Source organism: Crocodylus siamensis, chromosome 1 (genome assembly GCF_052110815.1).
Source record: "Crocodylus siamensis isolate JL-2025a chromosome 1, ASM5211081v1, whole genome shotgun sequence".
Lineage (NCBI taxonomy): Eukaryota > Metazoa > Chordata > Crocodylia > Crocodylidae > Crocodylus > Crocodylus siamensis.
Window position 1 is genome coordinate 79,388,872 of NC_143395.1, and position 72,089 is coordinate 79,460,960.

The 72,089-nt window shown below is 43.6% G+C and overlaps 1 pseudogene; it reads left to right on the forward strand.

The window, feature by feature from the left end:
- The first annotated feature begins 25,888 nt into the window (after positions 1–25,888).
- Positions 25,889–26,015, forward strand: LOC149872957 (U2 spliceosomal RNA; annotated as a pseudogene).
- The last annotated feature ends 46,074 nt before the right edge of the window (positions 26,016–72,089 follow it).

Sequence of the window (72,089 nt, forward strand, 5' to 3'; positions counted from 1 at the left end):
GAGAGGGATGCTAACTGATACCATCTTTGGATCTGGCCCATAGTTTATAAGCCCACAAAATAAAGCAAAATAATTGAAAACAAAGTCAACAATGCAAAGTTGGGGTTTTTTTAAATACATCCACCAACATTCAGCCACAACAATCTCTTACTCACATTCATAGCAAGTAGGATGGAAAACCGGAGCACAGAGAACAACCTCTGCAGGTCTGAGGTAAACATTTCCATGCGAAAACATAATGCTAAATAAAAAGGGTAAGGAGGCAGAGCTCCTTGATCAAAAATAATGTGAAAAGATTTGAAACTATTCTGGCCAACATAAGTAAAATGGCATCAAATGTAGATCTGCAAGTATGGTCTGCAGATATAGCACTTGGTTTCTGCTCCCTGCAATAGATGGTGAGCATTTTTTGGCTCTCATGTCTGGCTGACTACAGTGTTACAAGTCATCTGTGCCAGGCAGATCAAAATTTACACAACAGAGCTGAAAGCTGAGAAGATTCTCAAGTGAACACAAAGCTGGCATCAAATATAAAAGTATGACCTCAACATCATCAGACAACATACAAAGATGCCTTTACTCACCAAATATCACCCATTTGCTCAATGCTGTACAGAAAGTACACGACAGAATATGTACTCCAGCATTTAGAACCTAAATGCCAATCCATACCACTCTCAGAGATTCCTATCTTTTGGCACTGTAAAGCCTAAAAATCAGATGCCCCAAAAAAGTAATCCAAATCTGCAAGGTTAAGTGCTTATGATCTCAATACAATGAATGAGATACTGAGTCACCTGCAAAGGGCAATCAGATCACTTGAGCAGAGGGTGGGAAGGCAAGTCAACAGCTTAGATGTGTGACTCAGGGTTGCACATTAGGCACCTGCATCATCTGAGAATCCAGAGCACCCAGAGAGGAAGTGCCTGGTGGTGTCGATGGTACTCATTGTCTGTACAATAGCTTAATAGTTAAAACACTTGAACAAAAAGTGCAAGACCTGGCTTCTGGGTCCCCTTGAGTCAGGCGGGACTCATCCCCCAGGAAAATGTCTTATCCAGTAAGCTGCGGAATAGGTTGGTTGAGGGCACTCTCCAGTCCTCCTGTAGCCAAATGAGAGTTAAAGATTCATTGGATCACAAGGAGAACATGCAAGAGGGAGCCTGACTCTGTATGGGGAAGGCACCAAGGACAGCATTTTTCTGGAAAGAGGGAATCCTGTCACCCAGTCCCTGCTGCTATGGTATCTCTGTGTTTTAACCAGTGACTCGCTAATGTAAAATTCATAAGCAGTCCCAGGATGAACCTGGAACTCATTAAGAATGAATTGGATGCCATCACTTGATGAGTGCAAGTAGATCATTTCACATTGTCAAAACTTCTCTGAGTAGTTAGAAGCCACATGAAAACCTGTCAAGGAGAAGCATAATAGGCAAATGCTATCCTTATTATAAAGCAGTGGTAGCACTTTATCATGACAGCTCAACACAGCCCCCTCTGTCTTGGTCATGCTGTTGGTCAAAGCAGTCTCTGAAGAGTGATCATTAGGGATCCTGGTTTTCCATTTCCCTGCAAAAAAAACATTAAAAAGCTCAGATTTTCCCTTTTAAATGAGAAAAACACAGAGTTTTCATTTTAATGAAGAAACATGCAGATTTTCCATTTTTGCAAAGAGCTTTCTAAGGCTTGCAGAGTTCCAGCCTGTGCAGGGCTGAGGGGAGCGGGAGAAGGGCGGTCAGGCAGGGGGTGCCGTGTGCATGGCACATGCACATGGCCATCAGGCAACCTAGTGAGCAGCTCCTGCAGGCAAGTTGGCGGGGGTGGAATTGAGCCCCCCATAGGGATGGAGGAATTGAGTTGAGCAGGGCTGGGGCTGCTGTCCAGCTGGGGCAGTGTATGGGGCTTGGGGCCATGTGCAACTGTAGGACCCTGGCAAGGAGCGGGATGGAGCCACAGATGGCTCATCCAGGGGGTGGGCTGGCTCCTTGCAACTCCAAGGGGGATACGGGAGGCACGTGACCCCCAGATCTGTGCACAGATGCAGGCTGCCCACTGTGGGTGGGGAGTGAGGACCACCAGCAGGGGTTGGGGGACTGTGGGTTGGCACTAGGGAGGGGCACCATCAGGGCCAGGGGGCTGTGGGTGGGGAGTGAGGGGCACCAGCAATCTACCATGAACAACAGTTTTATCTGTGTTACATATCTGGAGTGTCATTATGGTAGGTTTTGCAGTGGAATATTGGCGGTCAACAGATTTAAGGGGAAAAAAACCTCCACTATCTGTGTCCCTGTTCTCATGATAGAGCAACCTGTAAATTTTAAGAGCAAAAAAATCCAGGAGACCTTTGTAATTTTATTATAAAAATATTCAAGTTTACTTTTGCTCTCACACGTCACCCAGTAATTCTCCAATATCACAAAAAATCACAACTACCAAATACCTCCTCTAGTGTAACTATTCCATTAAGCAAAAATATTTCCAAATTAATGCAAGATTTGCTGTTTCTTAAGTTTCTTATGGATCTTTAGGGGGGAAAATATAATTGATAGGGAAATTACTTCTTGTTTGGTTGTTCTTGTTCATTCTCCCACCTCTAAAACCCATCAAGCCTCTCTAATGTGCTAAGACAGAAAGCACTTAGTCCTTTTCCTCCTCTGCCCCTTCTCCCCAATGATGAAAGCACAGGTCTAGAGAGCACATGCAGGTTCAGCCCTTAGAGCAGGGGTCAGCAACTTACCACCCACAGAGCCTTTGGATCTGGCCCATGGCACTGGGGCTTCCAGTGGCATTCTGGCTGCAGGGGGCTTCACTGGTGGTGGGGTGGTTCACCTGTAGGAAGCTACAGCAAGGCAACAGGGAGGAGCAGAAGTAGTGGTGGCAGCCAGGTCCTAATGCCAGGCCATTTTTGGCTTCACTTGGGTCATTCCAACCCACTGCCGGAAAACTTTTCTAACTGCTGCCTTAAAGTGCTGACCCAGAGGAGGAAGGACTCCTTTTACATCTCTGAAACTCCTCTTGTTTACTTAACTCTCCATCCAATTTGGAAGGTGAGGACCCTCCATTATCCAGCTGACTGCTAGAAAGGCTCAAGATGAGCATTCCTGTCTTATTGCCCTCAGAACAATTGCTCATTACACAGTAAGGCAGAGGACCTAGGACAGAACTCTGCAAAATCATCAAGAAACTAGTGGGTGTAGTCTATCACTTGTGGAAGAATAGAAAGATTTAGACTGGGAGGAAGAGAGGAAGGAAAACTCTTCCACCTTCCCTTATTCAATGTCATGCAACTGAAATTCAATCTTATTCTTTCTTAACTAGATGCCCTCTCCCCATCTCCATATCAGGTTTTATAATATAAAGGTGGCTTTACTTAGATAGTGACAACAGAATAGAGAAAGCAAGTGCCTGTATCAGCTTTGTATAGTAAATTCACCTCTCACTGGGGCAGACAGAGTAGTGCACCCTGCAATATTCGTCCTCCTCACCACCCATGAACTAGTGATTGTGCCATCAGGATCTGTCACACCAACCTCTACCCGAAGCCTGGGGATAGATGCATTGACATCTTTCCAATACCCGTGAAACCCCTGTCCATACCAGAGCAGAGAACCTGGGAAGCTGTGAACCAGGAACAAGCTTGTCAATATGCTCTATGCAAATATATTCCAATTAAGAATGTATTTATTTTTCTGTTGGACAAAGCTGGCAGCGCATGGAAGGATTTGGTCAGTTTCTATCCCAAAGGCATGCTTCCCTCTGTCAGCAAGAAGGACACAAACCATTGAAATGTCTGGCAAAAGACTGACTATATTTTGGTTTTGCTTCAGGCCAAGAACCCAGACTCTCTGCATATGTTTCATGCCTTTTTACAAACTGATGGGACTGCAGTTTTTATTATTTCATTCTGTAGTGAAACTGGAGTGGGGGGAGAGGGGAGACCACTGAGACAGCAGCCCTGAACTCTGCCTGGTGGGGGTGGGGGGCAAAAATGGCTGCAACCACAGAGGTAGCTAATCATGCCACTGTGTCTGACATCATGGGAGCCAGCACTGCCCTGGGTGTTGTGTGGGTGACCCAGGTGCGAAGGTGCCTGGCTACATCTCTGATTTCATGTCCTTTTCCCTATGCCTAAAGATAGTTTCCACCTCACATTTATGGGTAACTTTAATTTGTACTACTGGTATTCATCGCTTGTGTTCTTTGGCCATGAAGTAGGCCTGTGGGAATAGAGAAGTATTAGATTCAGATTCAGCTGATTCGGAGGCCAGTGATTCGATTCAGAGATTCGGCTCACTGTCCTGAATCAATTTGGCTGAATCAGCTTCAGAAGATTCAGCGCTGATTCGGAGAGATTTGGTGATATGGATCAGCCAGAGAGAGGTAGGTACAGCTGGGCAGCTGCAGGTTCTCCCGCGGCTCCTCCAGCTGTACTCCTGGCCTGCCTCTCCCCAGGTGCGGGGAGCCATGGGAGAAGCCCCCATGGCTGCCCTGCCCAGTCCCATCACCCACCGAGCCCCAGCCTAGTCCCAGCACTTTGAAAAAAAGAAGAAAAAAAAAAGCCCCACATGCACCATAACTGGGGCCTCTGGGCACTCATGGCAGAGCCCCCACATGCAGCGCAGGGCAGTGGGGGGCAGGAGGGATCACCCTCCCCACCTGGCACCCATGCAGCAACTGCCTCATGGCATTGATGTAGCACAGCACGGCAGGGCGCTGCATACTGCCTGGGAGCTGGGGCCACCAGGGCCAAGTGCTGCTGGGCTCTGGCTGACATGTGGAGCCATCCCAGCTCCCAGGCAATTGAACAGGGAGCTGGGGAATTGCACCAGAGGCTGGGGAATTGAACAGAGAGCTGGGGTAATGTTCAGGTCCCTGAAAATTCCCCCAGTTCTTGGTTTGATCCCCCAGCTCCCTGATCTTTCCCCCAGGTCTTCCTGGGGGGTGTGGGCCAATGGAGGATGACAGCTGTCTGCCACTGCCAACTGATGATGACTGCAGCTCTGAGCTATTTCCCCAGCTGGCAGCAGCAGCCTGCTGAAACCATGTGTCCAGACCCGGGGGCTGCACGCCCCAGGAAGAGCTGGGAGAATGATCAGAGAGCTGGGGAATCAAACTGGGAGCTCTGGCTGACAGGTGGAGCTGTCCCAGCTCCAGGACAGCATGCAGTGACCTGCCAGGCCACACTACACCCACGCCATGGGGCAGATGCTGCATGGGTGCCAGGTGGGGGGGTGATCCCCAGTGCCCTCCACTCCATGGGAGGGCTCTGCCACAAGTGCCCAGAGGCCCCAATCACTGCTCCTGCACCCAGTGAGTGCAGGGCTTTTTCTTTTTTTTTAAGTGCTGGGAGGCTGGGCTAGGCAGGGGATGGGGATGGGGCCAGGCAGTGCAGCCATGGGGGCTTCTCTTGCAGCTTCCCCAGCTGTGCCTGCCTCTGCGCCAGCATGAGAAGCCACAGGGGCTATGCCCTGCTGCTGCTTGCCCAGCTGGTGTGGCAGAGGGGGGCATAATGCAGGCATGCCTTGCTCTGGGTGGCAGCAGGGCATAGCCCCCTCTCCCCATGTTGCCATGCCTGCATCAAAACTGGGAGCAGGGGCTCTGCCCTGCCGCCAATTGCCAACTGGCGTGGTAGGGGCGCAGGATGCGGGTGCAGCAGCACTGGGAGGAGGGGCTATGCCCTGCTGCCATTTGCTCCCTTCCATCTGGAGCAAGCTGTGCCCGCATCCTGTCCCCCTGCCCCAACTGGGCAAGTGGCAGCAGGACAGCGCCCCTGCTCCCAGCACTGCCACACCCACATCCTGCGCACCCCACCCCTCCCCAAGTAACACCCCCCCACCCCAGCTGGGCAGCTTGTCCCAGCTCCAGCCCCTATCCCTCCCTCCCCCATGCTCCTTCCCTCCCCATCCCCTTCCTCTCCCCTCCCATTTATCCCAACAGATTTACCAGTTGGAGGCAGTTGTCAGCTGCCTGTTTAGTCTATGGCCAAATCTCCAAATCAGCCAAATATTTTTCTGAAGCTTTTCCAAATCGATTCAGATGCTTCAAATTGATTTGGAGCTTTTACTTGGTCTCCCAATTGGATTCAGATTTGGAGATTTGGTCCCTGAATTGGGCTGAATCTCCTCCAAATCGAATCAGCTACCGAAGCTTCGCACAGCCCTAATATGAAGATGTCAGATTCATATGAACATTATAATGGATTGAATTTTTTCTTGCTACATCAACTTGTAAAACACTGGCAAAAGGCAAAGTTTAGAAGCATCAAGATTTTGCTCTACCTAAACTGCTGTTTGTGAGCCCTTTCTGAATTGGTAGTAGAGACAAGAAAGTTTAATTGCCCAACCATTGAGAATTCTCAAAATCTGCTCTGAAATTTATTCATTTTATACTATTTTGGAGGGCTTAGGTGCCTCTTATTTGAACTGATCAATAAAGCAGCAAAAATTGGCATTTTCACTGCAACTAGTTCATGAAAAGGCCTGGAGTGATGATACATTGACATCAGTGTAATGCTAATCAGCTTTGTACACAGAGATCTTCAGGCATGCAGCTACCTTGAGGTAGCTGAGCACAGTAGGTTGCTTTAGTAGCATATCACCCCCATGTGGCAGGGAAAGCAGATAATCATTTATGTACCTAGAGCATATGGCTATCCTGGAATAAGCTACAGATGCACACCAGGCACACTAACGTTACTTACACCATTGGAGTTTTACCTTTCATTCTTTCAGGGATAAGTCTACGATAGACTGGGTGAAGTAACCTTGGTTAGGGGGTTTCATCACCTGTCTGCTCCTTGTTTTACTCAGACATGTAAAGCTGTGTGTTCAGACACTTTGTTTTCTCAGTGATTTATACAGGTCCTCTTTACTATACCCATGTTTAGTTCACAAAAAGGCATATAATCCATCCAATACTTAGTACACAGGTTGCTACTATGCTGTCATTCACCCTGAAGCTAGCCATTAGGGCCATTAAAAGCCCCACACTTGGTCAATTATATTACACCATAAAATTCCTACCTACTGCAAGTTGGGCCCAATCCTGATAAACAATACTCATGGGAATGAATAATGCTTACCAAACAGAAGAGTCCCACTGAATTTACTTGTTTTCTATGTAAACTCAGTCAGTGGAGGCATATGTCAACAACTGTAGAGAAGCACAGATGGAGGGGGGAGAGGGAAGTCTTACTAGTCCAGGTTTTCTGCATAGGGAATGTAGCTGCTACTGGTACTGCTGCTGTTGCTGACACTGCCTTCCCTGTGTAGAAAGCCTGGGCAGCAGTGGCAAAGACAGAGCTTGGTACAGCAGCCCCAGGGCACCAGCTGTCTGGGAGCTATGTCTGCAGCCCTGTTCACTCCCCCTCCCCAGATAGGCTACTGGGTGCAGAGCTGTGAGAAAAACGCTCCCTGGCACCCAGATGTACCGCTGGGTGTGAGGCTGCTCCATGGCCAGGCAGGAGTAGTTCAGGGCTGCCCCTCCATAGTAAAAACTAGGCACAGTGGAGTGTTTCTAGTGCTCTCTTATAGTCAGCATCTGGGGCTGGTGCCCCACTCACCCCACCCTAGTTTTTCTGTTGCAGATTGGTCTTCACTGAAGGTTCACCTGAGCTTTTATGTAGTCTTTAGCTTGTCTTCTGCATACTACCATTCCCATACAAAACCCCAAAGTCCACGCTTACTTTGGCTTTGAATCTAGACTTGTTTGTCAGAGGCTATGTCTTCCAGCAGTGGTTTTCAAACCTTATTGGCCATGTAAGCCTTTATCTGCAAAATGTTGTTGCTTGTACCTCCTACACCCCACCCATCTCTGCATATTCATTTCTTAGGAACCATGTCAACACAGATCTCAGCATGCAGCAATGCCATTACTCACTGAATTTTAACCAGCCAGAAACTCTACCACCATTATTAAATATATAGGCACATACTCACTGGCACCATGTACACCCAGCGGTACACATACCCCAGTGTGAAAACCACTGTCTTGGAGTATAGTTCCAGTGCAAAGTGGGCACTAACTCATCTATTTCCCAGTGTGGACCCAGCTGAAGCTTGGGTTGTGGAACACAGGTTCTGATAGTCTTTTCAGTGATGTCAGAGTTATATATTAGTTTTCCATCTACATAGTCCTAGTGCTGGGAATCACCTGCTGGATTATTCATACCTGGTCAGTGTTTTTAAACCACTTAGCCCATAGTTTGATCCATTTCTGTACGGCTCAACTCACTAAAACAACTGAAAATGATGCCATGAGAATGTTGCTGGCTGGCCAGGGAATTTCACCAGAGCTTCAGTTGCAGTCTGGCATAGGATACAGCAAAAATATGCTTCTCAAATACGTATCCAAAAATCACCATATGCATGAGAGCATCTCCAAGAACCTGACAAAGGAGATCAAACAGATGGCTGTCCAGTGCTAGGAGTGAATAAAACATCTAAAAGATCTCTAACAGAAGGCAAAAAATGCCAACTGTTAGTCCAGCAACAATCTGCCTATCTTCTGCTACAAGAGTGTTTGTTCCCACCCAAGGTACAGAACCCACCATTATGCATAACAGGCTTGGGCAAGGATGACCCAATTTTTAGGCCGGAAGTAATGGGGCAGGAATGGCACCAGAGGGGATTCTGGTTCCAGGAAAGTAGGAAAAGACCCTGGACCTGGAGAAGACCCAGGAGCAAACCAATGTGGTCTGGGTCACATTCTGGAGTTGTAGTTAAGGACCTGTTTGGAGATTCATAGGTGAGAGAGAAGGATTTCCAAGTTTTGTTAATGAAATAATTATGGAGGATATGACATACAGTAAAACTGCTTCAGCTGCAGTTGATGAAATAAGCCATGTCATTTCCCTGGTTCCCCCTTCTTTCAGCCCCTGCTACACAAATATAAGATGGATTCCAAGAGGAATGAAAAAATAAAACATCCAACTATTGTTATATTCTAGCTATTCTTGTACTAATTTCTGGAAAGAAAAATAAAAATCAAGGTTTGACTGTGATTACAGTCCTGGCAAGCTTGATTTCATACTTCAACCTATACTACTCCCTTTATACCTCTGTCACACCATCATATAGTTGTATCCACTGGGTTCAAAGGATCTTCCATAGGTAGCGTTGAAAGTATTTCTCTGGCAACTTGAGGTGTCACCTGTATATTGCCCACATCTCAGCTCCATACAGTGAGGTCAGGATCACGACTACTTGATAATACTGTGAGTTTGCTTTCAGATCTGATGTTGCAATCTTCAAACACCAGTTTCCTCAAGCATCTGAAGGCTGCAGTTGCCTGTTTGAGGTGATGTCAAATTTCTTACTCTGTCAGCCTTCTGCAAGAGATGGCTTCTGAGGTACACAAAATACTCAACGTTCTCCAGTATCATTGTAAATCTGAATTACTGGAGCTGGGGTCTGTTCATTAAGAGCTTGTTGGGGGGAGGACCTTAGTCTTCTGAATGTGGAGCATCAATCTAATGTTCTTGTATGCCTCGGTAAAGACGTTGACAATTGCCTGAAGGTCTGCTTCTGAGTAAGCATGCACCACAGCATCATCAGTGTACTGGAGCTCAATGATTGAGGTCAGGGTGGTCTTGATTTTGGCTCAGAGTCAGATGAGATTAAACAGTTTAGGAAGAGTCTACTGGAGACCTCAGTACTTTGAAACCTTATGACAACAGGAGATGGAAAAACAGGAGTGGTAGAAACAGCTGGTTGTGGACTGAACCAAGAACCTAGAGTCACCCACCCGACATGGAAATACGTGCCCAAACTGCAACAGGGTCTACTGATTCAGGATAGGCCTCATCAGCCATCTTTGGACCCACAGATAAGACAACTGTGGAAGACAATCATCCTTGACTGTGAGGGATTGTTGTTGTTAGTTATACCAATACTCTAATTGCAGTATGGTCCCAGGAGCTGTAAGAAGTGATAAAAAAGTAACAGCACATGGCCTTTTGGTGCTCTCCATTCATAGCATGCCATTCTGGGGAGGAAGAGAGTGTTCTCTTGTTAGCATGCTCCCGCATCCTACTTGAGCATCCTGTCAGTGTTCACCTGAATATTAAGCCACTCCTGACAAGTGATGCTCAGACAGGAGAAATTCAAGATGGCCACTGATATTTCAAGGCAAAGCAAACTTCCGCACCTAGCTATCCTAAAGCTTAATGGTCCTTTCCATTCACTGATATGCTGTTTAATCAGGAAGTGATGAAATTTCACAGAGAAAACCATCTATCTACCAGAAGCCTGGAAATGTTGCTCATTCTTCCATAAGATTAATATCCTGCAAGACTTTCTCAGGTTGAAATATTTTAAAGCCATCACATGTAACACAGCCACCCATTTGATTGCCTTAATCTTCTACTCTCACGATCCTTCAATTTATTATAGGGAGAAAAATGGGAGAAGGCAGAGAGGGAAAGGACAGAACCGCTCACACCTTTAACATGAAAGAAGGATGAGGAGGCAGGAATAACACAAGCATGTTGCAGACTTGAGCTCCAGTACCATCATGGGCTTTCCTCCATAATACACCATTCTTTCTCCAGTGCCTGTACTGGCTGCATTCTGAGGTTGTGAGAGCTACAACCAGCTCCATAAGCTGAACTAAAAACTCATGCAGGAACAAGTGCCTAGAAGAATTACTAGAATGATCAGGAGAAAGATCAGCTCTCTTGTAAGAAGTGTGCTTGTACATATGATACATACGATGGGAGTTTAGTCCTTCAGGGTTGCATTTTATGCCCCCTAAATTGAAATAGCGAGTTTTTAATTAAAATTGTGGGTTTTATTTTCTGTCACTGTATACACATCATTGTTCTGGCAGCCACAGATGCCTGCTGAAGGCAGAAGTGGCATGGGGCATGATCCCTTTTTACTTTTTTTGGCAGAGCATGCCCACCTCTCCCACACCCAGGGAGTGAGCTGCTGGCAGGCTGAGCATCCCCTGAGCTGCAGGGGGCTCCAGTCCTTCCCTTTGTGGTGGCAGTTCCCCCTAGAGCCACCAGGGTGGGGTGCTAACAGGCTGGGTGCTGCCCCAGCTCAGAGGTGCCCAATCCAACCCTTCCCCAAGCCTGCCTGGGCTTTCAGCACCCCCTCCACTGTCCCTGCCACCTTCTCCAGCTGCCAGCACACCCAGCTGCCTCCCTGTCACCTCCCCACACTGCTTCAGGGGCAAGCCAGCCTGTTCCTGGGCAGCCCCAGGCACCTGCTGAAGGCAGAAGGGTCGAGGGGCCTGATCCTGTTTTTCAGGGCCTGCCTGCCTCTCCTGCACCTGGGGTGTGAGCTGACAGATTAATGGCTAACACGGTCCAAATTGCAATGCTGCAAACTAAAATACATCAGGATGTGGTTTAGTTTGTGATAACGCAAACTCATTTAAAACCTCCAAAACTTGCATATGTGTAAAGTGTGATGCCAGAAAGCCAAACAAAGGGAAATTTTTGTCACATGTATATGGTAACATCATCATGTGTACAAGCACCCGAAGAAACGAAAAGAGCTTGGCTTGTTTAAATTAGCAAGAGAAGGCTGTCTATAGAGTTGAGAGGTAAGCACAAAGGAAGGAGAAGAGCTATTTAAAATCTCTTTAAACTAAAAGGCAATGTTGGCACAAGAACATGTGTTTAAATTGGCCATGACTATACTTAGGCTGGGAATTTGAAGAAATTTTCTTAACATCAGAGGACCTAGGTTCTAGAGCAGCCTTCTAATAGAAGTCCTGGGAGAAAAAATGAATAAGTTTTACGATGGAAACTGATACATTTAAGAAAATGATTATATGATATGACCACATGTCAAAGTAAAGGATTGATTCAGTGATCCAGTTGGTCCCTTCCAGTCCTACCAGTCTATTGCTCTTCACTCCACCCCATACAATCCCATTCAAATATATACCGTCCACTCAACTTGCTCCCTTGACATTTGTTTCTAAGTCCACTCAATTCCTCTTTTCCTTGTTCTTCACATCTGTCGAAAGTAAACCTGCCACTGGAAGTTTGTATTGAGATAGCAGAATCCCTTGTCCCAAAGAGAAGCATGTCTGGAGAAGGACTTGATGTAAGGAGTTAGTTTGGTTCCATGGGTTTGTTTTAATGGACTGGCCCTTGCTGACGGAGAATGATGGAAAATTCTTTTTCATCACACCGATGGGATTGACTCATGGTTGCCTGTTGCTGTCCTAACTGTAGAAGAGAAATCAGTGTATGTCTAGATAGGTAAGGACGACCTTACACTGTATGTGATGGTTTGTTTTATTTATCATTCTCATAAATAAAGTAGTGATTTTTTTATGCACCCATCTTACACTGCAATACAAAAAGACTTCAATTAATCAATACCTGACAAAAGTCTCTAGGATAATCCTTTATAAAGTCTTTCTACCACCAGGTTTTCTCTGGTAGTTCTGTGAACACTTATAAACCTGCTGAGGTCTAGCCTGAGCCAACCCACAGCACGCATGCTGCAAGTGGCACAGAGAGTTGCTGCATATGTCAGGTGAGCCCTGGGTACTCAGTAGGAGGAACCAGAATGAAGGCAAGCTCTCCCTGCTCCCATTCTGACACCCCAGATGGAAAACTATCAGGAATTCCTCTGGGGTTGGGAGATCAGAATGACATTAAAATAGGGAGTGGGGCTTAACTTTGGTGTGCCTGCCAAGAAGACTGGCCATCACAGATATCTTCAGTAAATTATAATGCATGTTGTCTTCAAAACAAGGCAACTAGGAGGACTGGAAAAGATCTACAATAGTGCTTTCCATAAGCAATGACACTAACCTAAGACATTAGAAACTGTATTCTAAGTCTTGTCACTCACATTGCTGTAATGTTGGTTGCACTAACCCCAAACTGGTGGGCAAAGAGAAGAAAAATAAAATGAAAAGAATACAGGGAGAAATGGGAAGAAAACCTAGTGGCTGACAAGATGCAGTGTATGTTTAGGAGAATAAATAGACTGAAAACAAGCTACAGAGAGAAAAGTTTCCTCAGGAACTTACAAATACAGGCAACCCTCTGCTTAGCACTCTTAACTTGTTCCTGAAAAATCGAGCATTAAGCAGAATAGCGTTAAGTGAAACCAATTTTTTTTGATGAACTGAGATGACAACACAAACAAGCTGGTGCTAAATTGGACAACAAGGCTGTGCACTGCCAATCCGCTATGGTGCTAGTGTATGCTTCCTGCTGCCAGCTGTACTATGCCTGTGAGCGTTATAACGAAACTTGCTGAGCGCTAAGTGGAATCAGGAATCAATGTAAAATGAGTATTATAGTGAAATAGTGCTACGTAAAACCGCATTAAGCAGGGGTTGCCTGTATTTATTTTAGTGTGATTAGTGAAAATAGTCAAGTCCGATGTACTGTAGCAGAACCCAGCTCCAGGGTTGGCCATGGTGGCCCATGGCGCTCATGTGACTCCTGCCCCCCACTCCAGCTCCTCAGGGCATCGCCAACTCCTCCTGCCCCCCACTCTGGCTCCTCCTTCCTTCTTACCTCATCTGCCATGCCTCGATGGAAATTTTAAGGTGTTTAGTGTGGCAGGCTGGCCAGGGGGTTCACTAGCAGCTCAGACTGTTAGCTTGGGCTCCATTGGAGGAAACAGTTTTTCCTTCCCCACCAATCAGGGGAAGGCAGAAGGAAGGCAGCCCTGCCCTAACCCAGGGGCGAGGTGAAAGGGAAGACCTGAGAGGGAACTAACCCCTGAGACTTCCTCATTGGTCCATTCCTGATCTAGGGTGGAGCCTCCAGAGGGAATAAAAGCCCGTGTGCTGAGCACCCAGGAGGTTTTAAACCAGAGACAATGAAGACGAGGGTTGCAGAAGAGGTGGTTGAGCTGACCTGGCTGAGCTAGCCAGTGGGGCACAGCAGTTGCCCCAGAAGTGCCCTGAAGACGCCTCTGGCAGGGGAGAAGCAGCAGGTGGCTGCACCCCATCTGCTGCAGGAGGAGCACAGTGACAGTGCATAGGTTGGTGCACAGAGGGTCCAGAGGGCAGAAGAGGCTGCAGCAGCTGCACAAGACAGCACAGGTCCCCAACCATGCATGAGGCAGGAGTCAAGTCCCTTCAGTGCACAGAGAGGTGCACAGGGCTGGTAGAGTTGAAAGGGACCTCAGTGGCTGCATGAAACAGTGCAATTCCCCAATTCTGCATGAGGCAGGAGCTGGGCCCTTGGTGCATGGAGTGGTGCACAGGGCCGCAGACCTGACAGGACACCATGGCTGCATGAGGCAGCATGGGTCCCTATTCCTGTTCTAGGTAGGCAGGTGGCCATTGGCACACAGCTAGAGAGCTAAAAGGGGACCTCCAGAGCTGCTCAAGGCAGGTGGGCCTCCAATCCTGCACAAGTCAGGAGCAGAAGCCCTCAGTGCACAGATGGGTGTACAGGGCTGGTGAGGGTCCGGGAGCAGACAGGACCTTGGTGGCTGCACAAGGTGGCATGGGCAGGCATTGGGCCTTCAGTGCGTGGTGCAGTGCACAGGGCCATAGACAGGATGTCATGGCTGCATGAGGAGGCACGGGTCCCTATTCTTGCATGAGGCAGGTGCCCCCTTTTGGTGCACAGGATGGTGCGTGGGGCAGAGAGCAGGCTGACGGGCCAGAAGGCTTCATGAGGCAGCTCAGGCCTTTCCATAGTGAGCGGCATGGGTCAACCACCCCAGCAAGGGAGAACGCCTCACCCCAACCCACCATTGGAGATGAGTCCATCCCTCCAAAAGCTGTGGGAGTCATGAGTTACCCGGGAAGGGGATTCCCAGAGGGAAGGAGGGGCCCTCCTCACAGCGGGCAGCTAAGGGGAAGCCCCCTGACGGGAGGGGACAATTCACCCTTGGATATAGAGAGGGGTCTAGGGCTCCTGTTTGTTAAGAGTGGTTTCCTGGTTAAAGACTCCACCTAGCTGAGTAACCTAAGACAGGATAATAATGGGATCCCTCCCCAGGTTGTCATTTCTTCTTCGGGCACAGCTGCTGTGCCATTGTTGTGTTTTGGTTTTTCATGCTGCTGGGGTTCTTGTTGTAACCCTGCATCAGTATTACTGCATTAGGAGAGGATTATAAGCTATTTATAACTAAACTCATTGTATGGGTTATCTATATATATATATGCATGTGTGTACCTTATTTGATGTACCCTTTTTGTGTATGTTCGACGATTGTCCCATCACTGCCAGATATTCCTGTCATTGGTTTGTTGATTAACCTGATGTTTTATTATTAAGTGCTCCTTTGCCTGCTGCCTAGAGGGCCCTGTCAAGGGGCAGAGGTTGCAGAGTAATTGGAAGGCCAGAGGGTAGACCTCTGCCTGAGTGCAGGGTTGAAAAGGACTATTGCCTGTATGAACTTTTATTTGTAAATAGCATATGTATGTGTGTGTGTGTGTGTGTGTGTGTGTGTATGAGGAGGTTATACATTTTATGCAATATAAAACTATAAACACATACATATAGACATATAAGTTTATGGTTGTAAGTTTTATATTGTTTTGTAACATTAAACCTGTACATAGTTAAATATCACCGGGTGTCCTGAGTCTCTGCTCTGCTCCGCTCCATAGGGAAAGGAAGTGAGCTGGCCTACAGCTAGGCAGTCACGCTCCCCACAGTATACACGCACCCGCTGACATCCCTTCCATTTGGAGAGGGGGTACCTTCTGCATACCACCCAGGTTACATTAGTAAAGCTGTGCAAGGGTCCCAGAGTGAGCCTCAGTTCACTTTAGCTAACTGGTATTTCCTGTACACAGCTGGCGCCCATCAGGCAATAAGTTGTGGACCTCCTGGCCCTATCAGTGCCCCAGGGCACCAGTTGCCTTATGGGCTATATTTGTGGCCTTCATCCTCTCCAGTAGACATACCCTGGCAGGCATTACATTAAGTTTACCACCTGTGGCATTTGCCAGAGAGTCTGCAGCTCTAGGATCAGCCTTCTTAGTCATCAGTGGACTAATTTACAACCCTTTACTTGACCTGTGGGAATGACCATCCTTGACCGTGACAGACTGCTGCCATTACTGCTGCTAACAACCCTAAGTTTATTCACTAGGCCCTCTGGTCCCATCCATCAAGAGACCCATTCATCCTGCTGGGCCCCTAGCTATGGCAAGCCTCTCACTGGCCCTAGATTAGTTTCTGCCCCTCTTTGCTTTAAGCTCCTTTCACTCTGAGCCTAAAACTCTTCTGGCTTCAACTTCTTCCTGGCACTAGCCTTGCTACGATGGCCTCAGCCCTCCCAGCCTTGACTTAACTCCTCCAGTCATCTGGGGCCCTAGCCCCAGGTCAGACTGTTGCACAAGGGGCCGTTCGAGCTCCTGGAGGCTAAGTTCCAATTTGGTCCCCAGAAGTGAGTCACACCATAAGCCATGGAGACAAAGCTTTTATTGCTTGCAAGCAGGTCGGCCTGGAGTCATGAGACTCAGATCAAAGCCGACCCCGAGTGCCTATTTTCCATTGCTTATATACCCAGTTACAAAGTACTGGAATCTTTCATTAGCGCAGGCGCACTTCAGGCTGACATAGTTGCAAGATTAGTTGCAAAACTTGGGACTTTTCAGCCACAAGCTTTGTGGTTTGCATTCTCACACAACAGGGCGGAAAGACAAATTTCAGGTCCTGGGTACACTCTTGTGAAAGCATAAAGCATTAAAGCGAACAGTGTTTAGCCCTCGCTTGTCCCACAATTATCCCCCCTTAAGGTGCCTTTTTTTACTTCCTTGTTTGACTTTTGTGAAGCATTACAAGTTGCAGGTGCGTGGCTGCCTTTATTCTAACGGCGATAAACCGATTTACTGCTTGTAGTTGGAAGGGGAGTGGTGTTCCAGAGGGGGCTACTTCAATCTGCGGCTATACAAACCCTAGGGAGCAAGTCCCTTGCCAACCGGGGGGTAAGACCTAGTAGGCCCGATTGCCACATATCCAGTAGACTCTCGATGTGGGGGACAGGACACTGCTAAAGATGACGGATGCCTATAAGTGCTGAGGGTTGAGGTTGACCTCCCTTCCATTCCTAGTTTCCTTTACGACAAAGGCCTGCAACATTTGAGCAGCCATAGTAGCTGAGAGCAAAGGATCTAGGGAAGGATCTTTGTACTGACCCCTGTCTGACTTAGGGTGCATCCTTGTCCATTGAGAATTATTAGCCTGTAGAGTACCCCACAGGGATGGTGGGGCTGGGATAGCTGTTCCCCAGCTTCGCTGGGACACACAAAACCAGCAGGCAGAAAGATTTAGACTATGAGTGGTGCAGTTAGCAAGGTGATAGGAGGAGGTTAACACTCCTTTGGGAAAGGGAGATGGGGTGGTTGGGGGAAATGAGAGAAAAAGTAAACAAAGCAACTGCCTTGCCATACTAATGGGTTTTAGTTGATCGTTTAAGTCGGAGCATGAGGTCCCCTACTTGCTCGCTGGTCCAGGTGTTGGTCTCTTGTTCCAAGGGTGGCCCAGCTTCTGGTGCGGGCTCACCCAGGGAGCTGCTGTTCGCCTCCTTACCCGAGTATCACTTAACTCTTGTATGATGAATCCACCGATCGTGATTTTCGAGCTTCACTGCAGAGTGGGTGGTTAACAACACCTGGTATGGGCCTTCCCACTTTCCTGAGAGTGGCTCACACCTCCACTGCTGCACCAATACCCGGTCTCCTGGTTGGAAGTTATGGACTTGCGTGTCTAGGGGAAGTCACTGGAAGGAGGCAGTGTACCTGTGGAGAGAGGTTAAGACAGACTGCAAGGCAATAACATACGCTCTAAGTTCGGTAATACCTAATTCGAAGGTGACTGCTTCTCGAGTTCCTGGTGACAAGACTCGGGGTGGCATTCCAAACATTATCTTGTAAGGGGATAATTTAATGCCCCTTCGTGGCGTATTTTGAATGCGAGTTAAGGCTAGTGGAAGTGCCTGAGGCCATTTTAAGTGTGTTTCTATACAAATTTTTGTCAGCATTGCTTTTAGGGTTCTGTTCATGCGCTCCACCTGGCCTGAACTCTGAGGTCTCCAGGGGGTATGGAGCTTCCATCAAATTCCTAGAGCTTTAGCTACCTCCTGTGTTACTTTCCCAACAAAGTGTCCCCCCGATCAGACTATGGATTCTGGAAGGGAGTATCGGGGCACGATTTCGTTCAACAGGGTGCGGGCCACCACTGATGCCGCTGCTGTCCGAGTTGGGAAGGCTTCTATCCATTCCGTCAACTGGTCCACCATTACTAGAAGATATCAGTGCCGCCTGGACTTAGGGAATTCAGCAAAATCAATCTGCCAAGCTTGTCCCGGATAGTGAGCCCATTGTTTTCCTCCCTCATCCGTTTCCAATTTGCTAGGCCCTCCTTGGTTAAGGAGTCGTATAGGGCTTTAGCTTTCCCCCCGTAATCAGGTATCCATAATCGGCAGAACCCGGTGAGCCCCAGGAAGGCTCGAAGTTCTTTAGCAGATGCGGGGGCTGGCATGCTTTGGATAGCTAAGATCCGGTCCCGGCTGAGTGCTCGAGTCTCCTTTGATATTTCATAACCCAGAAAAGTTACTCTAGATTGGCATATCTAGGCCTTCTCTTGAGACATCTTGTATCCCCTCTTTCCCAGTGTGTTCAATAATGACTCAGTTGCTTCCCTTCCCTGGAATAGGTTAGGGCTGGCTATCAACAAGTCGTCAACATATTGAATAAAAGTAACATCCGAGTGTAGTTGCTTCCACTCCTCTAAGTCCTTTTGGAGAGAGATGCCAAAAATGTGTGGGGCAGATACAAATCCTTGAGGCAAAACAGTTCACATAAGTTAAGACTTATGGTGAGTGTCCGGATCTTCCCATTCAAAAGCAAAGAGCCTTTGGCTATCCTCGTGGAGAGGAATGGAAAAGAAGGCATCTTTCAAATCAAGGACTGAGAAGATCTTTGCATCTGGAGGGATTTGGGTTAAGATGGTGTGAGGATTTGGGACTACTGGGTGATCTGCTAGGACCTTTTTGTTTACAGCCCATAGATCTTGTACCAGCCGATATGAGATCCCATCAGCTTTGGGTACCCCGAGTATGGGGGTATTAAACGGAGATGAACCCTCCACCAGCCAACCATATCCTTTAAACTTCTCTATCAAGGGCTTCAGTCCCATCCTAGTCTGTTTATTGAGGGCATATTGTTTTACGCGAATGGGCCCCTCCCCTTCTTTGAGGCGCACTCTTACTGGCGTCACGAACTTGGCCCTTGCGGGGGTTCCGTCGGCCCATACCTGTGAATGTACTTTTTCTAAACTTTCAATTCCCACTGCCGAGCTTTCGCCCTCCAGGAGTGCCATTTGATAGTTGGATCCTTGTTTCACTGGTAGTTGGACTACCATCTGGTCTCCTCGGAAAAAAATCTCAGCTTGGAGTTTAGTAAGGAGATCTCGCCCCAACAGGGCAACCGGGCAAGCGGGGGAATAAACAAAGGCATGCTCAAGCAGGTTATCGCCAACTTTGGTGAGGAGGAGTCCGCAATATGGGTAGTTTACTCTGCTTACCCTCAATCCCTTCTACGGTTACATACTTTCCACTTTCCCCTCCAAGCGGGGGTTTTTTGGGGAGCATTGAAAATGTGGCCCCAGTATGTACTAATGCTTCATAATTTTTGCCACCAACCCTTATTTTTACCATGGGATCCTTGCGGGACTCTGCCCGCAGAGCAGTGGCCTTGGATCCCGGTCCTCATCAATTGGGTTCCTCTCTGGAGAGTTCAGCTCTCATTTGGTGGGACCTAGAGTATTCCCCCCTCTTCTCCCTCAGCCAGGGGCACTCTCGCTTCCAGTGTTCCTTTTCTTTACAATAGGCACATGTATCTGCCTCGACACGTCCTGCTCCCTTCCTTTTTCTTCTGTCACCTCACGTTTTCTCGCAATTGCTGCTGCTAACATTGCCATCTGTCTCTGTCCCTTCCTGTGGCAGTGCGACTATTCCATCCTGGTTCTTCAGCTGGACATATTTCTCGGAGGGTCCGATCCCCTTCTCCCCCTGCTTCTATGCAAGCCCCTGCCAATTGATCGGCTGTGCCGAGTACTAATCGCCTTTCCTCAGGAGTCAGTAATGTCTGAAGCATCATTTGGGCATCTGCCCAGGTGGGTCTATGGGTTTTCCCCACTGATCTGAAAAGGTCCCTCATTTTCTCGGGATCCTCCCGAAAGGATGGGTTCTGATTTTTCCAATTGAACAAATCTGAACTACTAAAGGGAACATACACAAAGGTGGTATCACCTCCTTCCCCGATTACCTCTCTCATGGGACAATTCAGCTGAGACTTCTGCTTGGGCGGGTCTCGAAGATTATATCGGCTTCCCGCTGATTCGGGGGGGGGGTGCTGTGGGATTTTCCTGACTGCTGTCCGCTGACTTTGGTTGATACGGTGGGGGATGCTCGCGTTCCAGAGAGGAGACATTAGCATCAGAATCGGGTGTATCTTCCTGGTCTGAATTGTTAATGGGACTGGGCGGCCTAACCCGCCTCCCTCCAGAATCCGTCAAATCTATCTCCCTATTAGAATCATATAACACCGGGGGTGCTTGTTGACCCCCCCGAGCCTTGTCTTTCGCCACCATAATCCTGCGTACCGGTACATATTTTCTAATCTAAGATGGTCGGTCCTGGGCTATGCCCAACCAACAGTCAATGTAAGGGAACTGGTCCCAATGTCCGTCATGAACTACTGCTTCCAAATAGCCTGTCTTCAGGTAAAAATACTGCCCATATTTTTCAAAGCCAACATGGGTCTGTTCAAAGATATTAACATATTAAAAGCAGGCATCCCTAAAAAGTCCAAAAGGTATCCCTAAAGAGTTTCAGCATCAACTCAGGGTCATGGGAGCAAAATGCTCACAACCATCCATCCTGGAGGTCCCAAATCCAGAACAAAGCACTGGCCTTTGAACAGCAATGCACAGCAGAAGCAATGAAGAAACACGTGGCCAGGAAAACAAAAACCTCTAGTATTCAGTCTTCATCGCTGTCCTGCCTCTGCTGCAAACTGTTCAAAGCAAAGATCAGACTTATGTCACCTATGTACTCATGTGGCCTAACCTCCACCCCCTTCTGCATGCAGTCATCTTAGTCTACAAAGGACAAAAGTATAGTATATACAAAAGCAGGCTGCACAATACCAGTATGACTGCCCAAGCTGATGTTACCTTGCTCACTGGTGAAAAAAAAAGAGAGCTGGGAGAAAGGGGGCAGAGTCTACCCTTGAAGTTCACCAGAAGAGCCAGGACCCAGAAAGCATTAACACAGAAGCATAGTTTTGCACTACTCAGAGTGATGGCTTATTTTTATCATTTCCTAAATGAGTAAAAGGGGAGAAGCTGGCCACCCATATGCGTTTAAAAACGGTACAACTGTAAAATAATTCAAGTAACCTCAAACAATTCCAATGGCCAGCTCACCAGATGACTGGCTGGAGTATGGGAAGTAAAGCAGCTATGTTTTTCCACTATTACATTTTGCCAAAGCTGGAAAGCAGATTTTGTGCTTGGGCAGCTAATTGTTCAAACATGTGCCAAAGGTGCTTTAATGAACTCCCTAAAATTACAAGCTGAAAGTATCACACGTCACTGATTCCACAGTGTATGAAGTTATCAGACTCTCAAGTCTCTCTGCTGCCTCAGCATTTTCCTTTAAGTTACATAAAGAGCCTTGAGGGTCTTTGCTTCTTTTCAATTAAATAAATAAATAGCACATCAATCAAATAAATTAGCACATTTGTTTAAGCAAGGCAGTACACATGAACTACTATATCATATACCCTTGTGACCCGGTCAACATCAAAAGATCCCATTCCTGGCCAGTCTACTCTGAAGGTCGGCCACTCTAATTGGCTGAACTTCGTGAGCTCATCCTTAGTCATTTTTATTCCATAATCTCCATATTTGATTAAATTATTGAAATTGCGCAAAATACAACCCAACAGGGTGCTGGAGTTTTCAACTCGGGAGCGACCCGTACCCATTATGTCTCTTTCCAAATTCTGGGCCAAAGAACTCCCAGACCAATGTCCTGACGGACCAACAAATAACAATACTAACAAAATGAGACAGGGAATTAGTATACTCATTCCAAACATGCCCAGGTACCTCGTCCTCGGAGTCCGCGGCTAGGGTGACTCAAATGGAAACGGAGTGCCTTTAACCGCCCGGGTGCCCCGACTCACGCTTTCGGCCTCGTGGCAAGCCCAAATTATGGCTTGGTGCGCACTCCATGAGTACGTACGGCGGTCTTCTCATCCGACCCTGGGGTGGTCCAAGAGCTCTCCTGCCTGGCTCGCCAGAATTGTTGCACAAGGGGCCGTTCGAGCTCCTGGAGGCTAAGTTCCAATTTGGTCCCCAGAAGTGAGTCACACCACAAGCCACGGAGACAAAGCTTTTATTGCTTGCAAGCAGGTCGGCCTGGAGTCATGAGACTCAGATCAAAGCCAACCCCGAGTGCCTATTTTCCATTGCTTATATACCCGGTTACAAAGTACTGGAATCTTTCATTAGCGCAGGCGCACTTCAGGCTGACATAGTTGCAAGATTAGTTGCAAAACTTGGGACTTTTCAGCCACAAGCTTTGTGGTTTGCATTCTCACACAACAGAGCAGAAAGACAAATTTCAGGTCCTGGGTACATTCTTGTGAAAGCATAAAGCATTAAAGCAAACAGTTTTTAGCCCTCGCTCGTCCCACAAGACTACTTTCTATGGCCTCAGCTCTCCCTGCCTTGGCCTAACTTATCATGCCAGCTCTCATCCCCCTGATCCCAGGTTAGGCTGTCTGTTCCAGAGTGCCTCACCAGGTACCTCTCTTTGGCCTCTGCCTCCCCTACAGCCACAACCTGGCCCTTTGGTTCTGGCCTTAATCATAACCTATATATTAGCAAACTTCCATCCAAATGAAATTCACCCCGCTCTGGGTCTCTGCCTCCCCACCAGTCATAAAACCCCTTTAGCTCCCTCCTTCCCACTTTGTGGGACAGCTCAGATGCCTGCCAGTCTGCCTCCTACAGCCATCTCCTTCAGGAGCTCCTCTCCCTACAGCATGCAGGGCCAAACTGCCTGCTTGGTCTCAGGCACTGGGATTATTTGCTCCCAAGCCCCACCGCTTCATATCACGTAGTGCTCTAGCCACCCACACTTGGGGATTCCACTTGGGCTTAATGGGTAGCCTACATTTAGGGTTGCCAACCCTCCCAGATTGGCCAGGAGTCTACTGAAATCAGCATCAATTTCCCAATGACTATTGAAAGCAATCTGGGAGATTGATATTGTGAATGGGTCAAACGGTACCATTAATGACATTACATCATGTTGAGGAAAAAAATCTCCCAGAAGAGCTTCAGTAAGAGTTGGCAACCCTACCTGCCCTTCTCTGCTGCAGTTTAACTCTGCTGCTTGCAGCCTTCACTTCTGCACTGCCTGCCCCTTGGCTGCTTACTGCAGTGCAGCTAGCTCCAGGACAGTTACTCGCCCAGGGTGGTAGCTCCTACCCTTGCTGTCTCCAGCCTGCTTTCTTTCTAGCAGGTAGCCTTTGCCCAGCTGCCAGCCCCACTCAATAAGCTTGGCCTACCGTGCTCTCCCTTTAAAGTAAGAGGAGCCTTTGGCTCCCTGTTACATCTACTCACTACTTGCAGTGGCAAGACATTGGTGGTGCACTTGTCCCTCCTGCTCTTCTCCTGTGGCACACTTTAGGATTTTTTACAGGGTACTTCATGGCTGTTGTCTGTGGTCTAACTCAGTCCTTTTGCTTCAACCCCTTTTTCTCTCCTCATGAGGAAATTCCATCTTTTGAGGAATGATTGACACACCATGTTGTATATCACATATACTTCTCCCCAGTAAGGAACATCCCACTGGATGATGTGCCACAGGTCAGACTGTGAGCACTCAGGAAATACGGAGTTCATTCTTATGTGTGGTCTCTTAAAGTCTTGCAAAGTGAATTCAAGGCAATGTACAATCAGGCTCTGTATGGGAAGTAGAGGCCTCTCTTCTTCTTTTGGATCCCAATTTTATATTTTCTTCACTACATGAACAATTGGGCACACGTTCAGAATACAATTCAAATTAATATTCATTCAGCTTCTCAAATGAATTTGTTACAGCCAGTTTTGCACTTCTGTTTCATTTGTTTTCTGTAGACATTAGTGTGACTGAAATGTACTAACTAAATGCTCATAGAAAGTAAATTCTGATCTTGCTTACAGAAATACTATTAAGTAGACAAACACCGTCAAATTTTACACACTCTTTCTGTACACATCTGTAGCCTGGTAAAAGACATCCAATAAAAGAACAGAAGCTGTACCATATGTGATCAGCCACAAAGAAACAAGCTGTGTACAAACCACAGAATAAGTGAGTAAAACCACAGAACAAATGAAAATTTGGGAGAAATGCATCAAGTAATTTTGATCAAAAAATTTGGAAAAAATCATAACAAAAAGCTCTGAAGTCAACTGACCCACATGACTTATCAGAGTTATTTATGCTTTGTTCCAAACCCATATCATGTTGCCTGGAGTAATAAAAATCAAGATTGATCCCTTACCAATCTTGTAATCCTGTGCATTATAGCTTTATCACCATCATGACTTCAGTTATTCAGTCCTTTTAAAGGAGCCTTTTCACATTTTTCTCTCGTTTTAAAGTAGTGCCTCCAACTGCTTGGTTCCTGTGCATTATTTAATGGATTACACATTTCAAATTTGTATGACATCTTCAAACTTCAGGCCAAAGTAAACAGTGTTCATTTACTAATATTGTGTACTAGCTAGGCTCATAAACAAGAAAAGGCTAGGCCAAAAAATTAAATTTAAAATCAACCTTATATAAAAGTATGCATGTTATTAGTATGATAACAGTAATAATGGGTAATAGTACCATATTTGCTCAAATACAAGACAAGGTTCCCCACCCAGTCAGCATGTGGGGAAAAGCTTCTTACCTAATATTAGCATACAAGGAAACTATATTAAGTATATTGTCTGTCATTAAACTACAGCTAAAAGCAGCATATGCTCAGACATGGAAATCACCTATGAAGCTCATTAATGCAGCCAACACTGAGCATGGCTATAAAACATAAAGTATACAAGACAAACATACTGATAAGAACCTTTGTGCTTTGGGGTGGATTCCTACATGCAAGCCCCAGACCAAAAATATCTTGGAGCTCAGATACCCCTTAATCTTGCTTGCTCTCAGCCAAAAGTCTCTGAGAAAAAGCATGTAAGTAGCCCTCCATTGCTACACTGCACACAGTACCCCTCACCACTGACTCTTTTTAAAGTCATGGTGAGCTACTACATAGAATACATTTCAACTCCTTGTCACTCCCACAGCTGAGGTGCACCTTTCTTCCTATTTCCAATGATTCCTGTTGTTTCACCAGCCTTAAATATCTAGCAAATATCACCAACTGGTCCATCCAGAACCCTTCTATCGCCCCTTCTCTCAGCCTGGTGCATGTGCTTTGTGTGTCCTGTCCCCCCTCCCCTAAGGTGGATGGACCAGATTGCCCTGCACCTCATCTGCATATAAATTTTTGGAGGATCCCAGGGCTCATGAGAAGAACAGCTGGTTCCAGTCATGAGTGGTTGCTAATTAGCACATGGATACTTTATGGGGGGGGGGTATGTGGAGTATACACACATACTGAGCATTGCTGAGCTATGGGGTCACCATGGCTTTAAACACTTTTGATTCTGCTGGGGCCCAACCCAGTGAGCTATATAGTAAATCTTGAGCCTTCTTGCTTTGAAGCATTATCATGTGTAGTTTGTTCAAATGGGCCTTGCTGACACAGTGCTTGATCATACTTACCTGGCAGGGGAAGCACCGTGACCACATAGGCGGGCACGGGCGGAAGCAGCATGACCATGTAGGCGGGCTCCCCAGGGCAGGTGATTGTCTCCGATATGTCTTCCATCGGAAGTCTATATTGAGCAGATTCTTTTTGGTGTTGGGTGGTGGAACCGGAGCTTGCTCCATCCACTCCATGCATTGACCTGGTATTACAGTGCTTCCAGGATGGGTGCAAAAAAACAGAAAAAAAAAAAAGTTTGTATTTCAAAAAAGGCCCTGTGGATTACCAGGAACTGACTCATGTACAGGTATGCAAGTCTCTGTCAGTTAAGATCTGTGTCAAAATGGGACTGAGTGAGATGCAGAGATTGTACAGGAAGTTGAAAGAACAAATTGGGGAGGATTTGGCAATGATCGTGTAGAAAAGAAAAGATTGGTACAGATTGTTCTGAGTTGAGACAGCCAGTGAAACTGAAATGACCACAATGTCAATGACAACTATAGCAACTAGCAAAAGTACTGGAGAATCAGAAGGGGGAGTTGAAAGAGGAAAGGAAAAGTCAGGGGTGGGAAGGAGATGCAGAGCTTGTCCTTTGTGTGGCTGTGGAGGCTAAAGGTAAACGTGATGGACACTCAGACACGTGGGACTGTGGTGTACAATATGGTCATTATAATGGGAATAAGGATGGTGTAACTGTAAAGGTGTTTTTTGGACTGTAGGTGAACTACAGTGGTTACGAGACAAGATTGTAGAGGCATATATAGAGAGAGAGAGAGAGAGAGAGAGAAATTTTGGGGAAAAAAAAGTTTGTACCACATATAGCACAAAATTGTTACCTAAAACTGTGTATGTGCTAGAACTTTCAGCAGTATCAAGAAAAGCAAAATGCATCAATTCTGGATGAGCTAAGTCTATGGGTACCTGTAATAATTTTAGGCAAATTATAGGTATGTTTATGTCAAGGTCAGTGTTTTCAAATTTCCATGTGTTTGGGGAGAGAACAGTTCGACAGTAAGGTAGACGGGAAGGGCTGCAGGGGGAAGAATTTGGGGGTGGGGGAGAGGACAAAGGATCCACCTAATCCTCCCAGATTTATTTTTCTTGATGTTGCTGTAGGAAGGGAACAAATTCAAGGCAAATCTCCAATAATTAGATTCCATATTGGGAAATTATAACAAATTTATCATTTTACATATATAGGGAAATTATAACAAATTTATCATTTTACATATATAGAATCTAAGTATTGGGGGGGGTGTCTTATAGTCAGGGTCATCTTGTATTTGAGTAAATATGGTAATATCAAGTTAAGTTCACCTATGCAACTGCTATAACTTTGTCCTGCATCAGCTTAAGTATCTGTGTGAGGATAATTCACTGTGAAGCAGGGCAATGTCTGTCCTACCTGTTGGCTTCTGCCTGAAAATTAAATAGAATGGAAATTTCTCAGGTAACAGCTACTCAGGGATAGGCAATTTTGGGCTGGAGTGCCACTTAGGGAGTTTTGGTGATCTGTTGGGGGCTGGGTCAGCGCCTTCCTCCCCCACTGCCTGCAAAAACTCACCTGAACTCCCAAAGTGGTAGATTATTAGACCGGTTCAGGGGGTACTGGATGGAGCAGGTGGGTGGGGTTACCCTGGAGACTGGCCCAGGATCCATGCCAGTGTTGGCTGGGAGCAGGTGGGAGAGGAGTAGCGTCCAGGAGTAGGGCAGGCAAGCAGGGCTGGGACTGGGGCCAGGGATGGGATTATGGGGCAGTGACAGCATGAGGCCGGGATCCCCACACAGCCCCATGCTGTCACCACCCTGAGATCGTGGCCCCAGCTCCAGCCACCCATCAGGCTCCTGGACACTGCTCCATGCTCACCTATGGCCCCATTCGACCTGCCTGACCAAGTGCACTCTGCCCATGGGGGTCGAAGGCTGGGCTCCATGGAGACCCCACCCATCCACCCACTCCATCTGGTGCTGCAGTGGCCACAGGGTGCATGGTCTGGGATGCCCAGGCAGCAGGCCCGGGTCTGGCTGCAGCAGTGACAACTGGCAGCAGCAGCTGGAAAAAACCATTGCTGCCAGAGCTGCCTGGAGCAGAGTCCAGCCATCATGCGCCCAAACCCTGCTGTGTGCCCAGGGATGTCAAAACTGGCCTCACATGCCACAGCCTGGGCTGCCCCCAGTGCCTGGGCCAGGTGGGGCCAAGGGACCTTCTATAGGCCAGATAAAACCTCTTGGCAAGTCAGATGTGGCTCATGGGCCCTACTTTGCCCACCCCTGAGCTGACCCAATACATATTGCAGCCACTGTGGCTATGTCCTCCTACAGGTCAAAACTGTAAATTAATACAGGCGACCCTTGCCATTTGAAGGACATACGTTCTTGAATCCCCCATGAATGGCAAAATCCACAAATAAGGCACTGCGTTCATGAACACAGTCTGCATTCATGAATGCAGTGCTCCCAGTGGCTGACAGCTCCAGCACCAACAGCAGAAGTGCAGCAGCAGAAGCCCAGTGGTAGCAGCAGAAGCCTGGTGGCAGCAAGCACAGAGCTCCCAAGGAGTTCCTGTAAATGTATAAAGTGGATTTAAAATGCAGGTTCGGCATTCACAAATATTTGAAATGGCGAATGCCAAACCCATGAATAGCAAGGGTTTCCTGTACTGTAATATGTATAGGACCAAATTCTGTTCTCATGGAGTCTCATATTTGAAGTCAATTTGACCCTTAAACCAAAATCTGCTTTCAGTTACAGCAGGGGTTTTCAACTTTTCTTAATAAGTGTACCCCCAGCAGCGGGACAGAGTGGGGGGGAAGGAGGAGGTGGTGCACAGCCGAATGCAGAGTGGAGGGCGCTTGTACACAGTGGCAGTGGCACGGGGTGGTGGACGGTGGTGGTGGCTGTTATGTGCAAGCTCCCCCCGCCACTTCCGGCCAACTGGACAGAGCCTGTGTGGCCTGCAGTGGGGAGCTGCTGCCCTTGCACTGCCTGACCCCCCGGCCCTGCTCCCAGGGAGGCAGTGGCATGGGGTGGTGGCTGACAGCATTCTCTCCCCACCTGCCTGCATGTACCCCCTACATGCTTCCCAAATACCCCAGGGGGTACGTGTACCCACAGTTGACAACTCCTGAATTATAGTAATTCAACCACAATGATCTCCATTAACCTGCATGGATGGAAAGAGAAAAGAAATTTGCCCTTTATAGTATGGGAATATATATTTTTCATGTGTTCCCCTAAATCCTCTTTTCAGCATTTTCTGCTTCTGCAATAGCATGTGGGAGGGAGATCTTTTAAAATATCTTTTTCTAAATGAATTGTTTCCTTTCAGGATTTTTTTTATTTGTCAAGCACTCCTCTATTTTTTAAATATCTATATTTGCCTTTTCTTTATGCATGTTTGTTTACAACTAGCCTTTTTGAGACTCTCTCCATAATATTAAAGAGAGTGATCTGAAAGTGAGTGGAAATTTGGATTCTAGCTTCAGTTTAGATAAGGAGTCACTTATCCTTCCACATACAGAAATTTTGGAGTTCTCTGGCCAACATCACAAGCATTTTCTCCTGTCTCACCTTGATAATCATTTTCCCAGTACATGTAGTGGAGTTTTTTTATCCCCTTCCCTTCCCCTTCCACTAGTCTGATTCAGAAGTCTACTACTCTTTGTAACCTTTGGTTCAGGTTTTTTCATATGCTATCTATACAGACCAGATTACTGAGGATAACTGCAGCTCATAAGGCCTGCTCATAAGTAAGCACAAACAGATCCCTTCATATCACACCACCTCCTCTGACTGCCCATTAAGAAGTTCTCTCACAACAGGTAACAGCAGAAGTGGGCAATTATTTCAGCTAGAGGGCCACTTAATGAGTTTTGGTGAGCTGGTGAGGGCCACAAGGGTCCCGCCCCTACACTGTGACCTTTGCCACCGAAAATCCCTCCCCTCGCCCCCAGAAGTACTTCGTTTGGGAAGGGGGTTTGCCATCTTGGAACCAGAAACCGCCCCCCAAATTATATACTAAAATCAAGCATCTGGCTCTGGGCTCGCCCCTCCAGGCTGAGCAGGGGCAGCAGCAGCTGGGCAGAAACTGTTGCTCAGCACAGGGGAAAAATGGCCCCTCGCCCTCACCACTGCCAGGTAGTTTTTGGTGCAGTGGCCTGGAGCCCGTGCCGTGCTGGGCTGAGCTTCGTCACTGCCACCTCTGAGCTGCTGTACAGCTGCTCTGCACTGTCACCATTGGTGCGCAGGGCAGCCCACAGGTGGCCTTGACAGAGCTACAGGACATCCTGGTCTGGCACTGGCTGCACCAAAAATTGTCCAGTGGCGGTAAGGGGGAGGGGCAACTTTCCCCTGCACCGACAACAGTTAGTTCCTGGTGCTGCCGCTGCTGCAGCTGCTCATCCCAGCTGGGTGAGCCCAGAGCAGGTGCTGGGGCCCAGGTTCAGCAGCGGTGGTGCAGGAAAGAAACTGCCACTCAGTGTGGGGTAAAAGCAGTCCCTTTCCCTCCTGCCACCGATGCTTTTTGGTGCAGCTTCCTGGACCCCACATAGGGCTGTCCTGCATCTGTTCTGTGCTACCACTGCTGCCCCATGGGGCAGCCCAGAGGAGGTGGAGATGTGGCACAGATGCAGGGCAGCCCCATGTGGACACTGGGTGGCTACACCTGGAAGTCCTTATGGCAGCAAGGGGGAGGAGCCACTTTTGCCCTGAGGAACAGTTTCTGTCCCATGCTGGTGCTGCTGAGTCTGGGTAGGCAACCCTGGAGCCAGCACAGGGCATGTGGGGTCAGGCCTGCAGAACCCAGGGGGTGGCATGACGCACCACAGCTGGGCAGTGCCTTGGCCAGGTGGGACCAAGGGACCCACCATGGGCTGGACAAATCCTCTCCCTGGGCTGGATCCGGCCCACAGGCTTATTTTGCCCACCCCTGCCTGGGTAACAGTATAGGAAATGATGGCTGAGCATCAGGGGAATTGACATGCATCTTACTGTTCCTCTGGAAGGGAAGAAAGATGGAAGATTTCCTTTAGAAAAACATTACAAACCTTAGAAGTTTGAGCTTCATTGAGATCTGGGGAGGTGTGAGTTTGATGGTTGTGAGGTGCCCTAAGGTGGAAATGGGGAGATCCTTCCCCTTCCCTCCCCTCCCAATCTTACTTAGGAAGCAGACAAGCAGCAGCAACACTGAGCCAGGAGTAAAAAGGGAGCCTTTAACATTCTCCTGCAATTAAAGAGAGAACATTTTCATTTTAAATTCATTGCTTCAGTCAGATTGTTTTATCTTGTTAGGCTTCTCGAGCACTTATTTTCATTCCTTTAGAGCAACTTGAAATCAAGCAATAAAAGTAAAAGGAAAAAAATAATAAATCTTCAATTTCTCCTGCCCTTGAGAGTCACAATTATCATTTTCCATGTTGGAACATGATATATCACTGCCCTCTCCCTCACAAGCCAGATCATGTTTGTCATGAGACAGAGCTCAGATGCACTTAAAATGAATGAACTATAGGGTTAAAAATGAGCTATCAGATCTTCAGTTGTTTACCAAGTTTTCTTAAATCTCAAGGTTCTTGACAATGGGTTAGATACTTCTGGAACAAAATACTTGTTTTAAGGTCAGTTTAAAGAGGTAGGGAGCAAACAATTCCTGTAGTAGTCTACTCCCACCTGCCTGTGAGAGAAGGAGTCAGTGACACTTTTATTTCGTCTTCCACCCGCACCATATAGGAAAGGAGTTAAATGTTGCTTTTCTGACCCTTGCCTCATCTGATTGAGGAAGGGAGTCAGAAGCATTTTCTTTGCCCTTTCTCACCTTTCTATTGAGGACGGTAAGCCAGAAGCAGTTACGTGACTGACGTCACATGCATGAATGTCTCTGCAAAAAAATCCCACCATCAGAAAAGCACTGCATTGTGTCTAAGATTAAAGTAGATAAAAATTATTGCCTTGAGCCATCCATTTCACCTTAAGAAGCCACCAGTTACTTATCATCATTTACTAAGTAACAACAATACGTTCAGACCTGCACAAGGCACAAAAGGAAGTTTCTGCCCCGAGAACTTTACTATTTAGGAGAGAAAAACAAGACATGCTTGAAAGACAGAGGCGAGATAATCTGAAAGGTAGGGTTCATTTTTCTTTTCACGTGCTTAAAGTGACTCTGGCATGTTAGAAATCATATGCTGATCTATAGTTGTTTCACCCACCATTAAACTTCTCCATAATATATATGGTTCCTGTAACCGAAAGAGTTAAGATAAAATAACTTTCCTTTTTTTCAGTTTGCTTCTTTAGTGCTCAGAACAACTCTGTGGGTGAAATTCAAGTGACACCAGGTTTGAGCACATGCCTTTTGCACCACTATGCCCCATATTGAATGCCTATGTAGGAGATACAAACTGGTGCTCTGCACAGGGGTAAATTTCAACCGAAAGGGCCACTGCATTAAGACAGCTACAAAAACTTGATCTGTAGTTGGTCTACTCATTGTGGATTTATGAGCATATTTTTTCTAAAGAGGTCCTTTTCACTCAACCACACACCAACATGCTCAGAGGATGCAGGTTCCTCCATTCTGAGGCTATATGTTCCACAGGGCAGTATCTTACTCCATAAGTAGTGCAAATCACAGTAAGTCGTCACAGCCAGAAAGAATGTCAGCCCTAATGCCACTGGCACAAACCCAGTTTAGCCACAGAAGCATGGCTTTTTACTATTGGAAGGCAATATACAAGCATACCACCTCCTGTGGATGGCATTGTTGGTTCAAAGAGTTCCACTTTGTCCCCAAGACAGTAAACACCCTCTACAACTTTCTTTCACAGATGTACCCTTACACATAGGCACTTCACATCTGGGAGGAATCATACCTGTTAGGGTCTGCCTAATGGGATATGTGGACATGGTAAAGAAACACCCGCTCACCCACCCATCATGGTAACTAATGTTACTCAGCATGAATAAGGATGACAACTAAATACTTTCAAACCTTGTCTTAAAGTGGGCTTACCTTAATGAACAAGTGACAGTATAATGCAGAAACTATAAACACAGAGTAGCCAGCTTTTGTCATTTGGGGCAATTCATCTAAAAACCTAGACCACTGATGGCCTGAGTACTTCAGCCCCTGTTCCTTTTAAGGAAAGTTTCTAATGCTAAGTAAGGGCAGTCAAAAAGCCTGAGGCTGAATTGATTCAGTCTTTGCAGGTTAGCTTAAACTGCCTAGATTGAACTGATAAGCAAGTGAACAGACATTCACTTTTGATTCCAGAAGTGCACCCACATGCCTGAAGTGGTTCAGGCCAGAAGCTGGAAGGGGGTGCTAGAGCACATCTACATGGTCAAGGCAGACAGCTTGGGCCAAAGATAGCCCACCCATGCTGTGAGGGGAGTTTGCAAGGGAGGTGCAAAGGATCCTGGGATGTCAAGGGACTGCAAGTTAACTTGAATCTGCAGGGGATCTGGGACCGAAGTTCAATAAAGTGATTTAACCTAAATCAGCTAAGTCTGATACTACATCTATCTAGGTTTATCTTAAAACAGTTTTGGCCATTTGGAAAGTGTTTTGCATGCACTAAACTTCTGCTGCATTACAGATTTGAATTGATTACCAGTCACCTATATTAGTTTATGTTTAATTTCTGTGCCTAGCCCAGGTGTTTATAATTCGAAAGAAAAGTGTTAACCATGGATTGATATCCAGACCTTCATCCAATCTCATAAGCCAGAAAGCAAATAAAAGTCCCAAATTTACTATTATTTTTCAATATCTCGAGATTTCTAAACCAATGAATTTGGGCTCAGTACTCATATAAAGGTTTGATGTTTTTTCCAGGCATTTAAGTGCCTTATAAAGCACAAAGGCACCTACTGAGATTTTCAAAAGCATCTCACCACCCTAAAAGTAAGATAGCTTTGAAAACTCCTATTAGGTGCCTCTAGGTGCACGGTACGTTTACTGTGGAGCTGCCTAATTAGCTCTACAGTAAACATCTCAGCATCTACATGTGAGCCCCTATTAGGGGGCAGGAAACTAATAAATTCTGTAGCAGGGCAGTACTTGTAAATACAAGTACTGCCCTACGGCAGACGTTTTTTTGTGTGCAACAGCAAATCTGTAGATGCTGACCCAACTGGGTGGGGCATGAGGGTGCTTCAGTGCAGGGGCTGCCTGCCAGCTAGCTCCAGGCTGAAACATCCTTATGCACCAGCCAGCCTCTCTACAACACCTTGAGCCAGTAGGTTGACGCCCAGGAGCCTCTGCCAGCTGGGGCTGCTCTGACCACACTCCACATGCTGCTCATGAATAAACTCCAGAGCTAATTGCTCTGGAGTTAATTGTTCCTGGGCACATATTCAAATGTCTTGCTGTGGAGCAAACAACTCTGGAACAATAAGCTCCAGTTTATTCATGTACATTAATTGCACATGTGGATGTGCCGTCTGTGTATCTTCCTGTGCCTGAGAACCTTTGAACATCTGCCCCACTAGCAGTTCTACAAAGGTAGGTCCTTGGTTCTGAAATTCTTCGCTGGCCTCAGATCCTGTTGGTTGCAGGGAGTGGATGGTACTTTGTAGAGCTGTCCAACCATAAGAATGTCAATGATGGACTGCTCTCATAGTCATTGATTAATGACCACTATAAAGGGGCATTGAGAATGAATCCAGAGAAAGAATGGAGTGTGTATACAGACAGCCTCCAAGATGTCCCCCACACACCAACAGACACAACTTAAGTATACAAAACCACTGACAAGGAAGATTTTTTTAAATTAAATCAAATATATACTGATGCCAGTTTGTTACATGGCAAACTTATCCCCATTGCTGACATGAAAGTAGGCTTCTAAGACAAATTAATTGCTTGTCATGTGGGGTATGTACATGGCATGGTGTGTCCAAGTTTCCTTCTAAGGCAGAGAAAATGCACCCCAGAGTGTCATGAGTTGTAGCATCCCTTGTACTGCAAAATCTGTTTGGTGTCATAGTCACTCATAGATTCATAGCCAGATGTTATAACCACCTCCATCAATTTCTGAAAGCTTCAGTAAAATAAGGAGGCGAAGCTAAAACCATCACCTCTGCCTGTTGATTTATTGACACTGGTTGTTTGCTCTCTCTTCCCCCAAACTCCTCAAATGTGAAGCAAGTGGCAGCAAAAAGACAGCCAATCTCATATAACATTTTCACATTTGCTTCTGCTCAAGAACTACTTAGAATAAATGCAGTCTCCGGTTCAGGGGGAAATATATATTTAGCTAAATAATGATACTGTGGACATGAACACCTAAATAAAAGAATATACAGTTCTGGCATTCCCAAACATGTCCCCAAACCCAAGTTGTTTACCAAGGATATTTCACTCCTGACTTCTGCTGAGCTTTATTAATCTTAGTCCGAGGGAGCTTCAGTAAGCATGCAACCAAGAGAAAAAAAAGACTGGGAGAAGTGCCAACAGGGGACCCTGACTTATTCTAGGACCTCTGCCTTATTCTTTTATAGCTCATAAACCAAGAGAGTGCTGCTTCTGATCAAAATGGAATACATTTCATATAACACATGCATGTATCCACTGTTCCCACTAGACACAATTTTCATAGCACTGCCATAAGCTATTGAGGATCTTTTTGCCTTCCTGTAATCATCGCTGACACTTTCCTTCAACAACATAAAGGGTATTGAGATAACTGGGAGTGGATGGTTTTCTTGTTTTCAACTTGAACAGAGGAAGGAGAGAATTTATTTATACTAGATCCCTAGTCTCAGGTGGCACCGTTTGTTTTACTGTATTGTTTTTCTGACAAGTTATTTTGAATAAACAGAGCTGCTGTTACTGCTGTTGAGGGTGGCATTTGCTACATCCTCAGCTTACAGCCTGCTTAGGCACTTTTGATGTTCCTCATGGTTGTTTCTCAGTTCCCCTTTTCTTTTGAGAGATTTCTGGCCCTTGTTTCATTATGTTGAGTCACGCGTAAGACAGACTGATGTGCTTGCGGTGCAATGATGAAACTGGTGCCGAGTCTGCACTGTCTATAGTAGTTTATTATTGCTGCCAGTGAAAAAGAAATCTAAACCTGGCAGGCTCAGCCTGCTGTGAATCAATATTTTACAGGTAGTGTACTTTGAAGAGATGACACAAAGACAGACTTGAAGCGAGGAAGGGGAGAGGGAAGAAAGTGAGAAAGAGAAGAATTTACCCTGACATCCTTTGACATACTTTTCTACCAAAAGTGAAGGAAAACAAGCACCAAGTATTGCTGCTGATGCTCGGTCACAAAGCAGGACTGAATCCTTTACAAAAGATATTATTCCCCACATTCCTTCTCTACAACTGTTCCACCACAAAGGAGAAAAAGCAGCAGTGATATAACTCAGCACAAAAACTGCTCTTTGGCATTAATATAGAGTCAGAGAACAGAGTAGCGCCATCACAATGGGATACCTCAGAGTCCTAAACTCTGTGCAGCGGAGGAAATCCTAAGAAGAGGGGCAGATACACTGTCGTTGATGTGCTAACCTTTTTCTTTCTCTTTCTAGTATCTTAGAGCTCGCTGCAAAGCACGTTTTTTTTTGCCTGTTGGATGAGCAATTTTTAATTCTGTGTCAAAGTACAATGGGATGGTTTTCTAATGTACCGTATGGCGTATGGTAATACAGCCTTTCATTACTTTGCACCAGCTACCCATTTACTTCCAGGTGAGGTATCACTTACTATCTACAAAGACCTAAATTGCCTGAGTCCTGATTATCTCAGAAACTATCTCTCTCTGCCTGCTTCATCTCTACATCTGCATTAACTGGGACACTTTGTCTGCCTGACTTCAGGGTGGAGCTAGCAGGACCCAGGAACAGTTTTTCTCAGAGGCCTACAAACTTCAGAATTCCCTGCTAAAAATAAGTCTTAAATAAGTTTAAACCTTTGGCAGTGGTCACACCTACAATAAAAAGCTGGGTATTTCTTTTCTTCCAGCTCTTCTGATATATATATATACGTGTATATATATATATATATATATATATATATATATATATATATATATATATAGTGCTTAAACACAAAAAAATATTACAGGCATCTGAGATATAGACTTCCATCATTTCTATACTACAGTTGTTATTCTCTTTCTCTGATGTGTCTAAGGAGTTGATACAACTATTATTCCAATGCACCTTCCCCATTAAGGTGCCCCCACCCGTCCTTCTGCCTGGCTTCAAATTTACACACCTGACTGCCTCCCTTACAATTACACATAAAAATTACAATTTTGCTTAAAAATTAACATTGATAAAACTGCAAAACAGCATATGTTTTCACACCTAGATCAACTCTTAACTAGAGAAGCAAATGGAGTGTCCTTTCCTTGATATTCATTAACCGAGGGATGATAACTCATGGAATTCTGACTAGCACACCAACACTTACAATGCTTTATGTTGAAATCTAAATCAAGTAAAGCTTTCTAGAAGGAACCAGAATTGCATTTCTCAACCTTTGTGGAGTGATGTCCAAAATAAGAAACACAGCTGTAAGATTTAGTACAGCAGGAAGTCCCACAGGATGGAAACATAACTTTGTAAAGATAAAGAAAGCTGCCCATAGTACCACTGCAAGAAGGTGAAATTTCTGAAGTTAATATTTTCCCAGCAATAAAGTAAAGGTTTTCCAATCTTACTTTAAAGGGACAAGGAAAATTGGACATGAAAATAAAGGACTGCCCCTGATCACAACAGCTGTCAATTACAAAACCAATCTCTTAAAAATGTTAATTATTATTAACAAAAGCAAAGTATTGGTGGTTACAAACCAAACTGGCAAGTGTCATCGGCAAAAAGAGAAAGTCAGGATTCCTGACTTACTGTGCCTCAGTTCTGATCATGTAGTTTCATTTAGAATTCAAGAGAGATTTTAGACAAGATGGAAACTAACGTCTGTCTTATTCATGAACTAGTTGAAATGTATTTGCTTTTGTGGGATTCTGTCTGAAATAGACATCAGATTTCCACTTCTAATACCCTTATCATAAAAACCTGTAATATAACGACCAATGGTTCAAAGACACACTGTGATGTTAATTATCAGCACCAGTACATGAACTCTGTGAAGTAATTTCGGTCAGATATAAAAGGATTATTTGATTTGATCATAGAGAGTTATAAACCAAATTACTCCTGATACAAGGAATATTATTAGTGATCTCCATGGCCTTGCCAACTCATTTAAAACTTATTTTCCAAATTTGAATAATAGAATGTGAAACAATATCAATTTCTACCCCCCAAAATCGCAGAGTTGAAAAGATCCTTAATCCATCTCTGTGTACCTAGAATAATGACAGATCCAGGCTCACCTTCAAGTCTGTGCTTGCTGAAAATGAGTTGACGTGAACTAGAGTAAATAAAACTCATGGGACCTCTAACCTGGAACCTGAGCCTTAGAATTGAGGTCTTAATTAATGCCTAACTATATCATTTTAAATATTGCATTACAAACAATTTGGGAAAGTACTACAATGCATTGTGAAATCTTGAGTGCAACACTGGATCCATCTCTGCTTTATGTTAGTTTGACTTGTTTTTTTAGAAAATATGAATACATTCATATATAAAACCTTAGATGGCTCTTATCTGACTGCAATATGTTTGTTTCTCTGCCTGCGTACTTCTCTTCCAGTGTGCGGCAAGCATATGTTGATAAGTGATACAAGTGTTAGCACCACACATGTTGCTCTGTTCTGTTTTTAAGAGACAACTGTATGGGAGGCAGAACAGTCCCATTTCCATTCCCATTCAGTCCTTCATTTCCCTGTTAAAACAGTCTGCAACAGTCTGATTTTGTTTGTTAGTTTTTAAGGCAGATTTGAAACAAAACTATGAGATGACCCAAGTTTGTCAACTTGTTTCACTGGAAAAAATTAGTGATAACCTTCCTGTTCTCAGTAGGCCTCGTTAATAATCATTTATAGAATTATCTACTACTTAAATAGTGGTTTTCAGCAGTAGATCTCCAGTTGATTTACAAAGGAATAAAATTCACTAATCCCATTTTACAGATGGGAATTTACCCAGATTACTCAGCAGGTGCATAATGTATTTGGCAACATAAGATAGGTCTTCTGAATCCCAGTCCAGTGCCTTATGCACTACCACCCTGTCTCCTGAAATTTCCCATTCATTAAGGTAGTGGAAGATTTGATGGACATAAACTGTTCTTGGTTAAAAATATGAGCAGGGGGAAACATCTTATTCAAATGTCTTTTCCAACTCCAAATCCATTTATTATAGCATCTCCATGTGTGACAGGCACTAATGTGCAGATAGAAAAAACATACTGTCTTTTGCATTAGTACCTGTTTTATGCATGCTAATAAGTATTTGTGCTCACAGAAGAAATAGGCAGGCACCAAGATAATAATTACTACCCAACTACTGCCCATATTCTGTATTGTGTCCCTTTCACCAACAGAATGGTTGCACAGGCTTATATATGTTCTCAACAATGAGCATCGTCATTTCTCTCTCTCTCTTTCTCGCACACACACACTCACTGCTCTTTACTTGTAGATCTTCCTCTTATGAATTTCTAGTTATTATCTCAACCAAAATGCATTTTTTATTAAGTATTATAAAAAACAACCTCTATCTACAGGAAATCTTTTTTCTGGAACCTACATACAAAGCTCACACTAGTTTAGCAAGCCACTAATTGGTTAGTTTTCCATTATGGTTAATGGTTTACCTGGGTGTGAAAATCTAGTATCTTAGTACAATTACCTGGAATACATTGGATACTTAATATGTGCTGTTCATAAAATATTGAGGAGAAAGTCTTTCCCTCTAGCCTGTCCTACTGAGATGCCGGCTGCTTTTAGAGGTTACCTTTTGAAACTTTGGTACAGTTTTCTAATTAAATCTCAATTGTGGAAGTCAAGTGTTAGAAACCAGACTCTGAGCAATGTACAAGAATTAATTTACAAGTTAATAATAAGGCTCCATGACCCAACTGAACTTTCTATCATCTTTCAATATTCTATTACTTCTTCATATGTTTCTATTACTGTAAGCCAAACTCCAGCTCATTGACACCTTTCATCCCAACATTTAACCTAGAAGGGAATAAAAGCTTTATGTATCTCATATGCCAATCTCATATACCCCTTCTATTCTTTTAATCAATATATCTTATAACCTTCCTTACCTCAAATGTCCTCCTGCATCTTGTTATTGTCCCTTTTTGTCTAATTTACAGGGAGAGCAAAAAAAGGCTTCCACATACCCTTGTATCTACTGTGGAAGGACTAGGCAAAGTGGCAGTATATGTTCTCTTCTAAACACAGGAATAGCACATTAGAGAAGCCCCAAGGGTCAAGATGAACATATAGCCTATTCTCCTCTAGGGGAGGAATACACTGGGCTGAGTTCATCAATATGGTAGGGAGCTCTGGTAGCCACTGTCTTGAGCAGTTAGCACCCAATGGAACGATATGGCAATTCGGTCATTTGTGCCCAGTGTTCTCACTGATTACTGCCAAGTATGCTACTGCTTAGCACTATGAGTAATCCCATCGAAGCCACTGCACCTGCTCAAGATTGTAAGAGCTAAACTAAGTAATAATTGTTTTCAGGATCAGGCCCTACGTTTGCAAGCCACAACCTGTATTTACAATAGTCTTAAAACAGCTGGTAACCTTAGCATTCAGAATCTGAAAAGAATACATCCAACAGCTTCTCTCTCACCTCGCCTGCCGATCGGCCTCCAAAAAGGGAAGATGGCAGTAGTGAGCCCTGTTTTGAAAGCCATCTTAGCATGCCCAGCAGCACAACCCACAACCCTGAGCACTGTGTTTCCCAAACTGGAAACAATAAAGCTGCACCGAGGCCATGCTAAGAGCATATGGAGCACCATTCTGGCTCAGACCAATAGCCCACTCATACCCAGTATTCTGTCGCTGACACTGGGAAACAGCTGATGCTATAGAGAAAGAGTATATGAACGGGGAATGTCTAGAGTGATCATACCCGTGTCATACCCTTTCTAGCATCAACTATTCTCAGTGTAGACATGTCAGAGGATAGATCCCTGTCTTTACTGATACAAATATATTTGAAAGGAAACACATTTAAGAGAAACCTAGCATACTGAGAATCAGAACTAACTAGCCTACCATATGGCACCACACAGATATGGTTATACTGCCTCTAGTACAACAGCTAGCATGCATGGATCTTTGAGGTGTGCTGAAGGTAGTACAGCTGGGCATGGTAAGTTGGCAGTCTAGACCTGGCTTCAGTTACAATTTTTATTTTGTATTTATTTTAATATTTCCTGTCTATGAACCCTTATTCACACACAGGTAAGGAAAGGCTTTGTTACCTACAGCTTCACCTTTAAAATCAAAGGGAATGTGGGGTGGGAGGGAACTGAAGGCTTTGATTCTTCATGAATAACTTTGCCGTGTGATTTAATTCTGACAGCGAAAAACATTGAGTATTAAAAAAAAGAGAACTAGAATAATTACAGTTTTACATTAGCGAGACAACATTACACACAACTCACAAGATCGTATCCTTGTTATACTTAACTTTACCCTTCAGAGTAGTTGTAAACATATCAACATATCTGTTCAGTTGTAAAATGCTAGCTGGAAAGAGTGCTTTGGATTTTGAAAGGAATCAACTTTTAAAGAGCTAAGACAGATTTATAAATCTTTCCCTGTCTACAAGTTGAAGTATATAAACCATTCTCATTCATGTGCCTGTATTTTCAGAATGTGAACAGACGGTTTCCTTTCTATATACTGATGACTGCTTACTAGGCTGGCACCTTTTGTGCAGCATAATAGGTAACACATTTGCAATGCCGTTCTCAGATACAGGAAAGGCAGCTGTTAGAGTTACACTTTTCCTGCTTTCAAGCCATCAACTGGTTGCAAGGCTTGCAAATATCTTACCTGATTCCTGCTTCTGAACCATAAAACAAACCCAACAAAAAACAACTTCCAGGCACACCGCCAAGTTATGTTAGCAAGTTTCACCTTGTATGAAGCACAGTGATATAATGGTAGAACAGCCATTATAGCCTGAACACCAACTGATTCTCTTCCGCTCTGAGAATAGGTTTCTTTTAGGAACTGAAATATAGTTACATACAGATTTGGAGCCCAATCCTACCCACACTGAGCTTTGCCCTTGACTTTAGCATGAAGGCAGAATCGGGCCCATGGTCATTTACTACTGGACACATACATGTATTGTATATTGTTCATAGCGATAGCTGGCACGATCAGGGAATTCATAAACTGGGCTTGCAGGGCTGCTACAGGATATATCAATCCACTTCATACCCAAGCCACTGCACTCAACCCTATGAGCAAAAGCACCCTTTGATACAGGGCAGGAAAACAGCCAGCAACACTGTATTCAAAAAGAAAAGCTCAGCATCCAAGTAAGCCAGTCGACTCTCATGCTGAGGATGACAGATCTAATGTAATCTGTCTATATGTCTACAGTTTACCACACTTGCAGAATTTAAGCACCATACAAGGACAATCACAGCAACAAAATGGAGACCTATATGTGGTCTACTAATCCATACATTCTTTTTTCACTTCCATGTACCAACAGAAGATCTTTAAATATATCTGTCACCAGAACAGCTGACGAGATGGAGGCATTTTAGAGAAGAGGGATTGGATTTTTTAATGTTGTGAAAAATGTGAGAGTTAGCTATGATTGCACAAACTGCTATACATTTTGTTCTTATGCTCTTTGCTCACTAGTCAGAGGCCACATCCCCACGAGCAGAAGCATGAGATTACAATGGAGAAAAAAACAGCAGCACAAATTCATGCCACAGATTTTTGCCCTGGTACATGCTCCTGCACATGGGTTTAGCACAGGGCAAATGCCCTGGGTTGGGTAGGGGAGGCCAGGACCAGCACATGGGCTGGCCCCAGCAGCCTTATCTGCGGTCCTCCTGGGGCTCCAGCACCAGCAATCTGGGCACATGGAGCTTAGCCAGTAGCTAGATCATGGTTCTGGCCAACCAGGCTCTGGTTTTTGGTGGCACACACTGCTGCCATGTGTGCTGCCCCACTTTTTTTCCTGCATGCTTTTTTTTTTGATAGTGGGATTTTCTAGTATCTAAATTCGCAACATGGAGAACCAACTCATGTGCACCATGTGCACTTTGTGGCACCTCAAAACCCTTAGAGGCCGCAAAATGCACATGTGCACCCATGTGGAACCAGCCAGTGTCAAATCTTACCAGAGCTCACTGCATATCTCTGGAAAGGATATAATGGTATGAGAATCCATATCACCCTGTATGGACCTGACCATGCAGCTGTTGAGACTGCAGAAATTTTTCCCTAAAGTACTCATAAGCCTCTCCACTCTCCTCCCCCACTTCGCAGCAAATATAGGACAGAGAAGGGTTGTACTAGTCTGGAAGCCTCAAAGAACTCTGAAACTGTTACAAAGCACAGCCTTGACTATTAATGCAAGCAATGTAACCTGAATCCCAAGAAGTAGGGACACTTGGGACACTTCCCTCTCTCAAGGTAAGCAACAGGCTTTACTTAAGACGTGTGCATGTTTGGCCTTCCATTGCATTCCACTGTTTGGCCTTTGCTCTTGCCTTGCTATGTTCCTATGGATTAATAAATACTACTGGGAAGTGACAGTTTCACTGCATTTATTTACCTATCCGTTCCAGCGGGGAAGTCTCTTGCAATTGGACCTACTGAGGAAACCTGGCTGGTTAACAAGAATACTATATTATGGAGACCCCTGCCTGCACCTTGGAGAACTGCAGAATTTCACCATAAGGGGTCAGAAGGCACAAAGGGGCCTGTCACCTGAAAGACTGCTATTAGGATCACCCATTCTTCTCTCCCCAAATCTATCTCATCTCTTTGCTTCATAATCCACAGGAGCTTTCTTGAACCTGCAGTCACATTGTCCAAGAATCTGTTGGCATGGGCTTGCCTGAACTAGAATATGGTACTGCTGTAATGTGAGTGTATAGTGTAGATTTAGTTATATAGATATACAGGCAATTTATGCCTATATTGCTATTGACATTTTGAAGGGGTGGGAGGAAGACTACAGCAGTATAAGTGACATTTATGTAAGTGTAACTATACCCAGGCAAGGGATTATATCTGTATAAGCATTTCAGTTAGAACAAGCACACACACAAAACCCTCCACCCCTTACCAAAATTATTATACTGCAATAAATTAAGTACAGCCTAGGCTTAAAGTGATTACTGTTTTTAATTCCATATTTGAAAAAAATCTTAAGTATTTGTAAGACAAAGTATGTAGTAAACAAAAGAAATACAGTCCTACTGCCATAGATGTAAGCGTATGTGTTCAATTCAGTCATGATATATACTGACAGCCCAGAGAGCAAATGATTTAAAGACAGGGCCACAAGACCAGCACCCAGAATGCAGTAGTTTTGGGGGCACTTTAAAAGAAATCCCAACATTATTGTAAAGATATTTTAACTTCCCAGCTTTAGACTTTTTTTTAAATTCTAGGGTCAGAGGACTGGAGGTTTCTGCTAGACAAAAAAAGCAAGACAAAAGCAAGAGTTTGAGGAAATTCATTATGTTTGCAGTGGTTGAGAATAGAGCCATTAGCCAGTAGGCACCACTAAGCACCGCTGTGATGTATGCCCTCCCTCCAGCCCCAGCTGCAGCCCCAGCCCCAGCACCAGCCCCAGCTTACTCTTGCTCCATGAACTCCACGTCCCAAAATATGCAATGTAACTGAAGTTAGAGAGGTAGTGGGTGTGTGTGGTAATAAGAACACCGCAAGAGCAGTCCTGGGCATGTACCATACAACAGTGACATTCCATCTTTTGTGTCTGTGCTCTGCTTAGAGCAGGCATAGAGTATGCCTTCAGCCCAGTGGCCCTTAGTTAGCATGGCAGTGAGCAGTGCCAAAAGGCATGAGTACCTACTGTTGTAAGATAGAAAGAGAGAGAGAGTGTTCTGCATATCTGGGAGTTCCATCCCTAGAGACCAACTTAAACCATGAAAAGGAATATAGGGAGGAAAGTGATCTCTCTGGAACTCAAGCTGGCAATTTGGAGCCCATCCTTGTAATTATACAAATCATTTTCCCATGAAAGCCAACGATAACATTTCCACAGACTGGAAAGGACACAGGATTGGGTTCAGTGGCATTTTAATTTTTAAAAAATGCTATCACTATAACAAGGCACCAAATGAAGAGACTCCCTGATGAGAAGGTTTACCTAAACAAAAAGAACAAACTTAAAAGACAAGTGTAGTATTAGAGGAGAAACTGTTATAACACCCAATTTACAGATGGAAAAACTGAGGCGGGAGCAGAGTGGTAAGATCAATATTTTCCAATAAACTAATTAATCTTTTAAGGTGGGCTCCCTACCTAACCTAGAACCTGCTTCATAGGGGATCACAGCTGGAAAGGAAGCTCCCACCACACCAAAGAGCACCAGGAGGCGTGGGGGAGTCCTGCTTATCCAAGTTTGGAGAGAAGACATTTCTTCTGCTTTTGGGGGAGGCTTTCACAGGGAGTGAGTGGAAACAAAGGGAAGCTGTATTTCTCCTCCCATCCTCTTTAGCCTATGATGCTGATCACCTACAAATCCAAACAAAGTAAATGGGAAGTGTGGTTGGCTTGCACCTCTGAAATATCAGGCTGAAGGGCAAGTAGAAGTAAGTAATTCACCTGTGCACTGCAGCCACCCTATACCAGCGACATGCTGCAATATGGTCACAGGACCCTGACAGTGAAATTTCCCAGTGCAGCAAGGTCCTCTGCATTTTGTTCCTCTGCACCCTCTTCCTCCCCCACCCATTACCACCTCACCTCCTTGTGCAAGGGACATTCTGGGAGCTTGGTGGCATGGACTGGAGATCCGGGAGTGCAAATCCAGAGCACACTATGGCGCTGCCATCACATCCTTATTCGCTGGGGCCAGTGCTTGTGTCAGAGCTGCTCTGAAAGAGCCCATGCCAATATTGCAGAATAAATATGCCCATCTGTGCCTCAGATTAGGTTCCACAACATTCAGAAACTAAGAGTTTGTAACCACTTAGGGAAACATTGACCCAGATGACTTATCCAAGTCCAGGCACTGTCAATTGCAGAGACGGGACTAAAACACGTTACTCCTCTAATACCCCATGTTGGAAACTCAGAAAAGGCTGCCTCTTATGAACCAAAATGTTTACTGGTACCTCCTGAACCCCAGCCCCTCTGTCTTTCCAAAAGCAGTGTACTCTCAATGACTCTTAGCACTTCACACTATACGTCTGTTGAAGTCTTTGTACAGCAGACTATAGTAAAATATGTTTTTAAAAAGCATTTAAATCACTTGTACAAACCCTAGTATACAAGATACAGGCAAGATACATGGTTATAGAATCCCAGATATCAGTTTTCCATGGCACTGTTTGTTCCTCATTAGTAAACATTTTCTTTAAATTATCTTGGATACTCATTAAATATTATCAGCTACTTAGAACCAAAGGATAATTATGAGTTTAATGAAGCGTGTACCAGCTTGCTCAAGTCTAACATTTGTTTCTCTGCTGGGACTCCATTTTACTTTGCACTTATCCTTCAGCAAAGCTACTCTACAAAGTCACTTTGGCAATAAGAAGTATTTAATTAGATTAATGAATTTTTATCACCTCTCCTAGGGATTAGGCTTGTTAAATCCTGGCGACCAAAGAACAACAGATTTTTTATTACTAAATGTTTAGGGATGCATTGGTTGTGTTGCTGTGGCAGTCCTCATAAGTCAGGCTGCTCTGGGCAGTTCTACCTTGTATATCCCCGGTAGGCTAGGGATATTTGGCAGGGACAACTTGTGCCTTCAGTTAAATCACAGAAATCAAAATGCAAATGAAGGTGTGTGCACTCCAGACAGGGTTTCCAGCAGCTGACTTTATTTCAAAGTTTTCTGACTCTTAGCTCCATGGGAGGAGAAATGAATCTGTTCTTTATTGTTCTTTTAAAAAAAACAAGAAAGGCATTGATAATATGGGTTTGGTTTAAACTCATAAGCTGAAGTCCATCGGCACTGCAGTAGCAGAGGAGATCATTCATTTATTACTGATCATCATCTGTTTGTAGCAGCAGTGTTTAGCATCCCCAGTCCTGTGCCAGGACCCTGCAGCTGGATGCTGTGCAAACACAGAACCCAAACCCATCCCCTGCCTCCCACCCCCACTAGTTCACACTCTAAAGAATCATTGATGCCATTTTAAATGCTCACAGTCCTGTGAGATGTACTGCCCTATGGATTAACTGCCACCTGCTAGTGATAGGGGAACAGTCTCCCTCACTAACAATCTATAAAAACATTTTGGGATCCATCAATTGGTCTTAATGCTAGAGATGGTCTTTATATTAGCCTCTTTACACATTCAAAGCACTTTGCAAGTGTTCGTCAATCCTTGAAACAGCTCTGCAATGTGGTGTGTTTGTAAACATTTCACCCAGAAATCTAAACTCATCTCTAAACAGGTAAATGTCCACCAGAGCTTAGGAATGGGGCTTGTACCACCTGGACAGATTTATTATCGTCATTTTACAGCTGGGGAAACTGAGGTTGTGACTTGTAGAGGAAGACTTCCTAAGCCATCAAAGGGATTTAGGACCATAAATCCTCTAGCCAACGGGATTAGTATTGTTAAATCACTTAGATACTTTCAAGAAGCTCCCTTAATGATTGTCAAAGTACCAGAAAGAATTGGTGTCAGAACTGAAAGTAGAGTTCAATAGTTCCTGCTTTCACTCCTGTGCTCAGGCTGCCTACTATAAATGTTCTGTATTTCCCATTTCATTATCAGAGTCTTATTGCCTAGTACCCATCAGTATAGAACACAGCAAGGTTTTTTCCCTTACCGAACTCCATGTTGCTAATACAGTAGCTAGTCCACTCTTTCCGATAACAGCACCTGTTGCAGGACATTAACAGGAAACATTGATTGTCAAATGAATGACTTAAGAGAGTACGGGGCATGGACTAAGCCTAGCAGCAGCAGCAAACAGTCAAATCATTTTTAATTCACTGTTATGAAGTAATGGAGAAGAGAAAATATAACACTGATGCCTGGAGGCAAATTTTCAAAGATAGGTCTGTGCAATTTCATGCATACCTCCACAAAGACCTACATTATGCATCCAAGTATCTGATGGGCATGTGCTTAACTGGTGTTTGCACATGTGTGCATGACCTTTTAGACACCTAACTGAATATATGCATGGACAAATAGCAAAATTGCATGAACATTGGATCTCTGTGCACCTACATTAGGCATACGCTAATAATACATGCACACCTTTGAGCGTAACTTCCTTTAATAAACTTTCCCACTGAACTGTTATAAGGAAGTGATAATTAAGCTGTTCCATTAGGAAGAGTGAACACTTTTGGCCAACTAAAGTAAGAGGCTTTAACTATGTAGTAATTTGAACTTGTTAATGAAGATGACTCTCTGTACTGGTAATGCTAGAAGATGGAGTCGAGAGTTAGGCAGGAGTGCTAAGGTTTATCTGTATTCTGCAGAGTGCCTCTGAGTAATAAAGTCACCTTCCTCAGAAACCTTTTGCCCAAGAGTGAACTCCGTTCTTCACAGCATGTTTAAAAGAGCCTGCATGAATAATAGTGAGTAGTACATGATTAGAAAACTTTTCAAGATGTGGGATGCAGAGGGGAAAGGAAAGAGGAGGAGAAGAACAACAAGTGGGAGAAAAGATAAGGGGAAGAGGATGGAGGGAGATATGGGTTAAAACCCAAGGACACAAGCCAACCCCCTAATCCAAAACTAATGGAACTGTGGAAATGCAACAGTCGGGATTTTCAAAGTAGATCAAAAGATTTTTCCACGCTTCCATTAATTTTGGGGGAAGATGCAAGACTAAATCCCTGGCAGGACTCCAAGAGTCTGTCACATACACAGAGGACTTAAAAAGTAACTTTTTATGATTTATGTATTGAAAGATATTGATAAAAACATCTTCAAATTTTCAGTGGGTTAAAAAAATAGACACTGAAAATTCTAGAAATCTACCAGGGTCATAGTTATTAAAAATGGGGAAAAAAACCTGTCAGGATTGTAAGCTCTCCCCCTGCCATTGCTGGATACATTCCCCTAGCATATCAGCCATTTAAACCATTTGATCTTCTTTCTTTTTTTAAACTATCTGAAACAGTGAATTAAAGATTTCATCTGCTTTCACAAGGCACTCTAAAACTAGTTTTGTTTCTGCCTTTTCTTTTATTAGGTAATTAAAAACTCAATTTACAAATCCCACAGAAGGGATGTATGGCTGGTCCTGAATGAAAAACTATCACCTCCAACATTCACTGAGAAAATGACCTTTTAAATCTGTATCCATGCAAAAAGGTGAAGGTACTGAGACACTATCCTAGTTGCATGCAGACATCGTTCCTTTACAGTAACCTCCCAATTTAGCTCTGCTCGCAGCCTAGGTAATATCTGCATTCATTGACCATCAGGGCCTCTTTTTTGCCAGTTTACTTGTTTCAGAATAGAATGCGACCTCGATCATTACTTGAAAGGGAGAAGAAATAATGGAATGTGGGGTCAGGGAGAACAAAATGAAAACTGAGCAAGTAGAGAAGTAGTTAGAGAGAGAGAGAGAGAGAGTAAAGAATCTAGTAAGCGGCTGGGCTCCTGGCCAGGAGTGTCAAAACTGTGCTGCTGAAGATTTGGCAGTGGCAGGGAAACAGGCAGCATGAGGTGGAAACCAAAATGAAGAAAATAAAACAAAACTGAATAGGAGGACTTAAAGCAGGAATAAATGTGAAAGTGTTAAAGCCTAAAACTCACATGCCGAAGATAAAATGCTATCTTTCATTTCTTTTATCTACAGTTAAAAAGACACAGTTTAAAATAGCAGAGTGGTTGCCTTTGTGCTAATATCATTTAACACAGTGGTTTGAGTGGCAGGTCTGATTCATCAAGGTAGCAAGATCTATCCTGGTTCAGGTGGCTCTTCTTCATGTGGAAGACAGCTAAGTGGCTGGAGATTAAGAATCTGTTTCTGACAAAGAACTCCAGTGTCAGACTACCCCCTGCTGGCCACAAAAGATAGAAATACACATCTGGTTTTTCTGATTCTTTCCCCCATATTCTTCAGTACTCTAGTATTCATTTATGATTTACAGGATAACCTGAGGCATCTTTGTTAGTATTTGCCACAGTTTAGAACCTTCATCGGTTTTTAGAAATCCATATACAATGGCATTCAGTTCAATGCCTGCCTTCGCTAAGATGCCAAAACCTGATGTCACCATTTCTCTTGGCAGTTCTGCAGTTTGGGTTTTTCTCTTATAATTTTCCATATGCAAGTCTATAGGGCCAAAAATTAGATTTGGTAGTGCAATCTGATTTATTAAGTTCAAAAACAGATATAGCAAATGCAACACAAAATCAAACCTTCTAAAGTCAGGGTGCTTAAAAGGCTGAAGTTCCTGACATTTAGAGTGCTTGCATGTGATATACCTAATATTTTATTGGGTAAGGGACCTGAAAAGGCTAATATTTTGTGCATATCAGAGACACAGAAAAGTGGTCACATCCACAAAAACAGCAGAGCTGGATGCTGAGTTAGAGCTATTTTGATTTCAAACTACAATATGTCTCAGCTAGGACAAAATTTACATGGTGTGGCTTAAGCTAGAAATTGAGAACATCATTCTGAAACTTAGAAACATAGTGTGCATCTAAGATATACAAGACAGGACTCTGATCTAGCCAGAGAGGAAACTTCAGTTCAAATTTTTGGTTAGGTGTTCTAGGGACAGACTCACAGAGCACCCCAGAGCAGCAGACATGAGACTGCTTTTAGCTGATGCAATGTGATATTTTACACATGTACATACATTTAACTGTATGAAATGTGAAGGTATTTAAATATTTATCTACTGTCCTGTAACTATTAATTCCAGCCTTATAAATACTTACGTATTTTTAACTATAAGTTCCTCAAGGCAGGGACCATCTTTTTGTTCTGTGTTTGTACAGTGCCTGGGATTGCAGGGTCCTGCTCTGTGACTGGTTTCCCTACAATCTACTGCTTCATCATCATCATCATTATTGCATTTTTACTAACCTGGATACAAACATATATATGGATTAAGGAATAACAGGAAATAACAGGGCTTAAAGATTTGGCACACATTGCTGTTTCACAATAAGTATGTTTGTTCCAATTTTAATATTAACTTGCAAACTTAAAAATAACAAGTTACTTTCCCTGTTAATTACCTTTGAGGAACATTTCATTTCAGGCTCATTGGTTGATTTTTAATTTTCTAATTAAAAACATTTTGATCAGTTTCTTGAAGATTTTCAGTAAAATTCTCTTTTTGCCTCCAGAAGTTAATATGGAGATGTTCAGACCAAATGACGTTTCATAGCCCATCATTACATGGGGACTGAATAATGGAACCTAATTGCAACTTTAACTATGCTTCTATTATTATACAAGAATATTTCATTCTTCTAAGCCAGACTGCAGTTTGCATAATAATGACTTTAAAACAATTAAATGTAATTTACTAAGCAATCCTCAGGAATATTGTATGGTAGGGCTATTGTGCATATATGCCAACTAAAACCTAAGCAGTCACCATAAGTCAATTGAGTTCCTAGAGCACACAATAATTTTGTTCTGTATCATAAGGTTGTGTCAACAGTACTAAGTAACATACTATATTTCAAGAACCAAGTGTGGGAAGACATTGTAAGGTCTGCACAGTGTGGACTCTACTACTTTCTAAAAAGCTCTTGACAAATATATGAAGTTTAATTCAATATTGCTAGCTTCTGTTTTAGTACTGAAATAATTCCAGCCTTATAAATCTCTCTGTTTATCTGTGAGTGAGCAGATAGAAGAACATGATGGATATGTCTTAATGTTATCGTTGTTGTTCATATAGGTTTTAATTTAATTTTACGTTATGTGGCATCTATTTTATCTGTTAGGATTAAAGCAATTCTTCAAGAGACAGAAGAAAGGTGACTGAAGGTGATCCAGACTGTCTCCTAGGATATGGATCAGCCTAGGTTAGCCCTTCTGTCCAGCTAAGCCTAAAAATGCCATTGAATGTAGTTAGAGGAAAGGTCTACGGCAGCACTTACTTTACTTGGCACTTGGGGGGAGGGATTTAGAAACTAAGAGAAAAGAGCTAAAATAAAAATCTAATTTTGAAAAGGGACGATTAAAGGTTCCATTATTCATGCTGTTTTCATTGTACACATCAAGAAAAGAATATGATTTTACAAAATGAAAATATGGCTCCATAATACAAATAAATCCCTTGGGTATCTATAATGAGTCCATGTTAGCACTGAGGAGATGTACAGCTCTAAATAAGTTTAGGTTTTCAACTGCTAAAACAGGAAGAGATTGTTCTGATTTACTGGTGGTAGACTCCACCATGGAGGGGGGGAAATTACCCCAGAGGCAAAGCAGACAGTATCTTCTCGTTTATCTTGTTCTCATGTGAGAATTGTCAGACTTCAGCATGTGAGCTCCAACCTGTAGCATTATATGTTTATTTTCTCTGAGATTGCTTTAATTATACATATTTGACATGTACCTATTTTATAGAGATTCTTGGCAAAAACAAAAATGGAAAGTAAGTTATTCCAGTCAAAAATAAATTATATAGGAAGGGTGATAGGCCTGGATGGCACTTGACAAGATATGACAAGGACAAGATCATCTGTCTCAAGGGACTTATGATTTAAATTAGACATAACACATCAAGTAATGATGGCATATAGAGAAGGAGGAAGGAGAAGGATTTCAGAAATAAAAGATCAGATGACCCCATAGACATGCATCTTGTTAGATTAAGTGTTTATATAGTTGGACACAAACATACACAGGAGTAGATAAAATTGAAGTCAACAGGGGAAAGCTGGCTCAGAGGAGGAAGTTTTCAAGAGGAATTTGAAGAGTGAGGTTGCCTGAAACACAGATAACCATATGAGTACTAATAGCTTTTGTTCACCACTGATAATTTGCATGGGAGGTTATACCCATGTTTTAAAACATTTTTCCCTGTTGAAACACAACCACAGACAGTTTCAGAAAATTTCAGGAAGAAGTATGGATTAAGGAACTGTGGGGCTGAAGGATACGACTTGCATTGCTGTAATAAAGACAGAAATTTTCAAATTGAATTTGAAGGAAGAAAGTGAGGTCGCTTCTAATGCAGATTAGAAATATATATAAACATGCACAAAGCTAGCCACAAGCTTATATAGCTATATATTCCTATTGCTTAATTTTATCCAAATTCCACAGACTGATTAAAAAACCTGTAATCTTCTAAATCAGGGCTACATGATGTGTTCAGGAAGAGTTTTAAATTTCTCCAACAAATTTATTTTGTTTTTACAGTCAGGCATGTCTTCTTGGTTGAGTTATGGTTTAGTAGGAAATTTGGTGTTTAGTTCCCATGTCATTTCATTGTTGTTAATTTGATTTTTGATTCACTTGTTGCTCCACAATATATCTATTGTGCCTGACAAATAAATAAGCAGAGACAAACATTGAACAGCAAGGATCAGTCAAAGGGAAGATGGCCGATGGGCAGGGACGCAAGGAGAAACAGGTTAGTCAGTGTTTATGCCTTGAATATGCAGGCAGCAAATGCTTTCTAATGAGCTGCAACTAGTTTAGAATTCCATGTTTCACTGCCATTTAATTCACTGATAATATACACCTAGTGTAAAGACAATACACAATGCGTTGATATATAAAACAAAATAAATTAGGCACTTATTTTTAGCAAGTTATTTAGTGGGCATCATTCTATGTCATGTAGTTCTGAACAAGCCAAACACATTACACTTGCCCCGATGATCTTATTATTTTAATGATAAGTGTATTGTGACATCTTCAGGAGCAACAAATGCGGATTACTAAATAGTGCGTTGCTGCATAAAAGAGAAGAAAATTGTTGCAGTGAAGTGCTGCTGTGACTTGAGCTTGTTGCTGTTACTAAAAGGATGTGCACAAGCATTGGACAAAATCTTGGCCTTCCTGAAATCACTGGAAGTTTTATTATTGGCTTGATTAGAATTTAATCTCCTGTGTTTTGCTCTAGAGGACATGGCTATTGTGCTTTGTCTTGTACTGTTGCGCCCCAAACCTAGAAGTATCTTCCTAATCCTCTGGAAACAAATACTAAATTCTATGGAACACATGGGTGACATCCAAAATATTACTGCTGCCACTTTAGGATTAAGGCAATGCTCAGGACCGTAGTGAAAGCTGGTGGAGAGTTAAGGAACTTCACAATATGATACAAGTTGCTGGAATGTAAATATCTAGTTACCTAGGAATTCTTCAACTTTTTCTCATGACTATTTTATCAGAATTGACAGGCACTCAAAATTCATGTATCAGGTCTCAAAAAAAATTAAACAACCACAATAATAATAACAACAACAACTTTAAAAACGGATACTTTTAGTTTAGTGTCTGAGGTTCTTCTTTTCCGATATTCAAGATAATGGCTAAAATCTTAATATTTTAAAGGAAAACTGAAATACATAGCAGGATAGGATTTGGGGGTCTACAAAAAAACCCAGAAACCATTGTCAGGCTCATAATAAATTATTTTTACTATGATTTGTCAATACTGATTTAATTTTGCATGTAGAGCATCTAATTCACTTGAGAAGTCTAAAGTAATAGGTATAATCCCTTTATTAAACAAGAAAATGCTGCTTGAAAATGGGCAGGTAATATTTTTCAGTACCAAACTAAACTATTCTGAGCCTTCAACTGGTCCTTACAAATTGTCAACATTCTTAAATGTTTTTCCTCTCTTTCCTGCCACCAAATGTACTAGTGCAAATTGCTTCCCCTCACCTAACTAATGATAAGAGCATGAACAATAAGGGTAAGTTATCTGTACTGCTCTTGCCAGCCATTGCTCCCTCTTTTTCTCTTTATGACTTCCATAAATTAGCAGAGACCCCTGGTTCCATCTTTTGTTTTGTTTATTTCCATTATTTTTCCCATTCAGAACTTTGGGACCATGTTGTGTATTAATTAAAAATCATTAAATATATTATTATATGTCTATTTATTTTGTCCTCATGGAATATATGTATTCAAATGCATACAGGCACAGGCCTGAGTAGGGAGAAAACACTGCTTTCATCTGCAAAGTAGGTGTACAAAGTGCCAACTTGGCTACTTCAGACAAGGGGAATAGCCAGTTTTGAGGGGAGGGAAACTGACAGAGCATTTTTGGGAAAAACAGCACAGGAGGAATGGGGAAGACCTGGATCTGTATTAATCAGCAGACAGAAATAAACCTGTATGTGCAGCACAGTTTCCATTACATCTGGTTTCCTGAAAGCCTTTTTTGGAGCAGCGGTAAGTGCAAGTAATCAGTGCTAATTAGGGTGTGTCCAGCTGGCATCTTCTCAAAATTTATCTGCACCGCCAGCTATAGGGAGGGGGGGAATCTTATTTGGCTGGAGGATATACTTTTTTATGAGCATGTTATTTTTTGTGAAAGCCCAGTTAAGCCTATTCTGAAAGGAAAGGATGATTCAGGGGATTGGTAAAAAGTTACAGAAAAGTTCCTCCCTGTGTTATCAATTCAGATACAATTTGAATAGCATTTCAGTGGTCACTACTGTGAAATCACTTCGCTATCTGAGTCCAGCACCCAATGGACAGACATTCACCCAATATTTAATACTAATTTGTGGCACTCTAGCCTGGAATCTTATCAGGTGCACCAAAGAACGAATAAACAGTGACTGAGACTGTATGATGTTCAAACTACCCTTTTATGCTTAGAAGTAGACCTAGTACACAGTGGAGGAATTCCTAGTAGATCTATTGTTGTGGTAGAGAATAGAAAGCTTTATGCTGTAATAAACTGAAGCTGCTGGACATAGCCAGATCCTGTACTTCTTTCTGGCTTTTATGCTCCAAGATTGGCCCGTCCTTAAATCTTAGCCTGGATTTACAGCCATGAAATATTCTGCTGGTTGCATTAGGGTAGGGCCCTGGACAGGCATAATTAGGTAGTGAGAAATATGCCCTTTTAAGCACTGCAAAATGTAAGCATACAGTTGTTCAAGGGTTTGTTAGAGAAAAAACATAGTGGTTCCACGGCAACTTCTTGGTAATGTGATGATTTCTAGTGCCCCTTTATAAGCCCCACACAATTACATGTAGCACCACAGCACTTGCCTTGGTCCACCAGCATCCCAGGAGGCTGTGTGCCTCACTCCCTTGCCATAGATCCAGGGAGTGACCTCTTATTGCCCCAGGAGCCAGAGCCAGACACACCAGTCTCACTTCTCAGACTTGTAGTGCTTATGAACTGAATAAAATCCTTCCTGCGCAAAAAACATGGTAGGAATCCACCACCCAAACCCTCCTGTCTGAGCAGGAATTTGTGGGTGCCTGAGTTCATGCCCAGTTATTTCCAGTAGTCAGCTTCCAGCTTTTACAATTGGTAAATGCCATGGCTAGGGCAAAGGGGACACTCTTTAATGCCTCTCCTGACATAGACCCAGTGTCAGAGCCCTGCAGGACAGAGCTGTGGGCACCGTGGGCAGGAGGTCTGTGCGTGTTTCGCATAGTAACCAGCTACTGTAATTCAGAAAGCCCGTAGCTGAGATGAAGGGAAGATGCATCTTTGTGTAATAGGGTGGATCAGAGCTCTGCAGGGCAGGTCCACAGTGCGGTGATTGGCTGTTGTTATTCATAAAGGCCATGGCTGGGGTGAATGGGACACTCTACAGCTCTTGCTACTGAAGCAGAACCAGCTTTCCCCTCCCCAAGGCTGATGAAGCGCCGACCTCCCAAAGGTTGATGAAGCGGGTGAAACATAATAGCAGCCCCACCAGCATAGCCAAGGATACATCCCACACTGCCTCCCTCTCACTGTGGACTTGCCTACACCAACGTGGTTGGTGACCAGAGATTAAGTGGCCAGGTCTCTGTTAGCAGAAGTTCTTAGCACTTCCAGTGATTGCCTGTCGTGCCTAAAGAAGCTTGCGCTGCCACTGCATGCCCAATCTACAGATAAACAGAAAACATCCATTTTCAGGTGAGCCACAGAACTTCTTGTACACAACAAATTAATGTTGTATAGTTTAAACTGTCCTTTTTAATTATACCATGATCTGACTTCCAAAACCAAAGTTTCCCTGCTTTCTGAATCCTGCTTTCTTTAACCAGGACAGCACAACTCTACAGCCAGATACGTTTCTGCTGTGAAGTCTGTGAAGATTTATACAGTGATCAAGTGCTTCAGCATCTTGAACCATTCCAGTGACAGACAGTCTGCAAACAGGAAACCTTGAGGAAGCAAAAATGCAGGTAGAAAGTGGAGATCCCCGAACAAGTGAAACATTTAAAATAGGGGACAATCTTCAGTTCCCCAAAACATTTAAAAGAAAAGCCGTTGGCCCCTTCTACTAAGGCATCCTCATGATGAAAAGCAACTACAACATAAAACAACCATCAAATCTATGCAGAACAGAAAAAATGAAGGGCACAGCTGAAGTTATACATTATATCCATTCCTTCCTAACCATGCACTAGGAAGCGAAAACCAACAAGGAGATAGTTTTGAAAGAATAGAGTGTCCTAGTGTCAAATTCTGCTCTGCACAACTACGATCTGCAATATGCCCCCCCTCACATACATAGGAACTAGAGAGGCCTGAAACCAAAAACCCAGCTCCAAATACCCACCGAAACTGGAGAAGTTCAGTCCCAATATGAACTTCATGGCTCAGGCCCATTTCTGATTAGAACCCTATTCTTGGAGCAGAGGCCCAGTCCCCGGTTCAGGTAACCATTTTGTGCAAAGTATTTCCAATGGAGGGTGCCTGTGCTGAAAGTAGGCCACTTTGTGAAGGATGCCAGTCACCTTGCTAACTGCATGTCTGGAAGGTATTCAAATACCATGCTAATAGGTGTGCATTAAAAACTAAAGAGAATTCAGGCCTCTGACCCCAACAATTCCCTGCTGGACTTGACACGCCAGGCAGCAACAGATCCTCATACTGACTAAGTAGGTGACCTGCAACCACAACTCTCAATTTTCAAGGGCTGTGCCAGGCACTCTTGGATACATGCATGAGCCCAAAGAGCCTGGGTCATGGAGGTCACATGGTGTTATTTTTACTTACTGGATGAATAATACTTTACAAGCAAAAGAATAATAAATGGCAGGTGATGGATAATGTGTAGTGCATGTCATTGTGTCCATGTCACTATCAATGGTTACATGTGTACATGAGTAATCTTACAAAGAACAGCAGTTCCCTGACCATTCATGCAAATAAAATCCATCTTCACATACATGTTATGGCCAGTACATGTTATTTGCTTTCCAGGGCAGCCCACCACTATCACTAAAAATCTTTTGTACCCATTAAGCCAGCTGTGTCTGTCAATACCTGTCTTCCCTCTGGCAGTTCATTTACTGCCCTTTACTAGGCATAAAACATTTTTTACAGTTACAGATATTATTACTGTTTAGTTCATGAACAACCAGGTAAAACAAAACATCTTCCATACTGCCAAGGTACCTATACCTAGGTAATCCTTACAAATATAAATAAACCATTACCATGAGAATAGAGAACAGTCCGAAATGTCATTTATCCTAAGAAAGTTTTTCCAAGACTCACCTGAACAAATTCAGAGGTTAATCTAAATAAGAGTAAGTTTCTGTTTCTAGACAGAGTATCAATTAACATTAATTACACTTTCTTTTACCCCCTCCCTGCAACATGTAAGTTACACCAACTTAGCCTCCCCAAGACTTGATTCTGCTTACACCTGGGTAGTAATTTAGCTATGCGAAGTGATTACAAAATATTTATTAAATCACAATGGGGTAATTCCCATCCTTTTTGCACAAGGATAAGTGCTCAGAGTACAACAGGGGAGAAGACAGGCTTCTTGAGATTTGCAAATGCAAAATAGTTTCTTATGGGCGTTTGTAGATGACACTTTAAAGTGGGTTAAATGCCTTTTGCATTGCTTTAATGGCATTGCTGTTTGCACATTTGGCGGCATATTGTGCATTAATTCCAGATGCTGTAGCACATTCGGTGGTGTAATGTGCCTTAAATGACTTTGGGATGCAACAAATGACTTTGGGACACTGCAAAGTAAAACACCTCTGAGGAGTTTTAGTTTCATAGATTTCATAGATTTCATAGACATTAGGGCTACCCTACAGCCACAGAGGGAAGCACCAGGCTCTGTGTGGCTCAGGGGGCTGTGTAGGCAGCCCCTACAGGCAGCCCGGCAGCAGCCCAGGAAGGCAGGCTCCACGGAATGGGGGGAAAAAAAAGTGCCAAGCCTGTCTTCCCCCCCTGGAGCCTGCCTGCCTGAGCTGCACAGGGGGCCAGTGCTTCCCTCCGCAGCTATGGTGCCCCCTGGGACAGTCCGAGCCAGGTGCCGGTCAGCGGGTGCCACCGGGGGGGAGCCACCACTGCCGGAGGGGAGTACCAACCCCAACCCCCGCAGCTCAGGGACCGCTCTGCCTGCCTGCAGCTCACTCTCCCCTTCCTGCCACCAGAGAGGCAGGTAAGGATCATGCTCCAATACAGGTGTACATGACACGGGAGTTTACTTCACCCTAAATTGAAGCTATTTTTTACAAAAAACCACTGCTTCAGTTTTGGGAGAATTAAGCCCCTGTGTCTTGTATAAATGCCCTTAGGCACCAAAATGGGACTAAGGTAGAGTTTGGGTGCCTGGGCTCCAGAGAGCAACCCAAAATGGTCTTATGCCAGCAGCTACAAAATTCAGCCATCCAAATTCATCGGGTGTTTCCACATGATATTTTACAGTCCTCCTGATGTCTGCACTAGGGCTTCTGCACATTCATAAAAATGATTCAGATGGGATACTTAGACTAAGGCTAACTCCTGCCTACATCCATTCTGATTCAGAGTGTTTCTAAGAGACACATAAAGCTAGCTAAATGCCTAGGAAGACAGGAAAAGAAAGACATCTAACTCACTTCCTTCTCCACCATCACCAATGCTGGTATTCGAAAGGTAGATAGGGCAATGCCTAAGTATTTCACACATCAAAGAGCCAGAAAGAAGGAGTGTAGCCAAAAAAAAAGCATTTAGCAGAAACGGGCAAAGCAGTGTAAATTAAAGCAGGCAATTCCTATTTTAACTTACCGAGTCTCCATTAAAGATTGGTAAGGGGCTGTGAGCAGGGAATCTTGAATTAAACCAGCTTTGTTCTCAAAGCCAGAGTTTATGAACTTTAAGTACAACTCATCCTGAAATGTGTCCTTTCCTGACATAAGTCACCTGATTATACTTCAAAGGACTTCTAAAAGTGTACTGATGTAATTCTCCTTAGAGTTAACGATCATCTGTGAAGGGAAAGGGTTTACATTCTGTTTTCTGTCCATCAGAAGGGCCCTAGGCACCTTGGTTTAAATGGTGGTGTGACAAGAAACGAACAGTCAAATGTTCCTCGACATGTACACAGGTGACACCTCAGATAATCAGCATAGTTTCATGGAATTAGCAGAAACCTCATCCTCCACTGGAGACACTACACTTGTCAGCTCTGAAGTAGCTAACATAGCTGAGCCATGCTGTGCTAGATAGCAGAGCACTGTGCCAATGCTACTCATGCATTTTACTTTCAGTCAGGAAAGAAGACGCTTTTTCTCACCGATTCCTTTATGGCTCAGGTTTTGTTTCTTTCTAGCTCCATCTGATGTTTAAAAATCTGTTACATCTGGGAGGGGGCTGTTTTTTTTAAAAGACTACCAAATGCATATGGAAGTGAAAATGGAGGGATGAAGAACAAAACTGACACCCTGGATTCTTCTTTCAAGCACAGATGCCTGGATAGGACATCCAGTTTCTTACCGGGAAGCCAGATTCTGCCTTTGAATACCCGCATTCAGGTCTCACTGACATCAGCTGGCTCCATGTGTGCGAGTGGGTGCAGATCCACAACAAAGGAGTAATTTACTCCCAAATTTACCACATGGAAAGAAGAGGACGGTTGTCCCAAGCAGTTGCTCACGGTTGGCTAAGTCACTTTCTGAGGGGTGTTTTACCATGAATTGGAATAATTTATACTAGCATAAGGCTGCATCATGAGTCCCATATAGTTTTACTATTAAAGGAAGTTTTCTCTGTAGCAAATGTGTCATGTGTCTGCAGCCTGGGTTAGTCTAGAATTTGGACTTCAGTCTTTACCTAGCTTGTGTGAAATGTTGCTCCTTTGTGCTGAGCTAAGTTTCCAAAACCATGATTTGCCTGTCCTGTGAGGACTGAAAAAGATGGTCCCCATGGTAATAAAGGATTTAGTGAAATCTTAATTTTCTCCTACCTTTCTTTATCTAAAGTATTTTTGCAAATACTGTAGATACTTCTGGGGCCTACTTTATTCTCATCCTCTTTGATCTTTTTACCTCCTTTGATGCAAGTGATCAATCCTGGCTTCTCTCCTCCCAAGGCTTCAGAGACTATGCTCTCCTATCTCCAGTCATCAGACTGTATGTTTGGTGGCTCATATTCCCCCTTCCTCCTCCTCCTCCTTCATAGCCCCTACAAATGCCTTTGTACTTAGCAACTCCCTCTTTCTAAGGTCTACTTACATCACTAGTTAGATTACTCATAACCTGATTTTTCTAATCTCATCCTTTCTATGTCATAATTATGCCTTTGTTTTATGTCACTGTCTTAGGGTAGGGACATTGCATCCTTGGCCCTTTTAGAGAGGGAGGCTTTCACAGAATGCAATCACAGAAAAATAAGGCTGGAAGGGACTTCAGGAGGTGATCTAGTCAAACCCACTGCTCAAGGCAAGATCAGCCCTGTCTCGAGCAAAAGGGATCACCTACTCTCACTCCTGTGAGACCTCAGTCTCCAGCCAGCTTGACACCATCTTTGGGGGACTCTGAAGTAGCTTCATTTCTATGGCATGGAGAAATAGGAGTGGGTGGGCAGGAGATGCTCAGGAGCATCACTCCTGAAGAGAGCCAGGGATGCAGCGTAGACATGCCCTCAGCCGCTTGGCTGTATGGTGGCTGCCATTTCAATGGCAGAACTGAAGCAATATGGCAAACAGACATGTGATCTGCCACAGAGGCCTTCACTTTTGCCTTTGCATCTCCAACTCAGCTTTGGTATGACAAAAACAGAATCTCCATCTTTCTTGCTTTTCCTATACAGGCCTCTCTGTTACCTAAGCCAGTGAAACAGTTGTCTTCTTGTCTTCTTTGTATCACAGTAGTTCCTGCAAGTCAGCCATGAAGACCACTGTCCTTCAGGGTGACCAGTATTGCTTCATTGTTTCGTCATCTGTCAGTGGTCTCTCATCTTATAAGTAGACAGTAAGGACTATGGCGGCTGAGACCCATTTTTAGTTCTGTATATTTATACAGGGTTCAAACCAAACATGCCCATGATCTGGGCTTCTGGTTGCTACAGTAATACAAATAATTACTGTAAAGGACCAGGGTCACGTTGCTATAAGTGCAGCACATACACACAGTGAAGTGAAGAGGAAAACATTGACCCACAGAAGCCAAAATTGAAATTTATATTGTAAGGCCCTTTTCTTCCTCATGCTGCTACCAAATCTTGTGAATTCTACAAAATTCACCCTTTTCTCTCCACCCACAAAAGTCACATCTTTAGCTCTGCCACCGGTCATCTCCCATCTGGTTTAATACATCTTCCCTGGATACTTCAACCCCAGATGATAGCCCAAGAGTCTGCAATTTAAGATTTTTAAATTTGGAAATATACTGACTCCTCTGTATTGGTAACTGATAAATCTCAGCCTCCTATTACTTTTACTTTGAGATGTTTGTCCTGACCTCTTAAACCTAACTTTGATTAGTTCTGAGAGTGCACAGTTCTTGCTGACTCCAGCTAGCATTGCGGATGCTAAGGAACTTTGGGGGAAAAAACCTAGATCACTGGAGTCTATAAATGGCAGCTGCACATCTCAGGTTCTCTTGTGAAATCCCAATACTGTCTGCCTTCAGCTGGTTAAAAACACTAGAAAGAGCAGCCTTTCTCCCCATATTCTGGAATACTGGGCTCTAGTAAGAACCAACAAGTGCACAGGTGGTGTGAGAAATAAAAAAGATATCTTCATATGCAAGCGTCTTCCTCGTGTAGAATCTTATTATTCAAAATAATTGACTGTGGAAGCTCAGATACCATACCGATGAAAGCAGTATAAGTATGTAGACAGTCAACACACCAGATACTTCACTGACCTCACAGTACTGGGGTGAGGAGAATATTTTTAAATTTCTGGGATTAGTTTATGAGAAGCAGTACCAAAATACAAAGTAATATTACTCATGCTGGAGGTTGCTTTTATTATGCTGAATGCCAGTAGCAATCATGATAGTTCAGGTTGTAAAACACTTTCCATTTCATCCCTATGCTTTGATCCATTTATAACTTTTTTTTTAAGTTGACTTTCCAGCAACATTTTCTATTCTTGGTCTCATCTCAAACGGACATTGGATAAAAAGCATTGCAGGAATTCCATTGCAGTAATAATAATAACTGTAATAATAATACAAGCAATAATTTTAAGGGGTAAAAAGAATTAATTCTGCTTCCAATAACAATGTTATTCTCCAGTGACATAGCAGCTTTTATAACATATATATTTAATATGTAAGGGGCCATCCTACCCCATTTCAAAATCACAGTGCTCATATTTACTGTTTGAACACATCTTAGAACTTGTCATTTTACCAGCACTTTACTATACAAAAAAGACACAACCCAGAAACTGTTATAAATATGTGGATAGCAAATAATTGCAACCTCAACCCCTTTCAATACTTACTAGCATTCACTATTCCACCCTCACAATTAGACACCATCCATGGATAAATCCCCCTTCTTTGTTTAGGGAAATTCTGTGACAACAGGAAAGCACAGCTGCAGTCACAGCAGCATGTGCTGCATAATACTATAACATCCTCAATCTTGTAAGATTTATACAGTGATCAACAGCTTCTGCATCCTAAATCACTCAGGAGACAGTTTCCAAAGAGGGGGGCCACAGGGAGCAGAAGATGTAAGCAGGAAGTGGATTCATGCTTAAAACAGAAATAGATACAGGAGAAGCTATAGGTGAAAAATGTAGATCCAAATTCAAATGTCCCTAAAGCCTGGAATATTTGAATATGAAGTTTTGCTTTGGTCCCATCTCTATGTAAAGTCAGGCTTTTCTGTGAAATCATCCAGAATTTGTGAGGCAAGAGCACCATCAATCAAAAGGTAGAATCGGTTTTCCTTGTTTCAATCCCTACTGAGCTATTCTTGGGTTGCTATTGGAGGAAAGCAGGCAGCAAGGAGATGCCTTCTTTGCTGTGAATGTAGTAAAATCCATGATCACAATGAAAAGGCTGCATGCTACAAAGAAAGCACAACTCATATCATATGACTGCAAGCTGGTGGTTTACAATATACCAGCTGCTGCTTCTGCCAAAATTATTAATTCCTAACATCTGTAATTGGCTGAACTATACCCATGTCCAGATACTTTATAGCTTATTTGATTTTCCAAACTATAACAGGATTCCTTTTCTGGACATACTCCAGGTTTTCCCAGTAAATAATAGGCCGAATCCCATCTTCTCCATGGCTGTTGAGCTTCCTAAATATAATAGGAAGATTAGTTTGTCTGTGTGAATTAAAGAGCAGGGCACAAGCACCCAAACGGGGAGTCACAGACACTATTTTCTGTAGGAACAAGGGCTGTTGGGAGATCCCCAGAACCCCTGGGAAGGAGAGTTTGCGAGAAGGAAGGGAGGTGCTGAAAATGAATGGACCAGTAGCATAGCTGGAGGCGGGGTAAGCAGAGCATCAGCCATGAGTACCGACATGGTGAGAGGGTACAAGAATTGCTCCTACACCCCCAGAGAGCATGCAGCAGCATATCCAGTGTGTGGGGGTAAATGAGACTGGCCGAATGGCAACCCCAGGAAGTCTGCCACAGCAGGTGCAGCTCTATGCCTAATAGCAAAAGAGAGAGGGTTGTTAACAAGTGCTGAGTGAAGAGAATTTGGCAGGAATCCAGTAGATTATAAGAAGTCACAAAGTCAATTGGTTCTGAATAGAAATGCCACTGCTGCTTTCAGGTAGTTGGTTTTAAATTTTGGGTAGAGCAGGAATCGAAGAGGGGCAGGGAGGGTGTCCACATGCTGGATCTGCCCCTGCTGGGACTCTGTCCTTCCTCCATGTGGTTGTTGGAGGGAAGAGAAGGAAAAGCAGCAGCCACCATCTTTCAGTATTTCTGTTTCTATTCTGGGCAGAATATTAGCTTCCTCATTTAGAATACGCACCCCAATTTTGGAAAGCTGATTTTTGGGAAAAGGTATATGTGGTATACAAGTAAATGTCATTTTTAGAGAATGGGAGAAGCATTTTTCTCTCTTTGTTCACACTCAGAAGCAGCTGAACCATCTATGCTTAATTGTCACAAACCTTTTGCGCAGAGATCAGGTCTGGATACATCAGGCCTGCTTGTCTACATTATAAGTGACTCAGAATCAGAGACTAGAAGGGAAATGCACTGGTAACTTCTATTATGGTAACTTTTCATTTTTGATCAAGGATGCTAATTAGCACCACAAGATCCATGCACTCCTAAAGAAGTTAAATGCATCTCTGATATTAAAAGTGACATGTTGGGTTTTTTGTTCATCACTTCTTTAATTCTGCATTTCAGACTTACAGTTTACAAATATCAATTGCTTTTTCTGTCAACCCTGCAAACTCAGCCTGGAATCTTTCCATTTCATGTCCCGAGGCTGCAGGCAAAGCAGACTACCTACTATACCTATGCAACTCCACCTGCCACCTAGAGTAACTGACTCGAGTTCAGCACACCACAACATAGTACCTGAAAGAATAGAGTCCCTTAGCAGTGCTGCTTCTGCACGGCCAATAATATCAAAAGCAGCCAAAACTTACTATTGTCACTGGAGTCAATAGATACTGTTCTGAATATAAGCAGGGAGCAAGACAGTTCAGCAACAAGGTGCTAGCTTTTATAAGCACTCTTCCATCTAACCAAGGGCAGGTGCTAGGAAGAGCTGAGAATTTCTGGACTTTAAGTCAAAGTGCAACCTGAAGTGTGTATCTTCAACCCTTCTAGACTTACCTTACACTATTGTGTCAAGATCCTCGGGACAACTCTAAGCCTCAAGACTCTCTGGCTATTTTTGTACCAAAAAGATTTCAGCATTTAGTTACCAAACAAATTTAAAGCAAAAATTTGGCAATCAGTTTGGCCTTCAATATTTTTTTGAAAATCAGATCTAAGGGATACAGCTTATTCTCCCATATCTTGATACACTGCATTCCTAGTCACGTGTATGGAAGTTACATGCATCTACCTCTTAGACTTCTTCTAATTAGTGACATGAGCTTTTGTTTAAATACACTCCTTAATACAAGTGTTAGAATTACTGAGAGAGCAATTTTTAAAAATGGGCTTATATTTCCTTAAAAATATATGTTATCTTCAGGACAGTGAGATCCTCCTAAAATGCCACAAGGGTTAAAAAAAAAAAAAAAAAAGCATTCAGTCTGCATTTCACCTTAAGGCACTGATCAAATCTAGCCGTGGGCATCAGTGACTGGAAGTAGTTACTGTCTGACAGCTGTTCATTAGGATCTGCTGGTGGTCTCAGTCCAGTTCTTTGTGGACAGGTGGCCACATGACAAACTAAACCTCTAGCAATTAGCACTAATTGACACTCTTGCGGCCATTCTCCATAGACAGGTCAAAGAGCAAATGAGTTTAGAGACCAAGCTAACTCTTAGAAGTGTTCCCAGCAGATCATGTCAGAAGTACATTCAGAAGAGCGTCTGCACTGCCACTGTCATTACTGTAGTGTTACCATATACAAACAAAAGATTTGATCTCCACTGACGTCTAACAGCACCTTTGTTTACAATGACAATGATGTGGACAATTCAGTCACTAGCACAGATGGAGCATGCGTCAGATTGCAAATAACACTTTTTATTAGCTGTCCCTCCTTCCTCATGCCCCCACCCTGCTTCTACCCTGATGTGCCAGCTTTCTGAACAGAGGATGCAAGACTTGGAGTCTGCTGCCATGTTCCTCTGTTTTTTCTTTTAGGAACATTTCCACATTAAAAAATGTGTGGTAAACTGACCAGCTGCCACCCCTTGATGCTTAATCCTCTCTAATCTGGTCTGGGAACGCTGAAAATTTACAACTTTAGTTTATTATGCAGCTTCCAAAAATAATTGAATGTAGCCAGTTAAAAGGACACCCTCCAATCTATCCTGCTATTATTTATTATTTGTTAACTGCTGACAAGTGGGATGGTGCTGTTACAAACCACAAACAGAGCAGTTTGTTTTTGTAGCATTTGATTGGATTCACTTTAGGTGGGCGCTGCAAAAGTAGTAGTGAGTTTTTAGGAAAGGCTCCGTATGTCACAAGACTGAAATACATTCATTTGTTTACAATATATCCTCAAAAAATAATCCTAGGGTATCTAGGTGACCCAAAGGATTGGTAAGAAAACCTAAAAAAAACTCATTTCTAGCTCCCCACAGTTCATATTCGGCCTAGGTAAGGACCATTATTCTTAGAGCCATCTAGCAGTTCACACAAATTAAGCTGGTCTATCAGTTCTCATATACTGTGGCCCATTCTGTATTATCTGATTGTGTGGGTCTTCAACCTATCTTATACTGCACAGGTCTCCCATCTCAGCACTTACACCAAAAATTGAGTGGGCATGGAGGCAAATAGCCCTCATTTCTACAAACAGGGCTTGAGATGTGATATGGTGGAGCATGCTTGGCCACTGCCTGTGCCATGCAATTTCTGTAGCTATAACCTTAAGGAAAACTGGAAACAAAAAATTGTTTCGTTGTGAACTTAGCTGATAAAAGTGATGCTTCTGCAAAGAAACTAAGATGGAAAGTTTGAACCCTCCTGATTATTCCCTTAACATAATATTTATTAATTCAAGGGTTCTCAGACTGTGGGTTGTGACCCCCTGGGGGGGTCATGAGCAACTTAAAAGGGGGCCGCAAACTTCCCAGGGGGTATATGCAGCAGCACAGGGAAGCAGCATGCAGTAGCGGTGCAGAGTGGTGGATGCCAGTGGCTGTCGCGTGCGAGCTCCCCATCCCCCGCTGCCACCATCCAGCACTCAGGATCATGGTATCGCAAAGTTTGACAACCCCGGGTTTAATTCATTAAAAATAATTCAGAACTAACCATTTGTGGTTATAATCGCCGAGTTGTGCATGAGATTAGAATTCACAAGTTTTGAGCAGGTTTTTTTTTTTAATTTAAAAAACCAAGAAGGAAAAGAAACATAAGAACTGTCATAACAGACCAGACAAGGTCTGTCTAGTCCAGGGGTGGCAAATTTACCTGGTCCCTTAGGCCAGATCCAGACCATGAGGCTCCTCAGAGGCCAAAACCAGATCCATCTCTGGCAGCAGGATGGTTGGTGGTGGCAGCAGTGTGGAGGTTAAAGCAGCCATTTTTCATACCCACCACCAGTGGGGCCTTGTCCACTCACCTCACTCCTGCATCTTCACTGACGCTGCCTCTGAATTCCTGGCCTCTCTAAGAGCCCTGCAGAAAAGATGACATGGCCCCAGATCTGACCTACAACCATATATTTGACACCCCTGATCTAATCTAAGAGCCTATGTCCAGCTGTGGTCAGTACCAGATGTTTCAAACATAGGGCAAAAACAACTGTCTAAATTAGTGTGGGCCAAACTTTTTGGTAAGTGTGCTGCAAATTAACACCGCACCTCCCAAAGTGCCACTCTAACCCTGTTCCTGTGCCCTGTCTGCTACCCTGCCTGCGGTTTCCTGCTCTGCACTCACTGTCTGATCTCCTGCTCTGCCTTCTGCTTCCTGCCTATCTGATCTGAGCATGCCCTTGGAAATCATGCCCTCATCTCAGCCTCTGCAAGCATCATCTGGAAAGGAAAGAGCTCTTGGCTAGGTATGTAAGAGAGATTGATAACTCCTGAAAGGGTTCTCTTCCTCCTTAATAAATCCTCTGGGCCCAGAGCAGCATTCAGCTAGAAACCCAGAACCAGCCTTTATTTCTGGCTGACCTCAATAGACACATGGGTTAAATGGTCCTCCTTTCTTGTGGGTCACCTGTCAATTGTCTACGGCAAAGCCATCAACCGTTCTAAGCTAAATTCAGTATTTCACAGGCATTTATGTATGTTGTCCCATACTTATTTCCTAAAACTAAAAGATTCCGATTTTTGGAGAGATTTCTCCTGGCAAAACCAATTCAGAGAAAGTGACTATTTTGCCACAGTGTTAGCTTTATTTCTGCTATCTTGCCTCCAACATTTTTGTAATTACATCATGTTAATTAATTGATCTTAATAGCAGCACCTGTTGGCAGTTACTGTCGGTACTTAACATATGGGAAAGCTAACAGAGTGGGTAAGTTACCATACTTGCTTAGTGTTTATGTCAAAGCTATAAACCCAAGTCTCTTGGCCCTCCCCCACATAACCATCTAGCTACTCCTGCACCAGGATAGTAGAGTATTAAAATGCTTCCTGATTATTCCAAAGAAGTAGTAATAATAATACGTACTTGTTTAGTTTATAAGTGGCTGTGCATGCACCCTAAAGAAAGTGTCATGCACTCTTCATCTGTGAAGAATCTAAAGAGAAAAAGATTATACTTAGTACAAAGTGAGGCTATCAAGAGTTATTTCTTATCTCTTGCAAGAGTGTGTTCCACAGTGCAGGTCCACTGACTGTGTAAGGTCCATCTCCTTCACTCCCATGTCCTTCCCTATTGGTTCAGGTAGCCAAGGTCAACCCCATAAACAGAGACCTTGACTTGTATTCAGGATTCAATGTACAGAGAACAGAGCACCAGGTGATAGTTCCACTGTGACCCATACTGTTGAACAGATGGCTGTTGTGTTTCGTATGAGCTGGAGCTTTTACAGGGTGCAATGGTTTCATCCCCAGGTATAATTAGTCACAGTAGTCAAGCCTTGGATTTGTGAAATACATGGATCAGTACAGCCTGGTCTGCGTCCAGTAAGAAGGGACACAATTTTTTCAGCAATGCACAGTGGGAACCAGACCTTATAGGGACAGAAATTACACATAAACCAGTATAAGTGATCAGAAACTGCTTCAAATCTGTAACACAACAGAAGCTCAGTGCACATAAACCACTTTCAAAATGGCCAAAACTAATTTTAGAAAAACCTAGCTGGATGTAGCATCAGACTTTACTAATTTACGTTAAATCTGTTTATTGAACATCTGTCCCAGATCCCCTCCAGATTCAAGTTAACTCACAGTCCCCCAGCACCCCAGGATGTTTTGCACCTTCCCTGCAAACTCCCCCTCACAGGATGGGCAAGCTAGCCTTGGCCCAAGCTCTCTGCTGCAGCCAAGCAGGGAGGCATGCTCTAGCTCCCCCACAGCTTCTGGCCTAGACCACTGCAGACATGTGGCTGCATTTCTGGAATCAAAAGTGAATGTCTGTTCACTTGCTTATTGGTTCAGTCTATACAGCTTAGACTAACTTGCGAAGATTGAATCAATTCAGCCTCAGGCTTTTTGACTGTCTGTACTTAGCCCATATGTCTGTAAGATTATTTGGGCATCCTAATACAATGAAGGAAATTTCTTTGAAGAGCCTTCCTCTCCCAATGAGAATCGCTTTAGTCTTACTTGTGTTTATCCATGCGCTGAATTTAAGTAGGCAGTAAGAGAGCTGAGAGACAATGTTATTTACCCTTTCCTTAAAGGAGATGTAGAGATGTAGGCAAGTATGTGATGTTTTTACCAGCTCATCCAGCAGCTTTAGAGAGATGCTGAATAAAACAAAATGAGGCACAGAACCAGACTTTCAATCAATGAGGTTAGATGGCAAAATACTTATCATGCTGATTCTCTTTATTTAATGGCAAGAGGAAGAATGCAGGTCATTTCAGCATATTTCTGTACACCAATGCAAATTCTCAGAGGAAGAACAAGAGTACTTGATGATCAGCAGCAGCAAATGACAGCAAGGTAAGCATGACTGTACATCCACAAGCCCACTGAGTCTCCCCCAGCCCCAAAGAATTCTCATTACTCTGTTCCAGGACACGCCAAGAATTTAGAACAGCCCGTCTGCAGCAGCGCACAGAGAGTTAATTTGTAAAAATAAACTATATTGATTCAAGTTCCATGCAACAATAATTCTGTCATTCAGCTTCTGATCCACACAACTGCATTTCAATTTTAGTCTTCAGAACAATAAATGATAGATAAAATGAGCACCAGCTTAAATGGCAATTATTAGGACTGAGTTGCCAAAGCGCAATGTAAAAAGCAGGATCCATTGCTGTTTGTCAATATAGGTATCAACATAAAATGTAAAAAAGAGAGTGAGAAAAGCACAGAATAAAAATGGAGATTACTGTTCAGACTCGTTGCAAGGTTCATACTGTATATCTGTGAACCTTTTGTGTGTCTCTTTATCCTTTCCTGGAATGAAATTAGCTTTCAGTCTTTTTTTTAAAATTTGATCTTATTTAAATCAGCCCCTTAGCAGGTTGGCTGAATTCTTGAAAGCCTAGCACAGCTTGCAGATGTCTGTCTGTGCAGCCACATGGCAGAACCCGGCTTTGGGAATCCCTGGAGTCTAGCACAGGACCAGGAACTTCTTGGTGCTGGTTCCAAAAATCCATATCCCTTTCCAGTTCATTACAAACGCCTATTGTTTGCCATATTTATCTGCCATCACTGCTGTTTGTTAGCAAATGGAAAAAGAAATGCCAGGACTAAATTTCAGCCTGCCCCTAGAATAGTGGAAAGGGGCTACAGGAATTGAATGACAGATGGTCTTTGAATGATATACAGAACCTCTGCCCCTGGGCCTGCTTTGGAGGAGCTGTTTTGGATTGTTGCTCATAAGAGTGGGAGGTTGTTGTGTGATATGTGATTATTCCATAATAATTTTAATTATTTTGCCTGTTTTGAAACAATAGTCTCAGCCTTTTTTAATTTTTACACTCACTGAGTTGTGACACAAGCATTCTTTTCTCTGTGTTAGCAAGGATTAAAATCAAGCCCTGTATCCCTTCCCATTTTTCAAATAATCCATGTTTAAATAAATTACCTCAGCCTGGAAAAAGTGAGTTACAGGGCAGTCTCTTGGCAGGCATAGCAGCAAGAAAAACGAAGGG